This window comes from Dasypus novemcinctus, chromosome 7, assembly GCF_030445035.2.
Source record: "Dasypus novemcinctus isolate mDasNov1 chromosome 7, mDasNov1.1.hap2, whole genome shotgun sequence".
Lineage (NCBI taxonomy): Eukaryota > Metazoa > Chordata > Mammalia > Cingulata > Dasypodidae > Dasypus > Dasypus novemcinctus.
This window is the reverse complement of record NC_080679.1, coordinates 3,196,520-3,268,608: the sequence shown is the minus strand read 5'-3', so window position 1 is coordinate 3,268,608 and position 72,089 is coordinate 3,196,520. Positions and strand designations below refer to the sequence as shown.

The 72,089-nt window shown below is 43.5% G+C and overlaps 2 protein-coding genes and 1 pseudogene across 2 annotated transcripts; all 3 read left to right on the top strand.

Moving 5' to 3' along the window:
• Positions 1–39: 39 nt before the first annotated feature.
• On the top strand, positions 40–993 carry LOC101441917 (olfactory receptor 9S13-like). Its single transcript, XM_004479523.2, has one exon. The coding sequence runs from the start codon at positions 40–42 to the stop codon at positions 991–993; it is 954 nt and encodes a 317-aa protein (XP_004479580.2).
• A 21,370-nt stretch (positions 994–22,363) lies between these two features.
• Positions 22,364–23,286, top strand: LOC101441467 (olfactory receptor 9S13-like; annotated as a pseudogene).
• Positions 23,287–55,932: 32,646 nt separating this feature from the next.
• Positions 55,933–62,346, top strand: LOC101441039 (olfactory receptor 9S13-like). Its single transcript, XM_058301245.1, has 2 exons — positions 55,933–56,446; positions 58,598–62,346. The coding sequence occupies exon 2, from the start codon at positions 58,614–58,616 to the stop codon at positions 59,559–59,561; it is 948 nt and encodes a 315-aa protein (XP_058157228.1). The 5' UTR covers positions 55,933–56,446; positions 58,598–58,613; the 3' UTR covers positions 59,562–62,346.
• Positions 62,347–72,089: the final 9,743 nt, after the last annotated feature.

The window sequence follows — 72,089 nt, the reverse complement described above, 5'->3', positions numbered from 1 at the left end:
CCTGTCTCTCCTCTACCCCCACCCCTCATGTCCAGTTTCATGGCCATGCCACCCTACAGATACAGAAACCTCTCAGGAGTCTCCTGGCAGGAGTTTGTACTGGTGGGATTTGAGGGTGGCCCTGAGACACAGGCTGTGCTCTTTGCTGTGTTGCTTGCTGTCTATGTGGTCACCATTCTGGGGAACCTCACCATGATCGTGGTCATCACCCTGGACACCAGACTTCACTCCCCCATGTACTTCTTCCTCAAGAACCTCTCCTTCCTGGACCTGTGCTACTCATCTGCCATGGCCCCCAAGGCCCTTTCCAATTTTTTCTCCTCCAAGCTCATCACCTTTGTAGGCTGTGCCACACAGTTCTTCTTGTTCTCCTTTCTGGGTACCACTGAGACAGTCCTGCTGGCCATCATGGCCTATGACCGTTTCATGGCCATCTGCAGCCCCCTGCGCTACCCCATCACCATGAAACCCTCAGCCTGCTCTTGCCTGGTGCTGGGTTGCTATTGCGGAGGCTGCCTCAACTCCATCGTGCAGACCATTTTCACATTCCGCCTCCCGTTTTGCAGCTCCAATCGCATCAACCACTTCTTCTGTGACGTGCCCCCTCTGCTCCAACTTTCCTGTGCTGACACAGCCCTCAACAAGCTGGTCATGTTTGGATTCTGTGGGCTCATCATTGTGGGAACCATGCTTGTGGTCTTGGTGTCTTATGGCTACATCACTGTGACCATCCTCAGGATGCGCTCTATGGCCGGACGATGTAAGCTCTTCTCCACTTGTGGCTCCCACATGACTGTGGTCTCCCTTTTTTATGGGACTGCATTTGTCATGTACACCCAGCCAGGAGCTGTGGATTCCATGGAGCAGGGCAAGGTAGTTTCCATCTTCTACACCCTAGTCATCCCAATGCTCAACCCCCTCATCTACAGTCTAAGGAACAAGGATGTGAAGGAAGCCCTGAGGAGGCTGGGCCAGAAACACACAGCCACATGAAGGAGAGTGGACAGGGAGAGATGACACTAAGGGCTGGTGGAGAGCCTCAGATGGTCACTGGGTGAACTTTGAAGAATCCATCCATCCATTCATTTAATGTATCTTTTTTTTATATATTTGCATTTTTTTAAAAATTATTTATTTTAAAGAAACTTTAGATTACATAAATGTTACATAAAAAAAATAGGGGATTCCCATTTGCCCCACTCCTTCCCCCTCCCACATTTTCCTACATTAATCACATCCTTCATTATGTGGTACAGTTGCCACAATTGATGAACACATATTGAAGCATTGCCACTAACCATAGATTATAGTTAACTGTAGGTTATACTTGGCCTGCACAATTTTGTAAGTTATGACAATACATATAATGGCTTGTATCTATCATTTCAATGTCATTTAGGACAATTCCAAAGTCCCAAAAATGCCTCCATATTACAACTATTTTTTCCCCTCTCCCTTCCTTCAGAACCTCTGATAGCCACTGTCTCCACATCAATGATAAAAGTTCTTCCATTGCTAGAATAACAATAAGTCTATAATAGAATAATAATAGGCCTACTTTAGTCCATTTTTCATTCCCCAATCTTGAGGATTTGAGGATGGTGATGTTCACTGTGCCTCTAATTGAGAGGGTGCTTAAATCCCATGGGGCAGATGGATGGGATTATTTTGCTTGCAGTTTTAGACTCTCTCTGTTCTTGGGATGGTTGTTGTCCATAATCATCACCTTGTTAGTTGTCCAGGGTGAGTCCAATGAACTGGAGAGTTGGTGTTTGCAACTCTGCTAAGATTCAGGGCCCAACTGGCACATCAAAGAACTAAAGATTTAAATCTCTTGGACATACACCTATTAAGTATAGTACTAACTATAGGTTCAAATAGAAGAGGCAGAAGGGCCATATATAGGGAAACCACAAATGAGTCCAACTCTGTCACACTGGGGAGTATAAGTTCCAAGGTAAGGCCCACCGGCAGGGCACCAAACTCCTGAACTGTCTTCTCTGACAATAGTGTCTGGATATCTCTAGAGCCCTCAAGAGTCCCACTATTTGAGGCAATATTTACAGTGCCAGTCAATGAGATCCTGCTGAGACATGCATGAACAGAACCTCTGCAGTGAACTCCCAACACACTTTGAAATCTCTTAGCCATAAGAATTCATTTGTATTTACAATTTCCCCCTAATGGTCAAGGTCTTTTTCCAGGTGCATTGTTAGTTGGTGCTTGGTAATAATCCCTTGTGCCAGGGAAGCTTATGCCCAGGAGTCATTCCCACAATAGAGGGAAGGTAGTATGTTTTTATACTGAGTTTGGCTTAAAGAGAGGCCACATTTGAGTAAGGAGGCCCACAGGAGGTAACTTTTAGGCAACATATAATACTAGGCTAAGTTTCAATTTCAAAAGAAAAGGTTCATAAATACAATCATCAATATCAATGGCCTGGTGCTATAGTCCATCCCCCTTCATTAGGCACTGTCCCTGTACTCAGGGGAATCTTGCTGTCCCATTAGAAAATAGAGCAGAACTCCCTAGGATGGGAATTCGATATTCTTACCATTATTGTGTGGATCTCCACACACTGTGACAATGCACCATGAACACTTGAACACAGTCATATGCCTTAGAGGCATGACACAGATGAACTCCCTCCCCTGCATTTCCTATCACTGACACCATGTACCAATGTTCCTTCTCTGCCACAGTTGTGACCCTTCTGTGATCCAAAACCTCTCCAAAGATGAAGCCAAGAAAATAACCACATAAAAAGAAAATGAAAAATACTGATAATTTTAAAATAACATACAAAACACACAAAAAAAATTTTTTTTAACTTTTTTAGACAATATGTCTTTCATTGCTGTAAGATCTGTTGTCTTATAGGTACAGTGACAGTTTCTTCCATGTATTCCCCCAGTGTCTTATTCATTTTCCTTTTATGTTCAAAGAAACTTTAGGTTACAGAAAAGTCATGTAGAGAATAGGGGGAATTCCCATATACCCAATGCTCTCCCCTTTTCCACTCTCCCCTATTAATAATATTTTACACGTGGATAGTGCATTTGTTACAATTGATATACAAATATAGAAGCATTGCTATTGACCATGGTCAATGATTTACATTATGACTGACATTTTGGACCACACACTTTTATAAATTTTGACAAAATTTAAAATTACCTGTATCTGTTATTGCAAGATCATGCGGGAAAACTCTAATGCCCTAAAAATGCCCTATCGTAAGAGTATCACTGTGGAAGGGAAAAGGTTTTCTGGTGGATGTCTGGGAGTGCTGTATATTATATATATGCATTGCTGTGGTCTAGGACTCCTGTGAAGAAATGCTGAATAATTAGGGGAAAAAAAAAAAAAAAAAAGGATAGGATGTGGAATTTTTTCAAATCAACATTCTTTATCTAAGTTCTTTATCTAACTTTATCCAAGTTCTTTATCTATCCTTTAAACCCATCGCTATATGCCATTCCCTAGTAAGGGACCATGACATTATATTGGGCTTCAAATTACGGGGAGTTCTGGATCACAGAGTGTTTCAACAATGGCAATAGAGGGATACTGGTATGGGATACCAATGACAGGTGATATATGGCTGACAGGGAGCTGTACAGAACATATGTCCAGGGTGCATGGTAATGATTGGATATACTCATAGTGGCAAAAATTAAAAACCACAGCAGGGGGGGTACTGGGCTCCTGGCCAGTGGTGCTCTGTCGTGGTCCCTAGGGGAGCAGCGACAGTCTCCCAGGTACAGCGGCGGGGACCGGGAGGGAGTGAGGGTTCAACAGTGAGCCCCTGATGCTAATGACTATGCTTGTGAGCTGATAAACCTAAAATAAGAACAAGGCCTAGAGCAACATTGTGCCTGGGAATTTCCTCCTGTCAGCCTTCATGTTACTCAAATGTGGCCAGTCTCGAAGCCTAACTCAGCATCTAAATGCAATGCCTTCCCTCCAGCGTGGGACATGACACCCGGGGATGAGCCTCCCTGACAACGAGGGACCACTATCAACTACCAACTGATGATGCAACTGGAAAATGACCTTATACGGAAGGTTCAATGTGGATCAGCAGAATATCCATGTCTACATAAAATAACATGACTTTAAAATGCTGTTTGACCTAAAGTAAGGGGGAAATGGAAAGGAGAAATGAGTTTATATGGCTACGAGTTTCTAAAAAAGAGTCTGGAGGCTGGCAGAAGGATTGCCCTCATGCACAACTGAGCAGAGTCAGAGAGACAGATAAAGCAGATACAACCCCCAGATATTGGTTCCTTTGAAGGCTAAAGAGACCCATGAGAGTTATGGTCATGGCCGATGGGGTTAACTACCAGGGCAGATGGTCCCTCTTTGGAAATGGTGTTTATGTGTGATGAATCTGGACTCAGATGGGATCTCCCTTCATAAGACTTTCATGCTAATGTGCTGGAGGTGCAGTTAATGTTGGGGTTTAAGATATATTTAGGGGATTTGAATCTCTGGACTGACAATGTGATAGCCAGGTCCTGAGCCTCAACAGACTCCAGCACCTACAATCTGATTTATTGGACTTACCACACTCAGCTAAGATGGAGTTGAAGAAGGACAATCACCACACCATTGAGCCTAGAGTGATTACAACTGAAAATGGGAGGATTGCATCCAGCATCCATGTGGAATCTGAGCCTCCTCTTGACATAGAGGTGCAATGGACACAACCAATCCAATGTCCACATAGAAGAGGTGGCATTGGATTGGGAAAAGTGGACATGGTGGACGATGGGTATGGGGAAAGGCAGGAAGAGATGAGAGGTGGAGGTGTCTTTGGGACATGGAGCTGCCCTGGATGGTGCCTCAGAGGTAATCACCGGACATTGTAAATCCTCACAGGGCCCACTGGATGGAATGGAGGCGAGTATGGGCCATGATGTGGACCATTGTCTATGAGGTGCAGAGGTGCCCAAAGATGTACTTACCAAATCCAATGGATGTGTCATGATGATGGGAACGAGTGTTGTTGGGGGGGGAAAGGGGGGGTGGGGGGGTGGGGTTGAATGGGACCTCACATATATATATATTTTTAATGTAATATTATTACAAAGTCAATAAAAAAGTTTTAAAGGTGAAAAAAAAATAAAATAAAATAAAAAATAAAATAAAAATGCCCTATGTTCTATCTATTCTATTCTTCCCTACCTTTCACCTTGGGACCTATGATAACCATTAAGTTTCACTTTTTGAAGAATAAGATTCATAGATACTTGCAATAATATTTAGGGTTTGGCATTTGGTCTGTTTTCTGTTATTAGGCACTGCCTGTGTTCTCAGGAGACTTGTGTCCCTCTATGATGTGGACCATTGACCATGAGGTGCAGAGGTGCCCAGAGATGTACTTACCAAATGCAATGGATGTGTCATGATGATGGGAATGAGTGTTGCTGGGGGGGGAGTGGTGGGGTGGGGGTGGTGGGGTTGAATGGGTCCTCATATATTTTTTTAATGTAATATTTTTACAGAATCAATAATAAAATAAAAAATAAATAAAAAATAAAAATAAAAACATAGCACAATTCCCCTGGTTGGGAATTTAATATTTTCTTGTTTATCATGTGGGTCTGCACACACTGATATAACACACTAGGACAAGATGAGCACTTACATATTCCATAGATGCATGCCACAGGTGCACCCTGTCCTTATGAACACCCCAACAAACACTGTACACCAGTAATCAGCTCCTGCCATATTTGCCAAAAGAACATTCCCAATATTGTAGTTTCTATTTTTATTTTTTAATTTTTTTTGCATTTGGTGAATACATTTTGGAGCACTGCTACACCACATGAATAGTGGTTTATATTGAAATTTACACTCTCCCATAGTCCACCCAGTGGCCATGGCAGGACATAAAATGTTCAGCATCTGTCCCTGCAGTACCACCCAGGACAACTCCAAGTCCTGAAAATGCCCCCACATATATCTTCTTCCTTCTCCCTACCCTCAACCACTTTCTCCACATCAATGATACAGTTTCTTCCATTACTAGTCACAATAGTTCCATAGTAGAATATCAGTAAGTCCACTCTAATCCATTCTCTTCCTCCATCCTGTGGACCCTGGGATGATTATGTCTACTCCACCTCTAGATCAAGAGGGGCTTAGATTCCACATGGATGATGGATGCAATTCCTCTGCTTGCAGTTGTTGGCACTCTTGATTCCCTGGTGTGGTGTTTGGCCATCTTCACCTCCCTGTTAGCTGAACCATGTAAGTCCAATGAACCAGATAGTAGGAGTCACAACTCTGCTGAGGCTCAGGGCCCAGCTGGCACATGGGCAGTCCAGAGATTCAAGTCCCCTGAGTATGCACCATCCTTAGCTCCAACCACAGGTTCAGTAAAAGTGACAAGAGACATGCATAGGAAGGTCACATCAGAGTCCAGCTCCATCACACTTAGGAGCACAAGTTCCAAAGTAGGGCCCTCTGCCATGGCACAGAATTCTGAATCCATCTTCCATGACCATATACCCTGTGACTATCCATAGTCTTCAGGAGAACCAGCACCTAACGTTGTATCTACTTTGGCTCTCTCTGGGATCCTGCTGAGGCGTGCATAAGCGTGAACCCTCTGATGAACTCCCAAGTCTTTTTGGAAGATTAATAGCCATATAAACTCATTTATCTTTGCCATTTCCCCTTTTATTCAAGGTCAAAAAGCAGTTTTTAACACTTGATCCAATATGCAGGCTGAGATATTCTGCTCGTCTGAGTTGACACTTGTATTCAAGGTCTCTTTCTACTTGCATGACCTGTAAGTGATTGGTAGTAATCCCATGGCACTAAGGAAGCTCATTCCCAGGAGTCATGTCCCATGCTGGGGGGAAGGTAGTAATGCATTTACATGCTGACTTTGGTTTAGTGAGTGGATGACTCTTGGCACCCTGCAGCTCTAGGCCTAATTCATATTTCAGGCATACAGGCTCATAAGCATAGTCATCAGTATTAAGGGCTCATTGTTGGACATCCTTCCTTGTTGGTCTTTACCATTGCTCTTGAGGGATTATTGTTGTCCCATTGGGAAATGTGACAGAGCTCCCATGGGTAGGAACTCAGCACTCCCTCAGCTAATGTCTGTAACTGTAACTACTATAAAAATACCCAACATATATCAGAACATTTTTATGTCCCCTATATACATGCCCTGGAGAACTACCCCCCAGCCATGTGCCCCCATCAATAACACCCCACACCAGTGTTCCTCCCCTGCCATTGTTGAACCTCTCTGTAGTCCAAAACTTCTTCAAAAATGAAGCCAAATATATTACCAAGTTCCATTAATAGTAAAATGGAATATAGTGATGGGTTTAAAGGTTAGATACAGAATACATACTAATTTAGAAAAATTAGATAAAGAAAAAATAAATTGTGGTATCAAAAAATGAAACAATGAAAAAGCTTTATTTTTGACGTTTTGCCTTTCATCTCTGCATAGCTATTGCTCTGTATGGACAGAGGCAAGGCAATTTCTTTCATTTCTTCCTCATTGTCTACATCCTTTCTTTCTTTTTTTTCTAATTATTAAGTTTGTCTTCACCAAAGTTTTAGACCAGTAATGCACACATACAATATACAGTACTCCCACATATCCAACATCAAACATTTTGTCCCTTCCCCAGCAATGATCTTTTGACATGTTCATAATATATTTGCTGTAGCTGATGTACAGTTATTGAAAGATAGCTTTCAAACATGGTTCCTTTTGGGTTTGCATTATGGTTTATATTTTAGACTATACAATTTTCTAAATTGTTAGTTATCTTATGTTTTACATTATGGTTTACATTTAGTCTATTGACTTTTATACATTTCTGGTGTAATTTAACATGTCTTATGTACATCATTACATGATCTTGTGGAACACTTCCATTGCTCCACTGTTACATTGATTCCATCTATCCAATACCTCTCTCCCCCTTCCCTCAGTTACAATCAATCTTCATTACTTGAAGGACCACATTCACAGATACTTGCAACAATGTTGAGGGCTTGACATACTTGACTGCTCTAACCCATTTGGAACCACCAATTCTCTCGAGAGATGTAATTCTCTCTGTTTGATAACATCAGTCCTCCCCAGGATGTGGGTACGCCTTCACTCTCATTGTATGGGTCTCCATCCAATGATCTAACCCACTATGACAAAATGATCACTCACACACTCCCTAGAAGCCTTCCCTGTGTCAGATGCCCCCTCCCTTAAGCATCTTAAACAGGTAAACTTCCTTATTATATTTTCTGAAGAGTTTTCTCAACATTATAGTTTCAACCACATACCTGACAATCTCCTATGTTCAAAAGTTCCCCCCACTTTCCCCCCAATTTCTTAGGCCATCTGACCCATCCTCCCATCCCTAGCCCCTCTCAAGACCACAAAGTCCCACCTAAAGGTATCCCTATGCCCCCATTTTATCCCTTCCCTGTACAAATACTTACCTCCTGCTTATCATAGATTTCATCCATGTAGGTGTCAGCTCGAACCTTCCTCTTCCCCCAACTTCCTTTAAGCCTGTCATCGAGTCTCTAGCTCTCTGAGACTGCTTGATTTACTTATTTCATATCAGAGGGGTCATGTAGTATTTGTCCTTCAATGCCTGGGTTGCTTCATTCAACATAAGGTCCTCAAAATTCATCCATGTTATCACATGTGTTTGTACTGACCTGCAAATGCCCAGAATTCACCTGCTCCTTCCCCCAACACCCCCCCCAGGTCCATTGAGAATGCAACCCCAACCCCCCACACTAACCCCCCATAGGCCAGCACCACTAAACCCAATAGCATCACTGCACCACTATCATGTCTATCCACTGCACAACTACACCCTTTCACATTGTCATAGGTTTTGCCCACATGGGCATTGGATCACAACCCTTTACTCCCTTTCTGTCTCTTGTAAACTTATCTTCCAGACCCTAGTGCTGTGAGTGAGTTCAATTTGCTTAATTCATATCAGGGAGGTCATGTAGTATTTGTCCTTCTAGGCCTGGCTTAGTTAACACAGCATATGGTCTTCTAGATTCATCCATGTTATTCCTTGTGTTAAAACCGCATTCCTTCTTACAGCTGAGTAATATTCCATTGTATGTATATACCAGAGTTTGCTTATCCATTCATCTGTTGACAGACTTTTGAGTTGCGTCCAAGTTTCAGCAATAGTGAATAATGTCGCAATGAACGTATATATCTGTTCGTGTCCCTGATTTCAGTTCTTCTGGATATATACCCAGCAGTGGGATTTCTGGATCATATGGCAGTTCTATAGTTAACTTCCTGAGGAACCACCAAACTGTCCTCCACAATGGCTGTACCATTCTACATTCCCATCAGCAGTGGATAACTCTTCCCTTTCCTCCACATCCTCTGCAACACTTGTAGTCCTCTGTTTGTTTAATAGCCACCAGTCTAATGGGTGTAAGATGGTATCTGATTGTAGTTTTGATTTGCATTTCCCTAGTAGCTAGTGATGTTGAGAAACTTTTCATGTACTTTTGCATTTCTTCTTTGGAGAAGTGTCTATTCAAATCACTTGCCCATTTTTTTAATTGCTTTCTTTATATATGCTGGATGCTAGGCCCCTATCAGATAGATGGTTACAAATATTTTTTTCCCTTTGCCTAGGCTGCCTTTTCACTTTCAGGACAAAATTCTTTGAAGTGTAAAAGTTTTTAATTTTGAGGGGGTCCCATTTATCTATTTTTTCTATTTTTGCTTGTGCTTTAGGTATAAAGTTTATGAAACTGTTCCCTACTACAAAATATTATAGATGGTTCCCTACATTATCTTCCAGGAGGCTTATGGTCTTGGCTCTTATATTTAGACCTTTGATTCATCTTTTTAAAAAAAAAATTTATTGAATAGTCATTTTATTTAAAGATACATAGATCACAAAAAATGTTACATTAAATGAATATCTCATGATGATGGAGGAGGTTGTTGTTATGGGGGGACGAGTGGGGAGAGGGGGTGGGGAGTATATGGGGACCTCATATTTTTTTTAATGTAACATTAAAAAATCAAATAAAGACAAAAAAATAAAAAATAAATAAAGGACCCCTACATATATATATATATATATATATATATATATATATATATATATATTAAAGATTCCCACATACCTCACCCCTACCCCCCCATTCCTCCCACATCAACAACCTCTTTCATCATTGTGACACATTCATTGCATTTGTTGAATACATTTTGGAGCACTGCTGCACCACATGGATAATGGTTTACACTCTTCCCCAGTCCATTCAGTGGGTTAGGGCAGGATATATCATGTCCAACATCTGTCCATGCAATATCATTTAGGACAACTCCAAGTTCCCAAAATGTGCCATATCACACATCTTCTTTACTCTCCTGCCCTCAGCAACTACCGTGGCCACTGTCTTCAGATCAATGCTATGGTTTCTTCCATTGCTAGTCACAGTACTTTTATAGTAGAATACCAGTAAATTCACTCTAATCCATATTATATTCCTTCATCTTGTTGACCCTGGGACGGCAATGTCCACTCCACCTTTATATCAAGAGGGGGCTTAGATCCCACATGTTTGATGGATGTGATTCTCTTGCTTGGAGTTGTAGCACTCTCGGTTCCCTGGTGTGGTGGTTGACCATCTTCACCTCCCTGTTAGCTGACCTGTGCAAGTCCAACAAACTGGAGAATAGGTATTGCAACTCTGCTGAGGCTCAGGGCCCAGCTGTCATATGGCCAGTCCAGAGATTCAAGTCTCCTGGGTATACACCAACCCCAGTGCCAGCCACAGGTTCAGTAAAAGTGACAGAAGAGGCATGTGTAGAAAGGTCACATCTGAGTCCAACTCCATCACATTCAGGAGCACACATTCCACAGTAGGGCCCACTAACAAGGCACTGAACTCCAGAGCCATCTATCATGACCATAGAATCCGTGTGTCTCCATAGCTCTCAGGAGCACCAATACCTGGGGTTGTATCTATTTGACTGTCTTTAGAATCCTGGTGAGACACTCATAAGTACAACCCCTCTGATGACCTCCCAACTCATTTTAAAGTCTCTTAGCCATATAAACTCATTTGTCTTTACCATTTCCCCCTTTTATTCCAGGTCTTTTTCTAGTTGCATCACCAGCTGGTAATGGTGGTAATTCCTCAGCACCAGGGAGGCTCATCCCTGGGAGTCATGTCCCATGCTGGGGAGAAGGTAATGTATTAACATGCTGAGTAGTGCTTAAAGAGTGGCCACATTTGAGCAACACAGAGGCTCTCAGGAGGTAACTCTTAGGCACCCTGCAGCTCTAGTCCTAGTTGAAATTTCAATCACACAGGCTCAGAAGCATAGTCATCAGGATCAAGGGCTCATCATTGGGCCATCATTCTTCACTGGTCTTTGTCCTTGCACTTGGAGGATTGTTGCTGTTCCATTGGGGAATGCAACTGAGCTCCCCAGAATGGGAACTCTGCACTCCCTCAGTTGTCATGTGTAACTCTATCCACTATGGCAATACCCAATGAACATCTGAACATTTCTATATACCTATATGCATGCCCTGAAGAACTGCCTCCCACCCATGCATTCACTTATCAATGACACCCCACGCCAGTGCTCCTCCCCTGCCATAGTCGAACCCCTCTGTGATCCAAAACTTCTTCAAAAATGAAGCCTAATATGTTGCCAAATTCAATTAATAGGAAAATGAAATAGTATTGACAGGTTCAAAGATTAGAAATACAACATATAATAACTTAGAAAAACTAAAATAATGTAAAAAATAAATTGGAGTATTAACAAATGAAAAATATCATAAGACTTTGTTTTTAATGTTTTGCCTTTCATCACAGTAAAAAGAATTGCCCTGCATGTACAGTGAGAAGTCCATCTCCTCCATTCCTTCCTCAGTGTCTATGTCCTTTTTTTTTTTTATCTTTAATTTTGTCTTCTAAAAAGTTTTAGATCACAGTAAAGTCACAGATACAATATAGGGGACTCCTATATACTCAACATCAAACCCTTTTCCCACTTCCCCAAAAATTTTCTTTCCTAAGTGCTCGAGCAAGTACTTATAACACAATGTTAAATAAAAGCAGTGACAGTGGGCTTCCTTGTCCTGTTCCCTATCTTAAAGGGAAATCTAGCTTTTCACCAGTGAAAATGATGTTACCTGTAGGTTTTTCACATATACCCATTATCATGTTGAGGGATTTTCCTTCAATTCATATTTTTGAAGAGTTTTTATCAGGAAAAGATGGTGTATTTTATTGAAGGCTTGTTCTGCATCTATAGAGATGATCAGGTGATTCTGTTCTTTTGATCTGTTAGTGCGGTGTATTGCATTGATTGATTTTCCTGTGTTGAACCATCCTTCCATGCCAGGGATGAAGCCCACTCGATCATGGTATATAATTCATTTGATGTATTGATGAATACAATTAGCAAGTATGTTGCTGAGGATCTTAGATTCTAGTTTCGTTAGAGAAATTGGCCTATTGTTTTCCTTTCTGGTGACATTTTTATCTGACTTTGGTATTAGGGTGATGTTGACATTATAGGATGAAACAGGCAATATTTCCTCCACTTGCATTTTTTGGAAGAGTTTAAGCAGAATTGGTGTTAGTCCTTTCCAGAATGTTTGGTAGAATTCACCTGTGGACACCATATGGTCCTGGGCTTTTCTTAGCTGGGATGTTTTTGATAACTAATTCTATCTCATTACTTGTGATTGGTCTGTTGAGTTCATCAACGTCTTCTTTCATCAATGTAGGCCACTTGTGTGTTTCTAGGAATTTGTTTATTTTATCTAAGTAATCTGTGTTGTTGGCATACACTTTTTCACAGTATCCTCTTATGAAATTCTTTACTTCTGTGGGGTCAGTGGTGATATCCTCTTCCTCTTTTCTCATTCTATGTATTTGTATTTTCTCTTTTTTCTTTGTTAGTCTAGCTAAGGGTTTATCAGTTTTACTAATTTCTCAAAGAATCAGCTTTAGTTTTTGTTAATTTTTTCTAGTGCTTTCTTATTTTCAATTTCATTTAGCTCTGCTTTAATCTTTGTTATTTCCTTCTTTCTACTTCCTTTGGGGTTGGTTTGCTTTCTTTTTCTAATTCCTCCAGGTGGGCAGTTAGGTGTTTGTCTTTAGCTTTCTTCTTTTTTAATGCAGGCATTTATGGCATAAATTTTCCTCTCAACAGTATTTTTGTGGTATTCCATAGGTTTTGATTGTTGGGTGTCATTTTCATTTGTTTCAAGGTAGATATTCATTTCTTTTACAATTTCCTCCTTCATCCATTATTGTCTAAGAGTGTGTTGTTTAGCTTCCATATCTTCGTGCCTAATCTGGTTCTCTGTCCCTTACTGATTTCCAGCCTCATTTAATTGTGGTCATAGAAATCGGTTTGTATAATTTCAATCTCTTTGAATTCATTGAGAGTTGTTCTGTGACCTAGCATGTGATCTATCCTGGAGAATGAGCCTTGTGTGCTCAAGAAGAATGTATATCCTGCTGTATTGGGGTATAATGTTCTGTATATGTCTATTAACTCTAAACCCTCTAATGTATTATAAAAGTCTCTGTTTCTTTATTGATCCTCTATTGAGATATTCTGTTTAATGGTGATTATGGTGTATTTAAGTCCCCCACTATAATTGTAGAGGCATTTATTTCTCTGCTTGGTTTTTCCAAAGTTTGACTTATGTATTATGATGTGCCCTTGTTAGGTGCATGAATGTTTATGATTGTTCTTTCTTCCTTGTTAATATATAATGTCCTTCTTTGTAGCTTTGCATTTAAAGTCTATTTTGTCAGACATTACTTTAACTACTCTCACCATTTTTTGGTTATTGTATGCTTGTAAAAATTTTTTTCAACAATTCATTTTCAATCTCCTTGAGTCCCTGGTTCTAAGGTGAGTTTCTTGTAGACAGCATATAGATGGGTCTTATTTTCTTATCCATCCTGCCAATCTGTGTCTCTTCATTGAAGACTTAGATCCATTAACATTCAATGTTATTACTGTCAAGGAATTACTTACATTAGCCATATTTTCTTTAGGTTTATAATACCATATATTGTTTTTATTTCTTTTTGTCTTTTTAATTATTCCTATACTCTCCTTCAACTCTCTCTCTCTCTCCTGTTTTTTTTTTTTTCCTTTTGACCTTCCCTTTAGTATTTCTCAAAGGGCAGGTTTCTTATTGACATACTTTCTTATTTTCTGTTTATCTGTGAATATTTTGAACTCTCCTCATTTTTGAATGCCAGCTTTGCTGGATAGAGAACTCTTGGCTGGAAGTCATTTTCTTTTATCATCTTAACTCTGTCATCCCAGTGCCTTCTTGCTTCCATGGTTTCAGATGAAAAATTAGTGTTTAATCTTATTGAGCTTTCCTTTTACGTGATGGTTTTCTTCCCTCTTGCTGCTTTCAGTATTCTCTCTTTGTCTTGAGCATTGGACAACTTGACAAATATAAGTCTTGGAATTTTCTTGCTTGGATTTATATTATTTAGGGTACTCTGCACCTCCTGGACATGTACATCCATCTCCCTCAATGGGGAGGGAATTTTTCAGCCATTATTTTCTCCAACACACCTTCTGTCCTCTTTCCTTTCTCTTCTCCCTCTGGGATGCCTATAATGCTTATGTTTGTGCATTTCATGTTGTCTTTCAAATCTCTAAGTTCCAGCTGGATTTTTTCTACCTTTTTACCCATCTGTTCTACTGCCTATTTGATTTCAGCTGTACTGTCTTCCACATCACTAATTCTTTCTTCTGCCTTTTCAAATCTGCTGTTGTATGCTTTGAGTGTATTTTTGGTTTCTTGTATTGTGTCATTCATCACCTTCATATGTCATCTTTTTACAATTTCTTCAGTATGTTTTATCAGTGTCTTCTTAATATCCTTTATCTCTTCCTTCCCTTCATTAAGTTGATTCATGATATTTATTTGGACATCCCAGGTTAGTTGTTCTATCTACAACTGGTTTTTAGTTTGTATGTTGAACTAGGTCATGTCTTCCTGTTTCTTAGTAGGGCTTGTAATTTTTTGTTGGTGTCTAGGCATCTGTTTATCTTGGTAGGTTTATACAGTTGATGAGCTTCTCTGTCTACTTCTGGTATTATTTTGTTGTTTTTGAGTACGGTAAGGATTTGCTTTGACTCTTTTCATTCCTCTTGTTTTTTTTTTTTCCCTTGCTGTTGTCTCTGTTCCCTTGGCAAAAAAAAGTTAAGACCAGAGAAACAGGAAGAGATAGGAAGAGAAAATGAATAATAGTAGTAATAATATTAAAAGGCTGGAGAAGGACCATATAAGGTGTAGGAAATTTAATAATTAACCCGAGTAAGAAGTACAGAGGAATAAGATTAGAAAAGTGGAGTAGAAACAATGAAATAAGAATCAAAATATAGAAAAATATAGAGTGATTTAAAAGGCCAGAATGATGAGAAGAGGGGGAAAGAAAATGTAAGAGAGAAAGAAACTAAAAGTGAAAAAGGAAAGAAAACAGAGAAAGTAGGAGAGAAAAATGAGAACAAGAAAAAGTGAAGACCAAGCAAAGAGAGGTGGAATGAAAGAGTAACAACAGAAGACAGAAAATATAAAGATGAAGGAGAAAATATATAAAGTGTAGGTAGAGAAAATTGGTAAACAAAAGATAAAAAGAAAAAACTAACAGAGAAACAAAGGAAGGGGAAACACAACAACAAGAAACAAGACAGCAGAGCTTGCCATTTCAGCCTTTTCTCTTTGTCTCTGACTTTACTGGAAGTTGTGAAACAGTGTGCTGGTCTGCTCTACTATTTGGAATTGATTTTGAGCAGGCAGGACATTTTTTATAAGATGATTTAATTCCTCCTTTCTAAATGATACATCTCATGTATCTTTTTCTTGCCTTCCTGTATTCCTTATGCTCTGAACTACAATGTTGAAAAGAAGTGGTAAAGGTGGGCATATTTATATTTTCCCAACCAAAAGAGGAAAGTTTTAAATATGTGAGCATTAAATGTGAGGTCAGCTACAAATCATTCCTTTGTCTTTTTCTTTACTTAATCATATCATCCTTTGTTCATTTGTTCATTCCTTGAGGCCATTTATCATAAAAGAATGATCCTTTCTAATCTCTGTTTGGTGAGAGGCTTTATCATTAATAAAGTACAAATTTTATTATTTTTTCTGAAATTCTTCACAAAAAAGTTCGTTGTAGTACCTGAAAATAATAAAGAATTATCTAACTTTAGAAAAATAAATCAATCTTTCATTCCTACAGCTAACTTAGTTTTTAGGTAATCTGTTTTTTTTAATCTGCACAAATTGAAAATATATATTTAGATTTTTGGAGCCTCTCCATAAGAGAAATACTGGTCTATAAATTTACTTTTTGGAAATATCCTTGTCAGGTTTGCTATCAAAGTTATTTTAAATGAGTTGTATAGTGTGGCCTTTTTTTATATTCTCCAAAGGACTTTAAAATAATGCTTAGTCTATTTCATTGCAGCAAATATTTAATTATTGAATTGATCATCTCAATACAGATTTGTCTCATCTTATGCTAGATCATGGCACTTTTGTTATTCAAAGAATGTGTCAATTGGACTTAACATCTCATGTTATCAGCATAAAGTTGTTCACATAATAAATTTTAATGGATACAAATACATAAATGTTTGTTTTGAATGCTGATTTCTTTCCATGAGCCTTACAAAATATCTATCCATTTTGTGTATTTCCCCAAATGCATTTATTGGTGTTGTAGATTTTTTTTCCCCTATGATCTCTTTATTCTTTTTAAATGTTACATTTGAAAAATATAAGAGGTTCCCATATATCCCCCACCCTTGGAAATCACTATCCCAGGGTCTTTTTTTCTTAATTAGGACAGTAATTTGTTTAGATAGGGAGGAACGAGAAATGGGAGAAAATAACAGATCAGGGGTCCCAGGTAGAGAGTAAGGGGGTGAAAATGATAAAGAGGGCTGATTTATAAGCTACAATTCCCCATTATAGCTTATAAATGCCCAGATTACCTTGCCTGGCCATGTGGCAGAAGAAAACTGGCAAGAACTGTGCACAGAGAGCAGGAACAGATTCAAAGACAAGAAAGTAGAGTGCAAGAGTGCGCTTAGGCTCTGTGCCTGCCTTTTTGAACTGTTCATTATTTCACCCCTTTGTTAATGGCAAGGGAGGAGTTCCAGCTGTGTGCTATCTTGATTGATTACCCCACCCATCAATCCTCCACGAAGGCCCAATGATAAAGTCCTTGGGGAATATCTGGGTATTTTCCTGGCTTCCAGAAGAAGTCTTTGTTCTGAATGGCAGAATTTTGGGGAGGGTTTTCCAGCAGCTCTCTTAGGGGTTAGTGATGTCCACATGGATTCTCTGCCAGGTTCCAGATCCATCTACTGATTCCCTATCTTACTAGCCTGCTTCACTAACACTCAAACAATCAATACATACTTGGGTAATAACAAACATTAACTACGCAGACTTGGTCAGGGGGTGAAAAGGGGCTTCCCAAAGAGTAAGGCTTGCTGCTTGTCAAGCAAAAGCATTTTATTCAGGGGAGACCCCCACGTAGTGTGAAGAGCAGGAGACAACCAAATGAAAGCATCCACAAAGGGCGAAAATGTAGCCAGTGTTCAGGAGAGGGGCATGGACTGCTGTCTTGGTCTACTGGGACTGCAATGGTAAATACCATGCAGTGGGTGAGTTTGAACAACAGAAATTTATTGTCTCATGGTTCTGGAGGCTGGAAGTCCAACATCACAGTATTAGCAGGGCTTACTCTCTCCCAGAGGCTGTAGCATTCCTGCAAAACTTTATCACACAGTGGACTCCTGTGCTGGACCTTTGATTTCTGCTGAGTTTTGGCTTTTCCTTTGGTGTTAATTGCCTCCACTTCAAAGGACTCCAGCCACATGGATTAAGGCCCATCCTGGTTCAATCTGGTCTCATCAAAGTAAGACCTTTAAGGATCCTAATTGCAGTGAATCCATGTCTTAATTAATAATATCACCTCAAAGATTCTATTTAGAAATGGGTTCAATCCCACAGAAATGCAAATGAAGTTTTGAGCTTGTCTTGATGGAAGAAACAATTCAATTCCCAACTACTGAGGAAATTTGGGATGAGAATGCCACTGGAAACTGAAGCTGCAGGGCAGAATGCTGCTCATGGGAAGGTCAGGAAGGGACCAGAGTTTCTTCCCCCTCTAAAGGGGAAGCAGGAGGAGGAAAATGCCCAGGGGGAGCTTGCCATGGAAGAATAGGCAGAGTGTGAGGTGAGAGTGGGCTGAGAAACACCTGCTGGCTTTGGCAAAAGGGGTTCCTGACTATCTCTTTTATAAATGCTTTTCATTTATTGATTTCAATGTTTTCTTCTATGGCCTTTGTGTTTAATTTGCTGTTCTCCTCCTACACACTTGTCATAGAAGTTGTGATTACTGATGTTCAACCATCTTCCATTACAATATTTGTGATTAAAAATATAAATTTCATTCTTCCTCCAACTCAACTGCATTTCAAGATTGGGATTTTACATCACTTTTATTATCACTAGTCCAAATATTTCTTATTTCTTGTGATAATTTTTTGACCCATGGAGTACTTCACTGTGTATTGCTTAAGTTCCAACTTTCATTTAGTGGGGTAACTTATTGTAGGTTATTGATATCTGTTATGGTGTCAGTAAACATACCCCGATGATCAAATACCTACTGAAATGTCTCATGCTGACCTTCAGGGACATTCTATGTGTTTCCTGGAAATGTCTGTGCTGCAGGTCCCGGATGCTGTACTCTGTGTACATCAGTTAGAGCCACTTGGTTATTGTGTGCATTCAAATCCAATGGATGAAGACTATTTTGATGTGTTTCCTTAATCACTAGTGGAAATAGACATGGTGATATTTCAACCATGATTTGGATGTACACATTTTCTTTCATTCTATATGTTTTTTAAAACTATATTTTAAATCTATGTAATTAGTTGTATACAAATTTGTTACACAGCATTTTGTAGAATTACCATTTTTCACTATGAAATTTCCTTGACATTGGAATGATGGAGAAAGAGTAATGTGCAAAGGCATGTGTGGAGACATGATAACAAGTGTTCTTACATAGAAAGACAAGCACTCAGTATTGTTCATTGAAAATCCAGGTGCAGAACTAATGAATGTCATGGTCAGGTTTATACAAAAATGCCCAAAACCCAGCCCAAGAGCCTCAGAAACACCTCTGGGAACTTATTCATCTGATTAATAAGGGGAAAGATTTTATGTTTTTAAAGGTGAGAGCATTTCCTGCATTTTATCTCTTCCTTCTTCCTTGAAATTCCTCAAGCATGTGTTTGTTCTGAATTTTCTCAATAAAGAACTTTAAACAGAATTGTAAACACAACAAAAGAAGAAGAAAAGAAGGAGAATATACACATGGTCATACAACTCCCTAATTTCATTAAGGGAAGGTAATTTCCCAGATCAATGTGTCCACAAAGCGTCAGAATCACTCACTTGGAGTAGAAAGACTGTCCTGCTGCCCAGGATGCTTGCCCCAATGCATCCACTTCCTCAAACATCATCAGATGTGGAGTGGGAGGGGAGGAGGAGGAGGAGAAGGAAGAGGGAGCTAGGATTCTGAACTGGAGGTCCTGCAGCCATTCCTAGCTGACACCCCATTTTCCTATGGCACCTTAGAGGCTCCCTGAAGGCTTCAGGCTTCCCACACCCCATCCTGGAGGTCAGGAGAATCACAGGAGGATTAGCGACAGGGCTGCAGCATCTTGGACCCAAGGGCAGGACACTACAAGGCCCCAGGTCTCCCCTAAATGGCCATGTGAGGCCCTGAGTCTCAGCAGTGGAGGGGGAGAATAAGGTGCCATCAGACTGACCCTAGTGCATACACCTCAACAAGGCACCAGACTGCAGGATGAGAAGAGTTGAGTTAAGTCAAGTTTCTCCTATTTCCATGGAAAACCTGGGACGTCCTGCAAGCAGCAAGTCTAGCCTCCAACCCCAAATCTCACTGGCAACTAGGGATCTACCTCTGCACACCTCCCCAGCCTCACTTTCTGCTGAGGAAGTCAGGTGGGGTGGGTGGTCTTCAGCTTCATCACACAGACCTGGGATCAGAAACACAGGAAACCCTGGTTCTCAGGACCTGTGTGGCTGAGTGTGAATCCTGACCATAATCTTGAAAAGATAAGGTCAAGGCACCCAACATAAGGGATAAAGGATTTGAAAGAGATGCTGTATGCAAGAGGTAGCACGGCTGTGTAAACAGGAGGCAAGTGTTGCTCCCCATCGATGACCTGAAGCCTGACCTGGGGCATCAGGCTCATTGGGGAGCAGTACCCCCACACTCACCTGGGCTTAGACCCTCTGTGGGTAGTTTCAGTGCAGGTCCTGAGTCAGTGGATCTGGTTGAGTGGGAGATTCTGCCTTCCTAACAAGCTCCACCTGAGGGCGAAGCTGCTGAGCCTGGACCTCACTCTACAGGAGAGGCAGAGGTGCTGAGACCATGACAGAACATTACAGGGTCCCAGCACCACATTCAATCAGAGCTCACACTTGAACTCAGGCTGCTATCCCAAGTGCACCTGGGGACCCCACTCAGTGTCCTAGGGGATCCCATCTTGTGTTCACAAATGAAACCAAAGAGTCTGGGTGTGTTAAAGGAAATGCCGATATATTTTCCCCTCAGCACACAGGCAGCCTGTGTAGCCACCTCTCCAAATGCCAGGGTTGTCAAGAGAAATTGTATAGAAAATTGATCACAAAATTAAGAATATGAAGACCTTGGTGATCACAAAAGAGAACTTGGGGATTTTGAGGAACAGATGAGACACCATAGACCCCTGGGTCTCCATCTTCTGGAAGGGAGCAGGGGGTGCTCAGCTGGGCTACTCTGTCCCAAAGGCATCCCAGGGTTACCTCCAGGAGAACTACAGGGCAGACACCGTCTTACTCCTCCCTTCACCCCCACCCTCCCAGCCTAGCACCCTCACATGTCCAAGCAGGGTCCAGTGTCCTGGGTGACCTGGCCTAGGCATCATGTCTCAGAAGTGCTGCTCCCTGTTCCCATGCTGGAGGGGAACAGTCCTGAGAGAGAAAGGAGAGCAACCTATCCCTTCCACTCACCTGTGTGTGTTGGAACTCCTGGGTTCATGATAAGCTGTTCAAGACAGCATCTTAGAGAACACAGGTGAGGAGAGTCCTGGATGGCATCTTGCATCCCCTCCCCCCCCCACTCACAGGGAGCTCACTCCTCTCCAGGCAGCCTCTCCACGACAAGGCTCAGCCATGGTGAGTCTTTGTAATGCCCTGAGGTCTCCCCCCCTTTCACCTGATTCCTTCACCCGTCCCTTTAAGGGTGGGTTCCCTCTTCTTCCTACTGGATTCCATGAATATTTTGCAGTAAACAAGGACCTCACAGCCTCCTCTGTGCTCTATGCTGTGGCAAGACAGACAGGAATTATGTTTCAGGGGAATCCAGATGGTACCATACAAAAGAAGACACTGCTGACCAAGTAGAAGGGAGAGGGGTCTCCTAAAGCTCTCAGGACAAGAGGAGATTGCTGAGGAGCTGGGGGATGGGCTGAAGGTGACAAGGAGAGGGCATTCTATCCTCTACAAGTGGCATATCTCCCCAGGCTGCTGCTGCAAAAACCAGAGGTAACCAGTCCCTTCCCTATGATGTGTCTGACAGTTGGAAATCGTGAAAAAAAACCACAAGGTCTCAAGAACTAGCTGTTTGAGTGCCACAGTGCTCAGGCACGAAGTCAGAGACTAGATGAGACTCAGTGTCTTGCAGAGGAGACAGACAGACAGATAGAAAGAGAGCATCATGTGTCCAGACTGGCCTGAGATTCAGTGGTTACCCAAGACAGTGATAGTGGAAAGGAGGTGCTCAATAGATTTTATTAATATTAACAATGAATAAAATAAGATATGGAAATGTCAAAAATAGGATCCATAAATAACCACAAGACGGGGCTTCACCTCTGGGACTGGGCAGTGTTTAGAAGAAGGATGAGGAGGCATAAACGTCATCCTTACACCAGGAATGTCTCAGCTCTGGAAGGAATCTCTTCATCCTGACAGGAACATCTCAGACTCCCCTGGAGGGAAGGCTCAGTGCAAATATATGATTTAATTACACAGAATAAATGAGCCACTAGAGCTTATCTAGAGTACAAGAGTCACTATTGCCCATCTGCTCAATGAAAATTGTGGTACCAATGGTTGCAGTGCTCCAGGGGGACGTGGGACAGTCCAGCTGTGACCTCCTTCCTGCAGTCTCCTCCCTCCCTTCTGCTTCCAGGTTCATCATCAGCATCATGCCACCCCACAGCAATGGAAACGTCTTGGGGGTCTCCTAGCAGAAGTTCGTGCTGGTGGGATTTTAGGGTGTCCCTGAGACTCAGGCACTGCTCTTTGTGGTGTTTCTGAACATCTATGTGGTCACCATCCTGGGGAACCTCACCGTGATCGTGGTCCTCACCCTGGATATCCGCCTCCACTCCCCATGTACTTCTTCCTCAAGAATCTCTCCTTCTGGGACATGAGCTACTCATCTGTAATCACCCCCAAGGCCCTCACCACCTTCTCCTCCAAGATCCTCACCTTCATGGGCTGTGCCACCCTATTTTTCTCATTCTTATTTCTGGGTACCACTGAAGGCTTCCTACTGACTGCCTCATGGCCATCTACAGCCCCTTGTGCTTCCCCATCACCATGCACCCCACAGCCTGTGCCCGCCTGGTACTGGGCTCATACTGTAGGGACTGCTTCAACACCATCATGCAGATCAGCTTCATGTTCCACCTTCCATTCTGCAGCCACAATTGAATCAACCACTTCTTCTGCAATGTGGAGTGCTCTGGCTAGCCTGCACTGACATGGCCCTCAATGAGCTGCTCATGTTTGGATTCTGTGGGCTCTCAATTGTGAGCACGACACTCATGGTCCTGATGTCTTATGGTTACATCACCATGACCATCCTCAGGATGCACTCTACAGCCCAGTGACATAAGGTCTTCTCCACCTGTGGCTCCCAATGACCACAGTCTCCTTATTTTATGGAACTGTGATTGTCATCTATGCTCAGCCAGCAGCTGTGGAGTACATGGAGAAGGGCAAGTAGGTGTCCATTTTCTACACCATGGTCATCCTGATGCTCAACCCCCTCATCTACAGTCTGTGGAACAAGGACATGAAGGAGGTGTTGCAGAGACTGGGCCAGAAACACGTGGCCACCTGAATGGGGGTGGACAGGGAAAGACAGCATCCTGAGGGCTGGAGGAAACCTCAGGAGCCACCAGGCAGGGATGATCTCCACATGCCCCACATCTATATTTTTCAGATGTGTGGAGGAACGCATCCATCAAACAACCATTCAACCCATCTTGAAAAGATAGGAAGGATCAGTCCCATAGTAAGCTGAGATTCAAGAGGGAGACAGCATGTTCTGCAGCCAGAACACTAGAGGCCCATTCAAAGAACAGGATCCAAAACACCCCAAGACTGAGTGGACAGAAACGAATGAGTTCTTAGTGGGATGGGTCTTCTGCTTCTTATCTATCAAGTAACTGTGGTCATTCCAGGTGTTTTATCAGGAGGAAGTTTGGATATCTGTGTGTCTTGATCAAACTTGGCAGAAAAATCATTTACACTATTTACCTTCCCCTCTCATAATCCTCCCAGTTGTAGGGCCTCATCACTTCCTGTTGTGCCTCCAAAAGCCTCTCCTACCACCATGTTGGCCTCTTTCTAGTCCATCATTAACATCAAAGAGATAAGTTTAAAAGAATAATTTAAATAAACAGCCAAGGCATTCCCTCATAGTGGTTCTGTTCAGTCAGAATACGTTTCTTGTGAGGTCCCCAATCTGACAACAGGGCCTCTCTCAGAGTGTTTGCAGGTGGGAAGGCTGAGGTGACATGGTGATTCTGCTCTATATCCCTCTGCCTCTTGGTCCATCATACTCTGGCCTTGGCCTTCCTGGTACTGAAAAAGGTGGGTACTCCACCCACCACAACTTCCTTACACACTGCAGAATAGAAGATTGGAAGAAATAGAAATGTATATATGTTTATATTAGAACTTTTATTAATCTATAGAAATAGACCCACATCACAAGTCCACAGATCAGGGAGTTCACCACCACCCAGGTCAAGAAAAATGAACAAACAAAATCCCACTTTCCTCTTGGTGCATCCTCCACTCATTGCCTTCCAAGGTCAACCACTATCCTGACTCTCACCCACAGATTGTCTTTTTCTGATTTTGAAATTTCTGTGGATAGAGCCATCACAATTGCCTCCTTTCTATCTGATTTCTTTTGCTCAGCAATATCCTTGGTAGTTTAATCCATGTGAGTGAGGTCATGTAATAACACTTCACTTATTTTCATGACTGTGTAGTAATCAAGTAAATGAAGACAGCATCATTTATTTATCCTGGTGTTAAATGACATTTGGATCATTTCCAATTTGGGGCTCTTAAATTAATGCCGATTTGAAATTCTTTTATGTCTTTTGTTGCTATGTTGAAGGAATCTCTGCTGGACAGTCTACGAATGGACTTACTCAACTTTTTTAGATACTATCAAGTAGTTTTCCAGAAAGATTATAGTCATTTCAATTATGAAGAACTTTATGTGCATGAGCATTCCTGTTGCTGCACATCATCATGCACAATTCATATTGTTCTTTTATAAATATTAGCTATTTTGGTGAGTGTGTAATTATAGCCCATTGCGATTTTCATTTTCATTTTCCTAATGGTTAATGAGCCTAAGCATCTTTTTGCGGCGGCTTGCTCGGTCGGTAGAGGTGGGGTCTGGCTGCGGACGAGGGGTCGGTCCAGCTCTGGACGAGGGGTCGGTCCCGCTTGGGATGAGGGGTCGGTCCCGCTTGGGACGAGGGGTCGGTCCAGCAGCAGACGAGGGATCGGTCTCACAAGGGATTGCGCGGTTCGGCTGATGGGGTCGCCCGGCGAAGCCGGCGACGAAGGGGTCGCCCGGAGAAGCAGGCGACGAAGGGGTCGCCCGGCGAAGCCGGCGACGAAGGGGTCGCCTGGAGAAGCAGGCGACGAACTGGGGACAAGGGAGGCCAGGCCCTTGTCGGGGGCTCTCAGGACTGGAGGGCGCACGGCAGAAGAACTACCGCGGAGACAAGGTAAACACGCAAGTCCACTTTACTGAGGGAGAGGCAACAGTTTTATAGGGGCTGGGGAAGGCTGATTGGTCGAAGCCATGCCCTGTTCTGATTGGTTGCCGGCGAAAGGTCAGTGGGCGGTACTGGACGGGGGAGGGGTGGTGGTTAGGGATTGGCTGTCGCTGTTGCTGGGGGAAGGGGCAGGGTTTAGGGATTGGTGGCTGCTGTTGCTGGGGTGGAGGGCAGACTTGAGTTTCCCGCCCATGCCTGGCTGTTGCTGCAGTCGGGGGAGGGGAAAAGGGCGGGCTGGAATTTTCCGCCCTGCGCCTGCGCAGGGAGAAAGAAGAAGAAGGGTGCCGCCCTACAGGCATCGTGTGGCGCCATCCGGGAGGAGGGGCGGCCATGGAAGCATGGCTGCCGAGAAGGGGAGACCCGAGGGCACTCTGCGCCCATGCCGAGCTCCCTTCAGGGGTGGCGGTGAGTCCGACCAGCCACCCTATTATGGGGGCAGCGGCTTGGCCTGCCGCGGCCGCTCCCCCGCCAGGCCAGCAAACCACACTTCAGCCCGAGGGGTGACCACATTTCCCCCTTCTTTTCAAATAAGGACCAGGATGGCAGCAGCAACAAGTAGCTGAGGCCCAAGAGGCAGTAAGCAATGAGGGAAGCGGAGCTGAAGAGGGAGGTGAGTATGACGGGGATACAAATGTACAATTTGGGGGGCAGTATCTTGCCATTGCAAGCAAGGGTAGCCAATGTCCAATTCTTGTTGATCTCGGTGGCTATAAGGTCCATCTGCTTGTTAAAAGTCCAGGATGACAGCGCGTTACAGGTAGTTGATCTCTTCTTGGCGGCGAAGAGCGGTAGAGGCAGACTGTGTGATGGTCTGGAGGATCGCAGCGGTGAGGACAAGTCGCGTCAGGGCACCAGCGACGGTGGTGGCGGCAGCGTCGGGAGTGGTGGAGACGTAGGCGAGGACAATAAGAAGGCCAAAGTCTTCACGGGTGCGAGAGAGGCCGATGTTAATGGGGCGGGCCGACATGGGGCGGCCCAATCTGCAACGCAGTAGGGGTTCAAGCAAAAAAAGGAGGGGGGCGGGGGACGAGAAAGGACGCTTTGGATGGCTGAGAAGAGGAGTGAGGTCGAGACAGGAGGAAGCTCCGCAGAAGTATGGGGAGCTGTTAAAAGCAGAAACGTTATTAGATGCTAGAAAGCAGGCCGCAGGCCGGGGAAAGCAGGTTGCGGGCCGTTTCGCGGGGCTGGAGCTGCTTGAGAGCGATGGCGGCATGGGGGGCCGTGGTTACAATCTTCTGGGGTGGTAGCGGATAGACAGATGGCGGAAAATATTATCAAGAAAGCAAAGGTTATGAGGAAGAAATAGAGTATTAAAGTCTGTGGGGGAAGTGAGATCATTTAGAGGATAGGGTTGAGAATGGTATGTTTAAGACAGAAGCTTTGTGGTTTGTAGGAGACTGCTTTATAAACGAAGGAGAATGAGGGCAGTAAATATAGTAACGATAGATAGGAAGATGACAGTGAGGAGGAGTCTTTGTTTAAGGTTCCAATCGTCCGGCGCAACAGTGGCTAGGCCGATAGCGAGGGGTGTTGCTAAATAGACAATGGCTGCAAAGACAAAATCATCCTCTGTTTCCTTAAGAATAACTTTTCTTTAAATACTTAGTAGCATGCAATATTAGAAACCGTTTCCTAAAAGCAAGTTGGCAGGGGAGCTTGGTTGCTGTTAATCTTTCCTGTTATAAAATTACCTTTTATTATTATTATCATCAATTCAGTTTTATATATATATATTTAAGAATGACCTTTTGGAATTAGCCATTTAATACCTTAATGTAAACTATTGAAGATAAATTTTATTTTTACAGAATATATTCCCTTATGTAAAGTTATCACAATACCTTTTACACTTGCTGCATGCAAATTAAGTTTCAAGAGTTTATGAAAAATTAGCCATCTTACTTTAGGACAAAATACGTCTTTTTGCAAAACTTATTACATTTCCATTAGCATTTTTACAAACTTTTAACCTTTTTAATATTCATATAAGTTTTACATTCTTTATATTATCCTGTGAAGAAAAATAAGTTATTCATTTTAATCTAGGCAAGAACAACTTTTTATGAAGACGTACAGTTAATTTTGTTAATTAAGACTTACAATTTTTTTTAATTGTAGATATCTTATTAACATTTAAACTTATGTATTAATATAATAAGCTTAAGTATTAATATAAGCGCTTATTTAATTTTTGGCCATTTGAATAGAGCTCTTTTAAAGATTTCCAGTAATTTATATTTACCATCCGGAGGTATCACAATATATGTTGACATTGAGCGAACAGACAGACAAACACAGAACAATTACAACACATTAACAGAAATATATAATTTATTTACAGTTGACTCATAATTCTTACTTTACTTGAAGCTGTTTGAAAGATATCTTACACCGGTGAGTGTCTAGGAGACCGGCGAGAGCCCGAACTTGTGGGGCTTGCTTAGCAGATAGGATGTTACCCATTGCTAATGGCCTTTTGGAGCCGATAAGAAAAGGGGCCCTTACCTTGAGAGCACGGCGATGGGAGCCGAGGTGCGCGGTGAGACGAGGGGTCGGAGCCGGTGGGGCTCCGACGGTGGTCGTGGGCCAAGAGAAGGCCCCGACGAGGGGAGGGCGGGACGACGAGCAGTGGAGCAAGGCAAAGGGGAGCAAGCGCAGAGGGGAGGAGGCAGAGGTGAAGGCAGGGTTGGAGGTGCTCAGGCACGCGCTCCTGAGAGTTTTATTGGCGCCTCTTAATCATAGCGGGTCGGTATAAGCCCCCGACATGGAAGGAGAAAGCCATCCAGCGATTCTCCCAGACCGCCGTGGATCATATGAGGTCACCAAGGTTCAGGAGCAGCAATGCAGAGTGAAAAGATAGGGGTGAGAAAAGAGGAGGGCGTAGGGCTGTGGTAGGGTTACTTCAGAAGTGCAAGCGCGTGCTCCCGAGAAATCCAAGGCTCCTCTTAATCATAGCGGGTCGGTATAAGCCCCCGACATGGAAGGAGAAAGCCATCCAGCGATTCTCCCAGACCGCCGTGGATCGTATGAGGTAGCCAAGGCTCAGGTAGCAGCAATGTTGCACGAGAGAAGTCCCAAGGTGAGAAGAGAGGAGGGGGTAGGGCTGTGGTAGGATTACTTCAGACGTGCAAGCGCACGCTCCCGAGAAATCCAAGGCTCCTCTTAATCATAGCGGGTCGGTATAAGCCCCCGACATGGAAGGAGAAAGCCATCCAGCGATTCTCCCAGACCGCCGTGGATCGTATGAGGTAGCCAAGGCTCAGGTAGCAGCAATGTTGCACGAGAGAAGTCCCAAGGTGAGAAGAGAGGAGGGGGTAGGGCTGTGGTAGGATTACTTCAGACGTGCAAGCGCACGCTCCCGAGAAATCCAAGGCTCCTCTTAATCATAGCGGGTCGGTATAAGCCCCCGACATGGAAGGAGAAAGCCATCCAGTGATTCTCCCAGACCGCCGTGGATCATATGAGGTAGCCAAGGCTCAGGTAGCAGCAATGTTGCACGAGAGAAGTCCCACGGTGAGAAGAGAGGAGTGGGGGGCGCCAGGTTATGGAGTGAGGCTGTGGTGGAGTTGCCTTGCCCCACGTTGTGCTGTGGTGGGGTTGCTTTGCCCCACGCTGGGCGCCAACTGCGGCGGCTTGCTCGGTCGGTAGAGGTGGGGTCTGGCTGCGGACGAGGGGTCGGTCCAGCTCTGGACGAGGGGTCGGTCCCGCTTGGGACGAGGGGTCGGTCCCGCTTGGGATGAGGGGTCGGTCCGGCAGCAGACGAGGGATCGGTCTCACAAGGGATTGCGCGGTTCGGCTGACGGGGTCGCCCGGCAAAGCCGGCGACGAAGGGGTCGCCCGGAGAAGCAGGCGACGAAGGGGTCGCCCGGCGAAGCAGGCGACGAAGGGGTCACCTGGAGAAGCAGGCGACGAACTGGGGACAAGGGAGGCCAGGCCCTTGTCGGGGGCTCTCAGGACTGGAGGGCGCACGGCAGAAGAACTACCGCGGAGACAAGGTAAACACGCAAGTCCACTTTACTGAGGGAGAGGCAACAGTTTTATAGGGGCTGGGGAAGGCTGATTGGTCGAAGCCATGCCCTGTTCTGATTGGTTGCCGGCGAAAGGTCAGTGGGCGGTACTGGACGGGGGAGGGGTGGTGGTTAGGGATTGGCTGTCGCTGTTGCTGGGGGAAGGGGCAGGGTTTAGGGATTGGTGGCTGCTGTTGCTGGGGTGGAGGGCAGACTTGAGTTTCCCGCCCACGCCTGGCTGTTGCTGCTGTCGGGGGAGGGGAAAAGGGCGGGCTGGATTTTTCCGCCCACGCCTGGCTATTGCTGCTGTCGGGGGAGGGGAAAAGGGCGGGCTGGAATTTTCCGCCCTGCGCCTGCGCAGGGAGAAAGAAGAAGAAGGGTGCCGCCCTACAGGCATCGTGTGGCGCCATCCGGGAGGAGGGGCGGCCATGGAAGCATGGCTGCCGAGAAGGGGAGACCCGAGGGCACTCTGCGCCCATGCCGAGCTCCCTTCAGGGGTGGCGGTGAGTCCGACCAGCCACCCTATTATGGGGGCAGCGGCTTGGCCTGCCGCGGCCGCTCCCCCGCCAGGCCAGCAAACCACACTTCAGCCCGAGGGGTGACCGCATCTTTTCATATGTTTGCTCACCACTTTGATTTTCATTTTTGGAAAATATATGTTTTTTTCATTTTTTCTACTTACTTGTATTGATTTGTAGAGATTCCTCTTATATTTTCTGGATAGGACTCCTCAGTTAGACCCATGACATGCAAATACCTTCTCCTACTTTATGGCTTTCATAGTCATACTGTCATTGATTATTTTTTGGCTTTTGAATATCAGAAGTTCTCAAACTATTCTCAACAATCTAAGTTTATCAATCCTTTCCTTTATGGATATTTCATTTTGTGTTATGCTTAAAGAATCTATGCAATGTCCAAAAAGTTATTCTTCTATGTTATTTTTAAGAAGTGTTTTGTTTAATCTTTCATATTATTATCTATAATCCATATGAAATTTATGTTTCTGGGTATTTTGAGATAGGAGTTTAATTTCATTTTTCCATATGGTCATCTTCCTGACCTTTGATTATTTTCATATCCTCTTTCCCACCACTATGCAGTGGCATCTTTGTTTAATAAGCCAAGTGTTCCATATATACGTGCATATGTTTCTAGAGTCTTTACTCTAGCTCATTGCTGTTTGTCATTCTTCAGCTATTTCATGATATATTATTGAATTTTAACATAATTCAATAATTCTGCTTAATACATGAGGAAGTTTTAATATGGATGCTTGAAAGCCCTTGGAAATGGATAGAGGTGATGGTAACACATTATTATGAGTGTAATTAACAGCATTGAATCATGTGTGATTGTGGCTGAAAGGGCACATTTAGGTCATATACATCTCTAGAAGGAAAGCTAGAAGGTGAGACAGGACTGTATAACATAGTGAATCTTGCTGTTGACAATGAAAGTGGTTATTAATGCAAATATATGAATGGTCTTTCATGAACTACAACAAATGTAAGTCACTATTATAAGGTGTTAATAATAGCAGTTATATGGGAAAAAGACTCCTAATGCACACTATAGACCATAGTCAACAGTAATATTTTAATATTCTTCCCTTACTTCTAACAAAGTTACCAAAACTAATAATATGTCAATAATAGGGAAAAATAAGGGGTATGGGGTTTTCCTTTTGGAACAATGAAGTTGTCCTAAAACTGATTGTGGTGTGAAAACACAACTCTGTGATTATACTTTGAACCATTGATTGTATACTTTGAGTGGATTTTATGGACATGAATAAAACTCCTTTAAAAATAATAAAATATGGTAATATCTACTCTGAAATATCAAAGAATAAAAATAACAAATGACATAAAATATTTTCAGAAATAAAAATTTAACTGTTTTTGAAAGGCATAAAAGGAGAATTGAATAAATAAAGAGGTATACCATGTTCATGGATAGGAGGATGCAACATTATAAAATTTTGATTATACAACACAACCGATATATTCAAAGTTATCTTAACCTAACAGGATTTTTTTATAGAACTAAACAAACTGATTCTAAAATTTCCACAAAGGAACCAAGTATTAAAATAATCAAAGAAACTCTGAAAATTTAGAAAAAATAGGAGGAATATGCCATTTTTAGCCAGAACACTCCCACACTCAAGAATGCTTGAGTTTTGAGGATGAATGGACCCTATACAGGGGCCTTGCCATTTCCAGCCATGGAATACAGTTGGGATCTTCACACTCCCATGGCTCCCCACAGCCTCTCTGTTGCAATGTCTCTCACCAGGGAGTTTATGAGATCCCTTGGAAGGGCTTACAAGTATGCCACTGCCTCAGGCTCCCGGCAGGCTGACATTAGGTTGAGGTTCATCAGGCCAAGCACAGCCTCTGTCCAGGAGGGTGTTCTCCTAGGACTGCCATGGACCTTCCCTTGTCAAATAAAGCCAGTGCTCCTCTTGCAACAACTCTACAATGGTGTCCAGAGTAAACATTCCTGGATAGTCCCATGGCCACATGTCTACCATGTGCCTCTGTGCTATCCACCCTGGGTCCACTCCAGAACAGTCTTCACTATCCTCCTCTTGCATGTCTTTACTCAACTAAGGACCATTCTACCAATGCAGTTCTCATATGACAATGACAGCAGGTATGTGTGTGTGTGGGGGGGTGGGAGTCAGAACAAATGCCCTAAGGTCAGAGACAATTTCTTGATAATTTCTATAGCCCTTGACCATGGTTTCTAGTGGCTTCTGAGAACATTTCAAATGAACTGAATCACCCAAACTGCTTCACATCAGGAAATCAGCCCATCACAAATCTCACAAAAACCAGAGGACATCAGGTAGGAGCAGCATTCCTTGCCTGTCTCCTTGTACTCCCACTTTACCCACCTCCTCCCAGCTTCACAGTTTGATTCATCCCCTTCCAACAGTACATCCAAGTTGGGGACCCTACCATCTTCCCTCCCCCAGGCTCTTCCTGGACTCTTTGCCAATAGCCATTCTCTCTCATTTAATCTTGGCTTTTCTCCTTCCTGACTCCTTCTCTGAAGGTTACAAACATATCCAAATCATATCTTTCCTTCTATATCAGACATCCCTTTAGCCTGCCTCCCTCTTGTTCATTTCTAGTGAAAGTTTTAAAAATAATACACTATACTTCCCATTTCTGCTTGTGCCATTCTTCATCCCATTTCATTCTGGTCTCTGCTCCATACCTGTACTAATTGCTCACTAACACTACCAGATTATAAATCTGAATATTTTATTAGAATTTTTGGATTGTCTAGGTAAAATAAACAGATCATCTTTGACTAATGAATTTTAATTATTGATTTCCAATCTTTATAACTTTATATGTTTTTCTGACCCCATTTTATCAGCTAATAGATCCAGTAATATGTAGACTAGAAGGGTGGATCGATTATGGTTATATTTGTCATATTCCCAATGACAAAAGGAAAGCCTTTGAAATTTCAGCATTAAAAGCGATGATATTCATGCTTTGTACAGAAAACCTTTTTGATTAAGGATTTTGTGACAGCTTTTATGGTAAGAGAGTTTTTCATTGTAACCCTTTTTTCTGTTACTATTGAGCTAATCATTTTATTCTGTATGGTTTTAATGTGATGAATGTCATTATTTGATGTTCTAAACTTAAACAAAACACCCTGCCCTAGAATAAGCCCTGATTGGTCCTGATATATCCTGCGGCGGCTTGCTCAGTCGGTAGAGGTGGGGTCTGGCTGCGGACGAGGGGTCGGTCCAGCTCTGGACGAGGGGTCGGTCCCGCTTGGGACGAGGGGTCAGTCCCACTTGGGACGAGGGGTCGGTCCGGCAGCAGACGAGGGATCGGTCTCACAAGGGGTTGCGCGGTTCGGCTGACGGGGTCGCCCGGCGAAGCCGGCGACGAAGGGGTCGCCCGGAGAAGCCGGCGACGAACTGGGGACAAGGGAGGCCAGGCCCTTGTCGGGGGCTCTCAGGACTGGAGGGCGCACGGCAGAAGAACTACCGCGGAGACAAGGTAAACACGCAAGTCCACTTTACTGAGGGAGAGGCAACAGTTTTATAGGGGCTGGGGAAGGCTGATTGGTCGAAGCCACGCCCTGTTCTGATTGGTTGCCGGCGAAAGGTCAGTGGGCGGTACTGGACGGGGGAGGGGTGGTGGTTAGAGATTGGCTGTCGCTGTTGCTGGGGGAAGGGGCAGGGTTTAGGGATTGGTGGCTGCTGTTGCTGGGGTGGAGGGCAGACTTGAGTTTCCCGCCCACGCCTGGCTGTTGCTGCTGTCGGGGGAAGGGAAAAGGGCGGGCTGGATTTTTCCGCCCACGCCTGGCTGTTGCTGCTGTCGGGGGAAGGGAAAAGGGCGGGCTGGATTTTTCCGCCCACACCTGGCTGTTGCTGCTGTCGGGGGAGGGGAAAAGGGCAGACTGGAATTTTCTGCCCTGCGCCTGCGCAGGGAGAAAGAAGGCATCGTGTGGCGCCATCCGGGAGGAGGGGTGGCCGCGGAAGCATGGCTGCCGAGAAGGGGAGACCCGAGGGCACTCTGCGCCCATGCCGAGCTCCCTTCAGGGGTGGCGGTGAGTCCGACCAGCCACCCTATTATGGGGGCAGCGGCTTGGCCTACCGCGGCCGCTCCCCCGCCAGGCCAGCAAACCACGCTTCAGCCCGAGGGGTGACCGCATTTCCCCCTTCTTTTCAAATAAGGACCAGGATGGCAGCAGCAACAAGTAGCTGAGGCCCAAGAGGCAGTAAGCAATGAGGGAAGCGGGGCTGAAGAGGGAGGTGAGTATGCCGGGGATAAATGTACAATTTGGGGGGCAGTATCTTGCCGTTGCAAGCAAGGGTGGCCAATGTCCAATTCTTGTTGATCTCGGTGGCTATAAGGTCCATCTGCTTGTTAAAAGTCCAGGATGACAGCGCGTTACAGGTAGTTGATCTCTTCTTGGCGGCGAAGAGCAGTAGAGGCAGACTGTGTGATGGTCTGGAGGATCGCAGCGGTGAGGACAAGTCGCGTCAGGGCACCAGCGACGGTGGTGGCGGCAGCGTCGGGAGTGGTGGAGACGTAGGCGAGGACAATAAGAAGGCCAAAGTCTTCACGGGTGCGAGAGAGGCCGATGTTAATGGGGCGGGCCGACATGGGGCGGCCCAATCTGCAACGCAGTAGGGGTTCAAGCGAAAAAAGGAGGGGGGCAGGGGACGAGAAAGGACGCTTTGGATGGCTGAGAAGAGGAGTGAGGTCGAGACAGGAGGAAGCTCCGCAGAAGTATGGGGAGGCAAGAGCAGAAGCATTATTGGATGCTAGAAAGCAGGCCGCGGGCCGGGGAAAGCGGGTTGCGGGCCGTTTAGCAGGGCTGGAGCTGCTTGAGAGCGATGGCGGCATGGGGGCCGTGGTTACAATCTTCTGGGGTGGTAGCGGCTAGACAGATGGCGGAAAATATTATCAAGAAAGCAAAGGTTATGAGAAAGAAATAGAGTATTAAAGGCTGTGGGGGAAGTGAGAAGATCATTTAGAGGATAGGGTTGAGAATGGTATGTTTAAGACAGAAGCTTTGTGGTTTGTAGGAGACTGCTTTATAAACGAAGGAGAATGAGGGCAGTAAATATAGTAACGATAGATAGGAAGATGACAGTGAGGAGGAGTCTTTGTTTAAGGTTTCAATCGTCCGGCGCAACAGTGGCTAGGCCGATAGCGAGGGGTGTTGCTAAATAGACAATGGCTGCAAAGACAAAATCATCTTCTGTTTCCTTAAGAATAACTTTTCTTTAAATACTTAGTAGCATGCAATATTAGAAACCATTTCCTAAAAGCAAGTTGGTAGGGGAGCTTGGTTGCTGTTAATCTTTCCTGTTATAAAATTACCTTTTATTATTATTATCATCAATTCAGTTTTATATATATATATTTAAGAATGACCTTTTGGAATTAGCCATTTAATACCTTAATGTAAGCTATTGAAGATAAATTTTATCTTTACAGAACACATTCCCTTACATAAAGTTATCACAATACCTTTTACACTTGCCGCATGCAAATTAAGTTTCAAAAGTTTATGAAAAATTAGCCATCTTACTTTAGGACAAAATACGTCTTTTTGCAAAACTTATTACATTTCCGTTAGCATTTTTACAAACTTTTAACCTTTTTAATATTCATATAAGTTTTACATTCTTTATATTATCCTGTGAAGAAAAATAAGTTATTCATTTTAATCTAGGCAAGAACAACTTTTTATGAAGACGTACAGTTAATTTTGTTAATTAAGACTTACAATTTTTTTTTTAAATTGTAGATATCTTATTAACATTTAAACTTATGTATTAATATAATAAACTTAAGTATTAATATAAGCGCTTATTTAATTTTTGGCCATTTGAATAGAGCTCTTTTAAAGATTTCTAGTAATTTATATTTACCATCCGGAGGTATCACAATATACGTTGACATTGAACGAACAGACAGACAAACACAGAACAATTACAACACATTAACAGAAATATATAATTTATTTACAGTTGACTCATAATTCTTACTTTCTTGGTATAGCTGCTTTTAAATCTTTTTTTATATAGCATATCATAGATTATACCCTTCAAGATTTTTTCTGGACTTTATGTTGCCTGTAATAAGCCAGGAGGGAATCTTTTACCTTCCTCCTCCACAGCAAAAGTGACCCTATCTATAAGGCGAGTATAGGTGTCTGGGTCCCAAAGCTGACACGTGGTAAGCCACGGATTAAAGGGGAGAAGAAGGTCCCAATATACTTGAAGCTGTTTGAAAGAGATCTTACACCGGTGAGTGTCTAGGAGACCGGCGAGGGCCCGAACTTGTGGGGCTTGCTTAGCAGATAGGATGTTACCCATTGCTAATGGCCTTTTGGAGCCGATAAGAAAAGGGGCCCTTACCTTGAGAGCGCGGCGATGGGAGCCGAGGTGCGCGGTGAGACGAGGGGTCGGAGCCGGTGGGGCTCCGACGGTGGTCGCGGGCCAAGAGAAGGCCCCGACGAGGGGAGGGCGGGACGACGAGCAGTGGAGCAAGGCAAAGGGGAGCAAGCGTGAAGGGGAGGAGGCAGAGGTGAAGGCAGGGGTGGAGGTGCTCAGGCACGTGCTCCTGAGAGTTTTATTGGCGCCTCTTAATCATAGCGGGTCGGTATAAGCCCCCGACATGGAAGGAGAAAGCCATCCAGCGATTCTCCCAGACCGCCGTGGATCATATGAGGTCACCAAGGTTCAGGAGCAGCAATGCAGAGCGAAAAGATAGGGGTGAGAAGAGAGGAGAGCGTAGGGCTATGGTAGGATTACTTCAGACGTGCAAGCGCGCGCTCCCGAGAAATCCAAGGCTCCTCTTAATCATAGCGGGTCGGTATAAGCCCCCGACATGGAAGGAGAAAGCCATCCAGCGATTCTCCCAGACCGCCGTGGATCGTATGAGGTAGCCAAGGCTCAGGTAGCAGCAATGTTGCACGAGAGAAGTCCCAAGGTGAGAAGAGAGGAGGGGGGGGCTGCCAGGTTATGAAGTGAGGCTGTGGTGGGGTTGCCTTGCCCCACGTTGTGCTGTGGTGGGGTTGCTTTGCCCCACGTTGGGCGCCAACTGCGGCGGCTTGCTCAGTCGGTAGAGGTGGGGTCTGGCTGCGGACGAGGGGTCGGTCCAGCTCTGGACGAGGGGTCGGTCCCGCTTGGGACGAGGGGTCAGTCCCACTTGGGACGAGGGGTCGGTCCGGCAGCAGACGAGGGATCGGTCTCACAAGGGGTTGCGCGGTTCGGCTGACGGGGTCGCCCGGCGAAGCCGGCGACGAAGGGGTCGCCCGGAGAAGCCGGCGACGAACTGGGGACAAGGGAGGCCAGGCCCTTGTCGGGGGCTCTCAGGACTGGAGGGCGCACGGCAGAAGAACTACCGCGGAGACAAGGTAAACACGCAAGTCCACTTTACTGAGGGAGAGGCAACAGTTTTATAGGGGCTGGGGAAGGCTGATTGGTCGAAGCCACGCCCTGTTCTGATTGGTTGCCGGCGAAAGGTCAGTGGGCGGTACTGGACGGGGGAGGGGTGGTGGTTAGAGATTGGCTGTCGCTGTTGCTGGGGGAAGGGGCAGGGTTTAGGGATTGGTGGCTGCTGTTGCTGGGGTGGAGGGCAGACTTGAGTTTCCCGCCCACGCCTGGCTGTTGCTGCTGTCGGGGGAAGGGAAAAGGGCGGGCTGGATTTTTCCGCCCACGCCTGGCTGTTGCTGCTGTCGGGGGAAGGGAAAAGGGCGGGCTGGATTTTTCCGCCCACACCTGGCTGTTGCTGCTGTCGGGGGAGGGGAAAAGGGCAGACTGGAATTTTCTGCCCTGCGCCTGCGCAGGGAGAAAGAAGGCATCGTGTGGCGCCATCCGGGAGGAGGGGTGGCCGCGGAAGCATGGCTGCCGAGAAGGGGAGACCCGAGGGCACTCTGCGCCCATGCCGAGCTCCCTTCAGGGGTGGCGGTGAGTCCGACCAGCCACCCTATTATGGGGGCAGCGGCTTGGCCTACCGCGGCCGCTCCCCCGCCAGGCCAGCAAACCACGCTTCAGCCCGAGGGGTGACCGCAATATCCTTTTTAAGTTCCACTGGCTTCACCTTGATAATTTTCTATGTAAGATATTTTGTGTCCTGGTTTAAGAGACATAAACCTCTAAACCAAAAGCCATGGGCTCTATTTTCCTTTATTGTGATCTAGTTCAGGCTTTATATGAAGGCTATGCTTGTCTGATAAAATGAGTTGTACCCTCCTCCAATTTTTATATTTTCTGGAAGTGTTTAAGCTTGCTATTATGTCTTCCATACATTTTTGGAAGAATTCACTATAGAAACCATCTGTCTTGGAATTTTCTGTGTGGGAAGGTTTATGTTTATGAATTCAATTATAATAAATACAGGAGTACTCATATTTTCTATTTCATCTTTCATCAGTTCTGTAAGTTTTACAGTCAAGGAATTTTTTTCCATTACATCTAATTTGTTAGGCTTTTCTTATGTAATACAATTATTCTTAATACCTTGTGATTATCTTTCTAATGACTGCAGAACCTATGGTAATGTACCTTTTATTCCAACTACAGGAATTGATGATTTCTCATCTTCCACTTAAATCAGTATTCCTATTCATTTATCATGTTATTATCATTTTTAAGAACAATTTTTAGCTTTTAAATTTTCTCTCTTCAACATTTGCTTTCTACCTCAATGATTTAAGCACTTGTTATTTCCTTCCTTCTATTTTCTTTGAGTTTAATTTGTTTTATTTTTAATTTCTTAACTTGCAGTCTTATGTCACTTAATACACCCTTTCTCCTATTATATAATATGTATTGAAAGCTATAAATTTCCCTCTTAACCCTGCTTTAGCTACTTTCTGCAAATTTTAACATAACATATTTTCATAATTATTAATCCCCAATTTTTCTGGCATCCATTGTGATTTCTTCTTTGATATATGGGTTATGTGTGTGGCTTAATTTGTAAAATTTTAGATTTTATAATTAAAACTACAAGAAAACTTAGGTTATTGAATTTAAACTTTTCTACTATTGTAATATATGGAGTATTGATAGTTATCTTTACGTCATTGATTTTTTTGTCTTTATTTGTATTTTTTAATGTTACGTTAAAAAAATGGGGTCCCCATATACCCCCCAACTCCCTCACCCCACTCCTCCCTCCATAACAACAACCTCCTCCATCATTATGAGACATTCATTGCATTTGGTGAATACATCTCAGAGCTCCGCTGCACCTCATTGTCAATTGTCCTCATCATAGCCCATATTCTCCCATGTTCCATCCAGGGGGCCATGGGAGGACATACAATGTCTGGTAACTGTCCCTGCAGTATCACCCAGGACAACTCCAAGTCCCGAAAATACCTCCACATCTCATTTCTTCCTCCCACTCCCTACCTCCAGCAGCCACCATGGCCACTTTCTCCACACCAATACCACATTTTCTTCGATTACTAATCACAATAGTTCATGAATAGATTATCAGTAAGTCCACTTTAATCCATATTCTATTCCTCCATCCTGTGGACCTTGGAATGGTTGTGTCCACTCCACATCTATATCAAGAGGGAGCTTAGATTCCACATGGATGCTGGATGCAATCCTCCTGCTTTCAGTTGTAGGCACTCTTGGCTCCATAGTGTGGTGGTTGACCTTCTTCAACTCCATGTTAGCTGAGTGGGGTAAGTCCAATAAACCAGAGTGTAGGAGCTGAAGTCTGTTGACGCTCAGGGCCTGGCTATAATCTAGGGCAAGGATAATCTAGCAAACTTATGGCCAACTGATTTTTGATCATGTGGCTAAGTCCACTCAATGAGGAAAGAATAGTTTCTCAAAGAAATGGTGCTGGGAGAACTGGATATCCACATGCAACAGAATAAAAGTGGATCCCTACCTCATACCACTTACAAAAATTAACTCAAAATCCATCAAAAACATACATATAGAGACAACCAACAAGATGGTAGCAGAGTAAGGCACTCTTAGAGCCAGCTACTGCTACAGGGCAGTTAGTAAACACCCAGAGCTATCTGAATCTCTCTGAAGCACCTTTTTAGGGGCTCCAGAAGACCAGAAGAGCATCCTGTAACATCTTGAAGGAGTGGATGGAGGTGACTACCCATCTACAGAGAAGATTCATAAGTAGAGCACTCCATGCCATGGAGGTCAGTGCCCATCCACCACTGGAGGAACAAACTGCCTTGGGAACTGTTCTGCAGCTGGAATTGAAAGCTCCATTTCCTAAAAATGGGGGAGGAAGAGATGGGTGGGCACCAACTGCAGCTACTGATGAATAAATTCAGCAGGCTAAAGTATAATCCTAAGAAAAGCTGAAGTTTTTGACTGTCCTGGTCAAAAAGAGGCCAGTAACCATGATCTTACCTCCACGCATGGCATGAGGAGAAGCAGGGTGGACTGAATATCACAGTGTTGGTGGGGATGGCTTCTTTCCATCCATATCAGATTGCAGCTCTAGCCTAGGCCCCAGCCCTACCTCTGGCAGGGAGGAAGCTGGGGGAACCCATTCCATCCTCTCTGGGAAATTACCAGCCAGCCATGGAGGCCAGTGATTATCCTACTCTGGTGGTACAAGCCACCCCAGGAGCTATTCTGTGGCTGGAAATGGAAGCTCCATTTCGCACAAACAGGGGAGGAGGAGATGGTTGGCTGCTGATTTCAGCTACTGATTGGAGGACTTGGCTGGCTGAACCAAGGATGTGAATCTGTCCAAGTTGGAAAGAGGCTGGTGGCAGTCATTTTGACTCTGCCCCCACATTGAAGGGACGCCTGGCTGACCACAAATCACAGTAACAATAGGAACTGGTTTCTTTCACCCAGTTTGGCCTGCAGCCCTAGCCTAGGCTTCAGCCCCACCTCTGGCAGGGAGGAGGGTGGTGGATCCTTTGCCAGCCTATCCAGGTAACAGCAGGTACCTTTGACTGGCACAGATTGAGTAATTGGAAGTCTACCAGGGCAACTGTAGTCACCTTGGACCCACACTGCAACATTGCTGCCCACACCTACAGCTCAATCCCTGCCCCAGACAGGGGAGAAGGGGTCCTGAAGCTTCACCAGTCTCTCTGGGCAACTACAGTCTAGACCTGCATGACTTGGATTACTCCACACAGCTGAGACTCTGTCCCTACACCTGGCAAAGGAGAAGTTGGGAGAAACTTCATCAGTCCCTGGGGCAATGAAGGCCACTTGAGCCTCCACAGCTTATAGCACCAACTACATCCTTCACTCCTACTGCACAGCCAGCAAGGGAGAAACAATAGGAAGCCCTAAACTAAAGAAAAAAAAACTGCAAGCAGAAAAATACACCTAGTAAGCCAGATGCCAAAACACCAAAAAATTACAATCCACACCAAGAAACAGGAAGCTATGGCCCAGTTACAGGAACAAGATAAGCCTCCAGATGACATAAAGGAGTTGAGACAACTAATCATAGATGTCCAAACAAATCTCCTTAATAAATTCATTGAGATGGCTAAGGAGATTAAGGAAATTAAGAAGGCATTGTATAAGCACAAAGAAGAATTTGAAAGCATACATGAAAAAATAGCAGATCTTATGGGAGTGAAAGGTGCAATAAATGAAATTTTAAAAATATTGGAATCTTATAATAGCAGATTGAAGAGGCAGAAGAAAATATTGGTGAGCTTGAAGAAATGGTCTCTGAAAGTGAACATACAAAAGAACAGACGAAGAAAAAAATGGAAAATATTGAACAAGGTCTCAGGGAACTGAATGACAGCAAAAGGCATGCAAACATATGTGTCATGGATGTCCCAGAAGGAGAAGAGAAATGAGAAGGGACAGAAAGAATATTTATAGTAATAATGGCAGAAAATTTCCCAACCCCATTGAAGGACATAGATATCCATGTCCAAGAAACATAAAATACTCCCATCCAAAAAAATCCAAACAGATCAACTCCAAGACACATACTAATCAGAATGTCAAATGCCAAAGACAAAGAGAGAATTCTGAGAACAGCAAGAGAAAAGCAATGCATAACATATAAGGGATATCCAATAAAATTAAGTGCTGATTTCTCACCAGAAACCATGGAGGCAAGAAGACAGTGGTCTGATACATTTAAGATACTACAAGAGGAAAACTTCCAGGAAGAATCTTATATCCAGCAAGACTGTCTTTCAAAAATGAGGCTAAGGTTTAGAATATTCACAGATAAACAGAAACTGAGAGAATTTCTAAGCAAGAGACCAGATTTTCAGGAAATACGAAAGGGTGTCCTAGAACCTGAAAAGAAAGACAGGAGAGAGAAGCCTGGGAGAGAGTCTAGAAATGAAGATTTTATCAATAAAAGGAACTAAACATGTCAGAAGAATGGTGAAAATAAAATATGACAGATAATGCTCAAATAGTCAGGAATATACTTAACCAAAAATGAAAAGCACTTGTGTTCAGGAAACTACAACTCAGTGTTAAAAGAAATGAAAAATGGCCTAAATAATTGGAAGGACATTTATGGAATGGAAGACTAAATATCATTAAGATGTCAATTCTACTCAAATTGATATACAGAGTCAATGCAATCCTGACAAAAAATTCCACCAGCATTTTTTTAAAAATTGAAAACATGATTATCAAATTTATTTGAAAGAGTAAGGGGTCCTGAATAGCCAGAATTATCATAAAAAGGAAAAGCAAACTCTCATCTCCAGACTTTAAATCATGTTACAGCTATAGTGGTAAAAATAGCATGGTACTGGCAGAAAGACAGACACATAGACCAATGGAACCAAATTGATGGTTCAGAAACAGACCCTCACATGTACGGTCAAGTGCTTTTTAACTAACCTGTCAAACCCACACAGCTCAGGCAGAATAGTCCATTCAACAATGAACTGGATATCCACACCCAAAAGAAGAACTGGATAAAAGAACTGGATATCCACACCCAAAAGAAGGAAAGAGGACCCTTATCTTTTACACCTTATCCAAAAATTAACTCAAAATGGATCAAAAACCTAAAAGTAAAAGCGAAAATCATAAACCTTCTTATAAGAAATGGTAGGAAAATATCTTCAAGACTTGGTGGTAGGTGGTGGATTGCGGTCACCAGTCGGGCTGAAGTGTGGTTTGCTGGCCTGGCGGGGGAGCAGCCGCGGTAGGCCAAGCCGCTGCCCCCATAATAGGGTGGCTGGTCGGACTCACCGCCACCCCTGAAGGGAGCTCGGCATGGGCGCAGAGTGCCCTCGGGTCTCCCCTTCTCGGCAGCCATGCTTCCGCGGCCGCCCCTCCTCCCGGATGGCGCCACCCGATGCCTGTGGGGCAGCACCCTTCTTCTTCTTTCTCTCTGCGCAGGCGCAGGGCGGAAAATTCCAGTCTGCCCTTTTCCCCTCCCCCGACAGCAGCAACAGCCAGGTGTGGGCGGAAAAATCCAGCCCGCCCTTTTCCCCTCCCCCGACAGCAGCAACAGCCAGGCATGGGCGGAAAAATCCAGCCCGCCCTTTTCCCCTCCCCCGACAGCAGCAACAGCCAGGCATGGGCGGGAAACTCAAGTCTGCCCTCCACCCCAGCAACAGCAGCCACCAATCCCTAAACCCTGCCCCTTCCCCCAGCAACAGCGACAGCCAATCCCTAACCACCACCCCTCCCCCGTCCAGTACCGCCCACTGACCTTTCGCCGGCAACCAATCAGAACAGGGCGTGGCTTCGACCAATCAGCCTTCCCCAGCCCCTATAAAACTGTTGCCTCTCCCTCAGTAAAGTGGACTTGCGTGTTTACCTTGTCTCCGCGGTAGTTCTTCTGCCGTGCACTCTCCAGTCCTGAGAGCCCCCGACAAGGGCCTGGCCTCCCTTGTCCCCAGTTCGTCGCCTGCTTCTCCGGGCGACCCCTTCATCGCCGGCTTCGCCGGGCGACCCCGTCAGCCAAACCGTGCAACCCCTTGTGAGACCGATCCCTCGTCTGCTGCCGGACCGACCCCTCGTCCCAAGTGGGACCGACCCCTCGTCCCAAGCGGGACTGACCCCTCGTCCAGAGCTGGACCGACCCCTCGTCCGCAGCCAGACCCCACCTCTACCGACCGAGCAAGCCGCCGCAGCTGGCGCCCAACGTGGGGCAAAGCAACCCCACCACAGCACAATGTGGGGCAAGGCAACTCCACCATAGCCTCGCTCCATAACCTGGCGCCCCCCCCTCCTCTCTTCTCACCGTGGGACTTCTCTCGTGCAACATTGCTGCTACCTGAGCCTTGGCTACCTCATATGATCCACGGCGGTCTGGGAGAATCGCTGGATGGCTTTCTCCTTCCATGTCGGGGGCTTATACCGACCCGCTATGATTAAGAGGAGCCTTGGATTTCTCGGGAGCGTGCGCTTGCACGTCTGAAGTAATCCTACCACAGCCCTACCCCCTCCTCTCTTCTCACCTTGGGACTTCTCTCATGCAACATTGCTGCTACCTGAGCCTTGGCTACCTCATACGATCCACGGCGGTCTGGGAGAATCGCTGGATGGCTTTCTCCTTCCATGTCGGGGGCTTATACCGACCCGCTATGATTAAGAGGAGCCTTGGATTTCTCGGGAGCGCGTGCTTGCACGTCTGAAGTAAACCTACAACAGCCCTACGCCCTCCTCTCTTCTCACCTTGGGACTTCTCTCGTGCAACATTGCTGCTACCTGAGCCTTGGCTACCTCATACGATCCACGGTGGTCTGGGAGAATCCTGGATGGCTTTCTCCTTCCATGTCGGGGGCTTATACCGACCTGCTATGATTAAGAGGAGCCTTGGATTTCTCGGGAGCACGCGCTTGCACGTCTGAAGTAACCCTACCATAGCCCTACGCTCTCCTCTCTTCTCACCCCTATCTTTTCGCTCTGCATTGCTGCTCCTGAACCTTGGTGACCTCATATGATCCACGGCGGTCTGGGAGAATCGCTGGATGGCTTTCTCCTTCCATGTCGGGGGCTTATACCGACCCGCTATGATTAAGAGGCGCCAATAAAACTCTCAGGAGCGCGTGCCTGAGCACCTCCACCCCTGCCTTCACCTCTGCCTCCTCCCCTCCGCGCTTGCTCCCCTTTGCCTTGCTCCACTGCTCGTCGTCCCGCCCTCCCCTCGTCAGGGCCTTCCCTCGGCCCGCGACCACCGTCGGAGCCCCACCGGCTCCGACCCCTCGTCTCACCGCGCACCTCGGCTCCCATCGCCACGCTCTCAAGGTAAGGGCCCCTTTTCTTATCGGCTCCAAAAGGCCATTAGCAATGGGTAACATCCTATCTCCTAAGCAAGCCCCGCAAGTTCGGGCTCTCGCCGGTCTCCTAGACACTCACCGGTGTAAGATCTCTTTCAAACAGTTTCAAGTATATTGGGACCTTCTTCTCCCCTTTAATCCGTGGCTTACCACGTGTCAGCTTTGGGACCCGGACACCTATACTCGCCTTATAGATAGGGTCACTTTTGCTGTGGAGCAGGAAGGTAAAAGATTCCCTCCTGGCTTATTACAGGCAACATGAAGTCCAGAAGAAATCTTAAAGGGTATAATCTATGATATGCTATATAAAAAAGGATTTAAAAGCAGCTATACCAAGAAAGTAAGAATTATGAGTCAACTGTAAATAAATTATATATTTCTGTTAATGTGTTGTAATTGTTCTGTGTTTGTCTGTCTGTTCGTTCAATGTCAACATATATTGTGATACCTCCGGATGGTAAATATAAATTACTAGAAATCTTTAAAAGGGCTCTATTCAAATGGCCAAAAATTAAATAAGCGCTTATATTAATACTTAAGTTTATTATATTAATACATAAGTTTAAATGTTAATAAGATATCTACAATTAAAAAAAATTGTAAGTCTTAATTAACAAAATTAACTGTACGTCTTCATAAAAAGTTGTTCTTGCCTAGATTAAAATGAATAACTTATTTTTCTTCACAGGATAATATAAAGATTGTAAAACTTATATGAATATTAAAAAGGTTAAAAGTTTGTAAAAATGCTAACGGAAATGTAATAAGTTTTGCAAAAAGACGTATTTTGTCCTAAAGTAAGATGGCTAATTTTTCATAAACTCTTGAAATTTAATTTGCATGCGGCAAGTGTAAAAGGTATTGTGATAACTTTATGTAAGGGAATGTGTTCTGTAAAGATAAAATTTATCTTCAATAGTTTACATTAAGGTATTAAATGGCTAATTCCAAAAGGTCATTCTTAAATATATATATATAAAACTGAATTGATGATAATAATAATAAAAGGTAATTTTATAACAGGAAAGATTAACAGCAACCAAGCTCCCCTACCAACTTGCTTTTAGGAAACGGTTTCTAATATTGCATGCTACTAAGTATTTAAAGAAAAGTTATTTTTGAGGAAACAGAAGATGATTTTGTCTTTGCAGCCATTGTCTATTTAGCAACACCCCTCGCTATCGGCCTAGCCACTGTTGCGCCGGACGATTGGAACCTTAAACAAAGACTCCTCCTCACTGTCATCTTCCTATCTATCGTTACTATATTTACTGCCCTCATTCTCCTTCGTTTATAAAGCAGTCTCCTACAAACCACAAAGCTTCTGTCTTAAACATACCATTCTCAACCCTATCCTCTAAATGATCTCACTTCCCCCACAGACTTTAATACTCTATTTCTTCCTCATAACCTTTGCTTTCTTGATAATATTTTCCGCCATCTGTCTATCCGCTACCACCCCAGAAGATTGTAACCACGGCCCCCCATGCCGCCATCGCTCTCAAGCAGCTCCAGCCCCGCGAAACGGCCCGCAACCTGCTTTCCCCGGCCTGCGGCCTGCTTTCTAGCATCTAATAACGTTTCTGCTTTTAACAGCTCCCCATACTTCTGCGGAGCTTCCTCCTGTCTCGACCTCACTCCTCTTCTCAGCCATCCAAAGCGTCCTTTCTCGTCCCCCGCCCCCCTCCTTTTTTTGCTTGAACCCCTACTGCGTTGCAGTTTGGGCCGCCCCATGTCGGCCCGCCCCATTAACATCGGCCTCTCTCGCACCCGTGAAGACTTTGGCCTTCTTATTGTCCTCGCCTACGTCTCCACCACTCCCGACGCTGCCGCCACCACCGTCGCTGGTGCCCTGACGCGACTTGTCCTCACCGCTGCGATCCTCCAGACCATCACACAGTCTGCCTCTGCCGCTCTTTGCCACCAAGAAGAGATCAACTACCTGTAACGCGCTGTCATTCGGGACTTTTAACAACAGATGGACCTTATAGCCACCGAGATCAACGAGAATTGGACATTGGCCACCCTTGCTTGCAACGGCAAGATACCACCCCCTAAATTGTACATTTATATCCCCGTCATACTCACCTCCCTCTTCAGCCCCGCTTCCCTCATTGCTTACTGCCTCTTGGGCCTCGGCTACTTGTTGCTGCTGCCATCCTGGCCCTTATTTGAAAAGAAGGGGGAAATGCGGTCACCAGTCGGGCTGAAGTGTGGTTTGCTGGCCTGGCGGGGGAGCAGCCGCGGTAGGCCAAGCCGCTGCCCCCATAATAGGGTGGCTGGTCGGACTCACCGCCACCCCTGAAGGGAGCTCGGCATGGGCGCAGAGTGCCCTCGGGTCTCCCCTTCTCGGCAGCCATGCTTCCGCGGCCGCCCCTCCTCCCGGATGGCGCCACCCGATGCCTGTGGGGCAGCACCCTTCTTCTTCTTTCTCTCTGCGCAGGCGCAGGGCGGAAAATTCCAGTCTGCCCTTTTCCCCTCCCCCGACAGCAGCAACAGCCAGGTGTGGGCGGAAAAATCCAGCCCGCCCTTTTCCCCTCCCCCGACAGCAGCAACAGCCAGGCATGGGCGGGAAACTCAAGTCTGCCCTCCACCCCAGCAACAGCAGCCACCAATCCCTAAACCCTGCCCCTTCCCCCAGCAACAGCGACAGCCAATCCCTAACCACCACCCCTCCCCCGTCCAGTACCGCCCACTGACCTTTCGCCGGCAACCAATCAGAACAGGGCGTGGCTTCGACCAATCAGCCTTCCCCAGCCCCTATAAAACTGTTGCCTCTCCCTCAGTAAAGTGGACTTGCGTGTTTACCTTGTCTCCGCGGTAGTTTTCTGCCGTGCGCCCTCCAGTCCTGAGAGCCCCCGACAAGGGCCTGGCCTCCCTTGTCCCCAGTTGGTCGCCTGCTTCTCCAGGTGACCCCTTCGTCGCCTGCTTCTCCGGGCGACCCCTTCGTCGCCAGCTTCGCCGGGCGACCCCGTCAGCCGAACCGTGCAACCCCTTGTGAGACCGATCCCTCGTCTGCTGCCGGACCGACCCCTCGTCCCAAGTGGGACCGACCCCTCGTCCCAAGCGGGACTGACCCCTCGTCCAGAGCTGGACCGACCCCTCGTCTGCAGCCAGACCCCACCTCTACCGACTGAGCAAGCCGCCGCAGTGGATTCTTAAAGGAGATAAGAGGAGGAGTGAGATGGACTAATGATGTTTAATGTATGTGGAAGTTTTAATTAGTTTTACTGCAAAAGTGTGGAAATGTATAGAGTGGATGGTAACAAATAGTGATTAACAGCTATTTTGTAAATGGGGATGTGACTGAAAATGGTTGTCTAGGTATGTAAATGCCAATTAATAGAATGCTGGAGATAATCTAGGAACTGAATAACACAGTAAACCAAGAGGAGGATGAGAATTTTGGTTGATGGGACAGATGGAAGTGTCCTTTGTGAGCTAGAGCAAACGTACATCACTGCTGCAGGGTGGTGGGAATATGGAGAAGCATGGGAAAAATACAACTGGAGTGATCTATGTACTGTGGTTAGCAGTAATAATATAATATTCTTGCATCTATGCCAAAGATGTACTGTGTCGATAATGGAGCAGTACGGAAAATGTGGACCAAATGTATACTACGGACATGGTAACAATCAGATGATATTATCTTATCTGTAACAAAGGTTCCACTACAGTATGATGTGTTGATATAGGAGTGGTGTTTGGGAATTCTGCACGTACATGATTGTTTTATAAATTTACAACTTTTGTCATAAAAATATATTTAAATAATAGGCTGGGTTGGGGTAAAAATACACCAAATGTAACATAAAGACTATAATTAGTAATAAGATTTTGACAATATTCTTTTGTAATTTGTAACAAATGTTTCACGACAATGCAAAGTGATGGTGGAGGGTTGATGTATGGGTCCCCTGTATGATGTTATGCATGTTTGCTTTATAAGTTCACAAATTTTACTATACACTTATTGTTTATGTATGTTTACATATAAATGATATAAAGATGATAATAATAATGGGGTGGGTTGGGGGAAAATACATTGGTCAGTAGTAATATTTTGACAATGCTTTTTAATCATTAGTTAAAAAGGTTTGACAACAATGCAATGTGTTGGTGGTAGGGTGAGTTATCAGAGTTCTGTATGATGTTATATATGTTGGTTTGTAAGTTCACAGTTATTACTATACACTATTGCTTATGTATGTTTATGTATGAGCGATATATTTCAATAAATCAAAAAGATATATATTTATATAAATATATATATATATAAAACCCTACGTATAAGAACGGAAGTTATAGAACTTCTAGACTAAAAAGGGGGATCCTCTTCAGGAACTCATATTAGGCAACAGATTCTTAGATTTTACAGTAAAGAATGAGCATCAAACAAACAATTTGAACTTCATCAAAAGTAAAAGCATTGTGCATTAAAGAACATTATCAAAAGAGTAAATAAACAATGTACAGAATGGGAGAAAATAATTGGATACCATATATTTGATAAGAGTTAAATACCTTGAATATAAAAAGAATTCTTATAATTAAAAAACCAAATGTAAAACATTGCAATAAAAAGTTTTCAAAGGACTTTAATAGAAATTTCTCCAAAGAAATACACAAATGGCCAATTAGTACATGAAAAGGTGCTTAACATCATTAGCTATTAGGGAAATGATAATCAAAACCACAAGAATCCACTTCACACCCACAGAATGGCTCTTACTACAAAGCAAAGAAGTACAAGTGTTGGCAAAGATGTGGAAAAATAGGAATCCTTGTTGTGGAGTGAGTTGCCACAACGGTGCATCGTGGAATCATAGATTCAGGGCACAACAGAAACTTTCAACAAATGATCTCATTATTGTGGGAATAAAGAGTCCAGAAAGGGCACATTTCCTTGCCACTTAGTACAAAGAGAACAAAAGAGCAGGGGAAGATCTCCTGACGTGACTGGTCTCCTGAGGTGGGCAAACTCTGCTGAGCCTCAGGGTGTGGGTGGCAGCTCCACATGCCCCGGGTCACAGTGGCCAAGAGTGGCCAATCCACAGTTTGAGTGTGGGTTCACCCACCTTGGGAAGAGGGGGCGCTGGCTGAGAATAAGCATGTGGGGCTGCCTGTTCCCTGCTTCTGGGTTTAAGGGCTGGCCACTCTTTGTCCTTAGCCCTAACATCTCCCCCAGGTGGTGGAAAGGAGACGGGATAGAGGAAGGTTGGAGGATGTGATCCCCAGAAAGTAGGTGGGCAGTGGTGTCTGGGCGTTGGCTGCCTCGCAGATGTCTGAGACGTCCCTAAAATTGTGTGCTGCTGGTGGGAATGTAAATGGCACGGCACTGTAGAAAAAGCTCAGTTTTTCCCCAAAGTCAAATATAGAATTATCATATGGCCTGGCAATCCCATTGCTAGGTATAAACCCAGAAGAACTGAAAACAGGGGCTTAGATGAGTACATGATTTTCATAACAGTAGAGTTCACTGTAGCCAAAGCATGCACGCAATCAGAGTGCCCATCAGCAGTGGAATGGGTAAACAAAATGAAGTGTACACATGCAGAGGACAATTACTCAGCCATTAAAAAGGAATTCAAAGCCAACTGCCATGACCGTAGATCTTGTGTGTCTCCATAGCCCTCAGAGGTACCAGTACCTGGGGTTATATCTACTTAGGCTGTGTCTGGAGTTCAGTGCCTCTTCAGTGGACCCTATTTTGGAATTTGTGCACCTGAGTGTGATGGAGTTGGACTCAGATATGACCTTTCTACGTATGCCTCTTCTGTCACTTTTATTGAACCTGTGGTTAGTGCTGGGGTTGATGTATACCCAGGAGACTTCAATCTCTGGACTGGCTGCATGCCAGCTGGGCCCTGAGCCTCAGCAGAGTTGCAGCTCCTACTCTCTGGTTTGTTGGACTTACCTAGGTCAGCTAACAGGGAGGTGAAGATGGTCAGCCACCACATTAGGGAACCGAGAGTGCCTACAACTGCAGGCAGGAGAATCACATCCATCAACCATGTGGGATCTAAGCCCCCTCTCAATAAAGAGGTGGAGAGGACATCACCAACCCAGGGTCCACAGGATGGAGGAATACAATATGGATTAGAGTGAACTTACTGATATTCTACTATAGAACTATTGTGACTCTAGCAATTGAAGAAATTATATCATTGATGTGGAGACAGTGGCCACGGTAGTTACTGAGGGCAGGGAGAGGGAAGAAGAGATGTGATGTGGGGTCATTTTTGGGACTTGGAGTTGTCCTAAATGATATTGCAGGGATAGATGTTGGACATTATATATCCTGCCTTAACCCACTGAATGGACTGGGGGAGAGTGTAAACTACAATATAAACTCTAATCCATGTGGTGCCGCAGTGCTCCAAAATGTATTCATCAAATGCAATGAACGTGCCACGATGAGGGAGGTTGTTGATGTGGGAGGAGTGGGGGGGTGGGGGTGGGGTATATGGGGACCTCATATATTTTTTAACATAACTTTATTTGTGATCTATGTATCTTTAAAAAAAGACAAATTTAATTAACTAATTAATTAAATTAAAAAAGGAATTCAGTTCTGATACCTGCTATAAAATGATGAAACTTCAAGACATCCTGTTGAGTGAAATAAACCAAGTATGAAAGGACAAATACTATGTGATGTCACTTAGAGCAACTAATTAGAATATGCAAGTTCATAGTCAGAAATTAGACTACAGCTTACAGGGGCAGGAGTAGGTGTGGGGAACAGGGAGTTAAGACTGAATTGGTACACAGTTTTGTTGAAGAGAAAGTTTTGGCAATCTATGGTATTGATTATAGCACAACATGGTGAATGCAAATAGCACCACTAACCTAAATTTTATGTGAAATATGTGTTACCACTAAAAACTTTTTTTTTAAAAGCCATAGGAATCTTCCATAAACCTACAACCTCAATTAAAAAAAAATTGAACAAAGCCATTGAATTAAACAACTCAAAGAATGAATACAAATGTAAACTATGGCCCTTACTTACTAATATAGCTATCATAATCCTGGCTCATCAATTGTATCAAAAGCATTAAATTAATAGAAAATGCAATTAATGGGGAAAATTGAGGAGGGGGCACACATAGGAACTCTTTGCTTACTGCAGTATTTTCCTGGAAATGTACAACAACTCTAAAAAATACATTTAAAAAATAAAATTATCCATGCCTAGAATTTTATTGGAATTGTAATAATTTCTAATTTGAAAAGATTTTACATCACAACAATATTGGTTCCAATTCATAAACAAGATATATGACTCATTTGTATTATTTTATTTACTCTCCGATTAGTTTTGCACTTTTCAAACATAGATCTTAAATGTATCTTGTTAAACTGAATCCTGATATTTGACATTCCAAATGCTATCATAAGCAGCAATTTCAATTAATGTTATCACTGTTCTTTTACTAGTATATAGAAATGGAATTAATTTTTGTGTACTGAATCTTCTAATGATTTTTTAACTCCAGTACTTGATTGTAGATTTTTTGAAATTGATTTTGACCAGCCAGGACATTTTTGATGAGATTATTTTTTCTTCTTCTTTATTTTCTTTTAAATGCAACATTCAATAAATACGAGGCCCCCATATACTCCCCACCCCCCCCCACACACACACACCCCACTCCTCCCACATCAACAATCTCTTTCATCATCATGGCACATTCACTGCACCTGGTGAATACATTTTAGAGCATTGCTTTACCACATGGGCAGTCATCTGCTTTGTAGTCTACACTCTCCCCATTCTACCCAGTGGGCCATGGCAGGACACAAAATGTCCAGCATCTGTCCCTGCAGCACCAGCCAGGACAACTCCAAATCCTGAAAATGTGCCCACATCATATCTCTTCTTCCCTCTCCCTACCATCAGCAGCCACCATGGCCACCCTCTCCACATCACTACAATTTCTTTCCTTACTAATCACAATAGTTCCCCAGCAGAACACCAGTAATTACACTCTAATCTATACTGTATTCCTCCATCCTGTGGACTCTGGGATGGTTAAGTCCAGTCCCCCTCTACATCAAGAGGGGGTTTAGATTCCACATGGATGATGGATGCAATTCCACTGCTTGCAGTTGTAGGCACTCTTGGCTCCCTGGTGTTGTGGTTAATCTTCTTCACCTCCCTGTTAGCTGGCTGGGGTAAGTCCAATAAGCCAGAGAGTAGGATTTGCAAGTCTGCTGAGACTCAGGGCCTGGCTGTCACATGGACAGCCCAGAGATTCAAGTCTCCTGAGTATATACCAACCCAAACACCAACCACAGGCCCAGTAAAAGTAACAGAAGAGGCATGTATAGAAAGGTCATATCTGAGTCCAACTCCATCACACTCAGGAACACAAATTCCAAAGTAGGGTCAACTGACATGGCCCTGAACTCCAGAGCCATCTGCCATGACCATAGAACCTTTGGGTCTCCTAAGCCTCCAGGAGAACCAGTACCTGGGTTTCTATCTACTTTGGCTGTGATGAGATGATTTAATTCCTCCTTTCTAAATAATATTATCTCATATATCTTTTCCTTGGTTTGCTGTATTCCTTATGTTCTGAACTACAATGTTGAAAAAAAGTGGTGAAAATGGACATATTTATCTTTTCCAAATCGGAGAATGAAAGATTTAAATATGTGAGCATTAAATGTGAAGTCAGCTGCATAGCATTCCTTTGTTTATTTATTTAATCATACCTTCCTTTGGTCACTCATTCATTCCCTGAGACCATTTGTCATAGTAAAAATAGTCCTTCCTAATCACCATTTGGTGAGAGGTTTTATCATTAGTGAAGTACAAATTCTATTATTTTTTCTGAAATTCTTCACAAAACTATTTGATGCTTTAATGCCTGAAAATAATCAAGAATTGTCTAATTTTGGAAAAATAAATGACTCTTTTATTCCTAAATCTAAGCTATTGTTTAGGTAAAACATTTTTTTAAATTTCATCACAAATTGCTAAGATTATATTTAGATTTTGGGGGTCTCTCTATAAGAGAAATATTTATCTATAAATTCACGTTTTTGAAATATCCTTGTCAGTTTTGCTATCAAAGTTATAGCAGCCCTGTTAAATGAGTTGAGGAGTGTGTCATTTTTTTTCATATTCTCCAGAGGAGTTTAATATCATCTTAGTCTATTTGATTGCAGCAAATTTTTAGTTATCATATTGAGCTTCTCAGATTTCATTTTATCTTATGTTGGATCATGGCAATTTAGTTATTCAAGTAATGTGTTAAGTGGATTTAGCATCTCATGTTATCAGTATAAAGTTGCTCACAAACTTTTAATATGTACAAAATATAAATATTTGTTTTAAATGCTAATGTCCTTCCATGAATCTTACAAAATATCTATCCATTTTGTGAATTTCCCCAAACATGTTTATTGCTTTGTTGACTATCTCTTTTATAAATGCTTTTCATTTATTGATTTCAATGTTTCCTTCTATGTGCTTTGTGTTTAATTTGCTGTTCTCTTCCTACATGCTTGTCATAGAAGTTGTGATTACTGATGTTCAACCATCTTCCATTGCAATATTTGCAATTAAAAATATAAATTTCTTTCTAACTCCACTTAACTTCATTTTTATTGTCACTAGTTCAAATATTTCTGATTTCTTGTGATAATTCTGTGATCCATGGAGTCCAGCATTGTGCATTGCTTAATTTCCCACTTTTGCTGTGTAGGGCTGGTTATTGTAGATTATTGATGTCTACTATAGTGTCAGAAAACATATCCCAATGATCAAATACCTTCTGAAATGTCTTATGCTGATTTTCAGGGACGTTCTTTGTGCTTCCTGGGAACGTGTGTGCTGCAGTTCCTGAATGCCCTGCTCTGGGTATGTCAGAGACACGTACTTACTGTGTGTATTCAAAGCCAACAGATGAGGATTATTTTGAAGTCTGTTTGCTTTCTCAGTTAGGGAAATGGGCATGGAAATATTTCAGCCATATTTTGGATACACACATTTTCTCTCATTCTATCTGATTTTACTTAAAATACTTTATTTTATTTTTTGAGCATTTATTTTTTATTGTATTTTTTGAAGATACATAGATCATGAAAAATGTTACATTAAAAAATATGAAAGGTTCCACATACACTCCCACCCCCCACCCCCATTCCTCTCACATCAACAACCTCTTTCATCATTGTGGCACATTCATTGCATGTTATTAGTTGTACTCAAATTTGTTACACAACATTTGGTAGAACTGATCATTTTTCACTATGAAATGTCCCTGTCATTGGAAGGATGGAGAAAGGACATTGTGCAAAGGTACATGTAGAGACATGAAAATGAGGAAATGAGTACTCTGATGTAGAAAGACAAGCACTCAGTGTTGTCAATTGAAACTCCAGACGCAGAGCTAATGAATGTCATGGTCAGGTTTGTACAAAAATGCCCAAAACCCAAAGAGCCTGCACACACCTCTGGGATCTTATTGCTTTGATTGCTAAACTGAAAGATTTTATGGGGTTAAAGGTGAGAGCATTTCCTGCATTTTATGTCTTCCTAATTCCTTTAATTTCCTCAAGCATGTTTGTTCTGAATTTTCTAAACAAAGAACTTTAAGCAGAATTGGAAACACAACTAAATAAGAAGAAATGAGGGAGAATTTAGACATGATCTTACAACTCCCTAATTTCTTAAGGGAAGGTAATTTCCCAGATCAGTGGGTCCACAAAGAGTCAGAATCACTCATCTGGAGTAGAAAGGCTGTCATCCTGCCCAGGATGCTTGCCCCCATGAGTCCATTTCCTTGGTCTACAGAAGTGGGGGGGGGGGGGTTGGAGGAGGAGGAGAAGGGAGCAAGGGCTCTGCTCCAGGGCTCCCAGGGGATCTCAGGCTTCCCATATGCCATCTTGGAGGTCAAGAAAATCACAAGAGGATTAGCAACAGGGCTATAGCTTCTGAAACCCAGGGATTTGGCAGCCCCATGCATTGCAGGGTCCCAGGTCTCCACTGAATGGCCACGTGAGGCCCCGAGCCCCAGCTGTGGAGGGGGAGAAAAAGTTGCCATCAGACTGACCCTGTGTACAGACGACTCAACAAGGCACCGGACTGCAGGATGAGGAGAGCTGAGCTGAAACGAGTTTCTCCTATTTCCATGGAAAAGCTGGGAGGTCCTGCAGGCAGCAGTTCTAGCCTCTGGCCCCAGTTCTCACTGGCCACTAAGGGCCCACCTCTACTCCTCTCCCCAGTTTCACGTTTCTGCTGAGGGACCCACCATGGCCCCTCTCCCAGTCTCACTTCACTGCTGAGGGAGCCAGGTGAGGTGGGTGGTCCTCAGGGTGGGCTGTTATCATCAACAGACCAGGGGTCAGGAGCACAGGAGACCCTAGTGCACAGAACCTGGTGTGGCTGAGCAAGAATCCTGACTATCATCTGGAAAAGGTAAGGTCAAGACACCCACTGTCAGGGATGCAGGAGTTGAAAGAGACCCTAGTGCAGGGGGTGGCAGGACTGAGTAGACAGTAGGCATTCAAGGTTGCTCTCCATAGGTGACCAGATGCCTGACCTGGAGCATCAGGGTCATGGGGAGCACTGCCCCCTCCACTGCTCAACTGGGCTCAGACCTTCTGTGGACTGTTTCAGTACAGGTCCTGAGTAAGGGTCTGGGTGGGTGGGAGATTCTGCCTTTCTAACAATCTCCACCTGAGGGTGAAGCTGCTGAGCCTGGACCTCATTTTACTGGGGGGACAGGGAAGGGACAAGTTATGGTCCTGCAGGGAACATCACAGGGTCCCTTCACTGCATTTACGTAGGGCTCACACTTGAACTGCAGGCTGATGCCCCTAGTAGAACTGGAGACTCCATTCAGGGAACACCCGGGATCCCAGGTCGTGTTCACAAATGAAACCAAAGGGCCAGGATATGTGAATGGAAATTTCAATTTATTTTCTCCTTATCACTCAACCTATGTAGCTTCTACTCCAAATGCCAGGGCTGTCAAGAGAAAATGTTCATGAAATCAAGTATATGAAAACCTTGTTGATTACAATAGAGAACTTATGAATTTTGGGGGACTGTTGAGACTGCATAGCCACCTGGGCCTCCACTTTCTGCAAGGGGCAGTGGGGTACTCAGCTGGACTACTTTGCACCAAAGGCATCCCAAGGTTACCTCCAGGAGAACTACAGGGCAGACACCTTCTTACTCTCCCTCCACACTATCCTCCCAGCCTAGCACCCTCACATGTTCAGGCAGGGTCCAGTGTCCTGGGTGACCTAGCCTGGGTATCATGGCTCAAAAGTGCTGCTCCCTGTTCCCATGCTGGAGGGGAACTGTCCTGAGAGAGAAAGGAGGGCAACCTATCCCTTCTGTTCACCCATGTGTGTTGGAACTCCTGGGTTCATGATAAGCTGTTCAAGACAGCATCTTAGAGAACACAGGTGAGGAGAGTCCTGGATGGCATCTTGCATCCCCCCACTCACAGGGAGCTCACTCCTCTCCAGGCAGCCTCTCCACCATGACAAGACTCAGCCACAGTGAGTCATTGTAATGCCCTGAGGTCTGCCCCCTTTCACCTGGATCCTTCACCCATATCTCCTCTGAAGGTGGGTTCCCTCTTCTTCCTACTGGATTCCATGAATATTTTGCAGTAAACAAGCACCTCACAGCCTCCTCTGTGCTCTATGCTGTGGCAAGACAGACAAGAGTTAAGTTTCAGGGGAATCCAGGTGGCACCATACAAAAGAGGGCACTGCTGACCAAGTAGAAGGGAGAGGGGCCTCCTAAAACTCTCAGGACAAGAGGAGATTGCTGAAGAGCCTGGGAATGGGCTGATGGAGACAAAGAGAGGGCATTCTATCCTCTGCAAGTGGCATATATCCCCACACTGCCACTGCACAAACCAGAGGCAGCCAGTCCCTTCCCCATGATGTGTCTGACAGTTGGAAATTGTGAAAAAATATCTAAGGTCTCAGGAATGCATAGAACTAGCTGTTTGAGTGCTGCAGTGCTCAGGCATGGAGTCAGAGACTAGATGAGGCTCATTGTCTTGCAGAGGAGACAGACAGAAAGTATCATGTTGGCCTTGTGAGCACTAGTCATCCCTGTGTCCAGACTCACCTGAGCTACAGTGGTGACACAGCACAATTCTGGTGGAAAGGAGGTGCTCAATAGATTTTTCTCAAATTAACAATGAGAAAAATAAGATATGTAATGGTCAAAATCAGATCCATGAAGAAGCGCAGGAGGGGGCTTCGCCTCTGGGACAGGACAGTGTTTAGAAGGAGGATAAGGAAATATAAACTCCGTCCTTACACCATGAATGCCTCAGCTCTGAAAGGAATCTCTTCATCCCTACAGGAACATCTCAGATTCCCCTGGAGTGAGGGCTCAGCATAAATATATGGTTTAATTAATGAGAATAAATGTCCCCTTTCAGGCATCTCAAACTCATCTAAAGTACAACAGTCACTATTGTCTATCTGCTCAGTGAAAAGTGTGGCACTGATGGTTGTAATGCTCCAGGGGGATGTGAGACAATCCAAATGTGACCTTCTCCCTCCTGCTTTCTCCTGCCTCTCTTCTGCCTCCCAGGTTCAGCATCAGCACCATGCCACCCCACAGCAATGGAAACCTCTCAGGGGTCTCCTGGCAGGAGTTTGTGCTGGTGGGATTTGAGGGTGGCCCTGAGACCCAGTCCCTTCTCTTTGTGGTGTTCCTGGCCATCTACATGGTCACTCTCCTGGGGAACCTCACCATGATCGTGGTCATCACCCTGGATGCCCGTCTCCACTCCCCCATGTACTTCTTCCTCAAGAACCTCTCCTTCCTGGACCTGTGCTACTCATCTGTCATTGCCCCCAAGGCCCTCACCACCTTCTTCTCCTCCAAGATCATCACCTTCACAGGCTGTGCCACACAGTTTTTCTCATTCTTATTGATGGGTACCACTGAGTCTTTCCTGCTGGCCGTCATGGCCTATGACCGCTTCGTGGCCATCTGTAGCCCCCTTCGCTACCCCATCACCATGCGCCCCTCAGCCTGTGCCTACCTGGTGTTGGGTACCTACTGTGGAGGCTGCTTCAACTCCATTGTGCAGACCAGCTTCACGTTCAGCCTCCCGTTCTGCAGCTCCAATCGCATTGACCACTTCTTCTGTGATGTGCCCCCTCTGCTCCGGATTGCCTGCACTGACACGGCCCTCAACAAGCTGGTCATGTTCGGCATCTGCGGAATCATCATTGTGAGCACCACACTTGTTGTCCTGATGTCTTACGGCTACATCACTGTGACCATCCTCAGAATGCGCTCCGCAGCCGGGCGACGTAAGGTCTTCTCCACCTGTGGCTCCCATTTGACCACAGTCTCCATATTTTATGGGACTGTGTTTGTCATCTATGCTCAGCCAGCAGCTGTGGAGTACATGGAGAAGGGCAAGGTGGTGTCCATTTTCTACACCCAGGTCATCCCGATGCTCAACCCTCTCATCTACAGTCTGCGGAACAAGGACGTGAAAGAGGCACTGCGGAGGCTCGGCCAGAGACACGTGGCCACATGAAGGAGGGCAGAAGAGAGAGATGGTGTCCTGGGGGCTGGGGGAAACTTCAGGAGACACCAGGCAGGTAGGAACCCCACATGCCTCACGTCAATATGTTATTGGATGTGTGGAGGAACGAATCCAATCAGTTAACCCTTCTTGAATGGAGGGGAAGGACCAGGCCCATAGTAAGCTGAGATTCAAAATGGAGACAGCTTGTTCTGCAGCCAGAACCCTAGAGGCCCATTAAAGGAGCAAATGAAGGTGCAAAACACCTTAAGACTGAGTGGACTGACAAGAACGGTTTCTCCGTGGGATGGGTCTTCTGTCTCTTATCTATCAGGTAACTATGGCCATTCCAGGTGTTTTATCAGGAAGAATTTTGGATTTCTGTGTGTCTTGATCAAACCTGGCAGAAAAAATATTTACACCATTTACCTTCTCCTCTCATAATCTTCCCAGTTGTAGGGCCTTGTAATTTCCTGTCGTGCCTCCATGAGCATCTCCTACCACCAACCATGGTCTCTTTTCAGTCCACCTTTCATGCCAAAGAGATCAGCTTAAAAGAATAACTTAAATAAATAGCCAAGGAATTCTGCCATAGTGGTCAATAGGAATAAGTTGGCTGTGGGGGTCCCATTCTGACTAGAGCACCTCTCTCAGAGTGTTTTCAGGTGGGCAAGCTGAGGTAGACATGGTGGTTCTGCTGTATGTCAGGCCTTCCTACATCTCCTGCCCCATCATATTCCAGCCTTGGCCTTCCCAAGACTAAGGAAGGATGACCACAGAGCTCCACTCTCGACATCTCCCTTACATGCCACAGAATAGAAGACCTGAAGAAGTAGAAACATATATATGTTGATATTAGAACTTCCATAAATCTACAGAAATAGACCCAAATCACAAGCCCACAAGTCAAGGAGTTCACAACCACCCAGGTTAGGAAAAATGAATGGACCAATCCAACAATCCCTTCAGTGCTCCCTTCACTCATTACTTCCAAGGGCAACCCCACTATCCTGACTCTCACCCACAGATTAGAGTTCCCTGATTTTGAGTTTTCTATGATTAGAACCATCACAATTGTCTCCTTTCTGACTGACTTCTTTTGCTCAGCAATATCTTTGGGTGTTTAATCCATGTGTGGTTGTTTAACAACAATTCACTGATTTTCATTGCTGTGTAATAATCGAGTAAATGAAGATGCCATCATTCATTTGTTCATCCTGGTATTGAGGGATATTTGGGTCACTTCCAATTCAGGACTCTTAAAATAATGCTGAATTGAACAGTCTTTTGTGTCTTGCTGCAGTGTTGAAGGTATTTCTGTTGGACATTCTAGTAATGGATTTACTCAACTTTTTAAGATACTACTAACTAGTTTTCCAGAAAGGTTTAGTAATGTCTATTATGAAGAACCTTTTGTGCATGAGCATTCCTCTTACTGCACACCATTATACACAATTCATATTGTCTCTTTTATAAATTTTAACCATTTTGGTGGGTGTGTAATTACAACACATTGTGATTTTCATTTTAATTTCCCTAATGGTTAATGAGCCTAAGCATCTTTTCATATATTTACTAACCACTTGGACATTCTTTTTGTAATGTGTATGTTTCGCTCATTTTTTTTACTTACTGTGTTGTCTTTCTTATGTTGATTTATAAAGATTTTTTTTTTTATACCAGATAGGAACCCTTGGTTGCACATATGAACTGCAAATACCTTCTGTCACTTTGTGGCTTGCATATTCTTACTCTCATTGATTATTTTTTGGCTTTGGCTATCAAAAGTTCTCAAACTATTCAAAACAAGACATGTTTATCAATCATTTCCTTATGGATACTTCATTTTGTGTTATGCTTAAAGAATCTATGCTATATCCAAAAAGTTATTCTTCTGTGATATTTTGAAGAAGTGTTTTGTTTAATCTTGCAATTAAGATCTACAATCCACATGAAATTAACATTTCTGGGTTTTTTGAGGTAGGGCTTAAATTCAACTTTCAATATGGTCATCTTCCTGACCATTTATTATTTTAAATACCCTTTTTCTCACCACTATACAGTGTCATCTTTGTTTTATAAACCAAGTGTTCCATATATATGTGGTACTGTTTCTAGAGTCTTTGGTCTAACTGATTGCTGTTTGTCATTCTTGAGCAAGTTCATGATATATTATTGAATTTTAAAATAATTCAGTACTTCTGCTTAATCCATACAGAATTTTTAATGTGGATGCTTGAAAGTCTTTGGAAATGGATAGAAGTCATGGTGGCACATTTTTTGTGGGCATAATTAACAGTACTGAATCAGATGTGATTGTGGTTTAAAGGAAAATTTAGAGTCATGTATGCCTCTAGAAGGAAAACTAGAGGATGGAACATGGGACTGTATAACATAGTGAACTGTGTGTAGACCATGAAAGTGGTTAATAATACATTTATGTGAATGGTCTTCCATGAACTAGAATGAATATATATCACTATGACAAGGTGTTAATAATAGGGGTATATGGGGAAAATATACCTAAGGCACACTTTGGACCAGTCAACAGTAATATTTTAATATTCTTCCATTACTTGTAACAAAGATACCACACCAATGATTAGTCAATAATAGGGGAATTAAGAGATATGGGATTTTCCTTTTGGAACAGTGAAATTGTCCTATAATTGATTGTGGTGATGAAAACACAACTCTTTGATTGTACTTTGAACCATGAACTGTATACTTTGAATGGATTTTATGGATGTAATTATAACTGCTTTTAAAAAGCAATAATAAAATGTGGTAATATCAACTCTGTAATATCTAAGAGTAAAAATAACAAATGACGTGAAATATCTTCAAAAATAAAAATTTAACTGTTATCAATAGACATAAAAGGGGAATGGGATAAATAGAGAAATATGCCATGCTCATGGATAGGAGGATGCAACATTATAAAATCTTCATTATACAACACAACTAATATATTCAAAATTATCTTAACCTAACAGGGTTTATTTTATACAACTGAACAAATTGATTCAAAAATTTCAGTGAAGAAACCGAGTATGAAAATAACCAAAGAAACCCTGAAAATCTAGAACAAGGAGTAGGAATGTGCCCTTTTTAGCCTGAGTACTCCCACACTCAAGAATGCATGAGTTTGGAGGATGACTGAACCCTAGGCATTTCCAATCATGAATATAGTTGTGTCTTCACACTCCCATGGCCCCCCACAGCCTCTCTATAGCACATCTCTCACCAGGGAGTTTATTAGAGCCCTGGGAAGTGCTTACAAGTGCATCTCTGCCTCAGGCCCCCAGCAGGCTGACCTTAGGTCAAGACTCACCAGGCCAAGCCCAGGCCTATGGCCACGAGGGTGCTCTCCCAGGTCCACTGTTGACTCTCCCCTGCCTCATAAAGCTAGTGGTCCTCTTACAACAACTCTACAATAGTACCCAGAGTAAACATTCCTGGATAGCCCATGGCCTTGCTTCTATCATGTGCCCTGTGCTTTCCCCCAGCACAATCCCTGGGTCCACTCCAGGACAGTCCTCATTGTCCCCCTCTTGCATTTCTATTCTCCACTTAGGACCATTCTACCAATGCAGTTTGCATATGACAGTGATACTAGATGTGAATGTTGGGGTGGGTGTGGGGTTAGACCACATGCCTTAAGGTCAGAGACCACTTTTCAGTCATTTCTGTAGCCCCAGCCAATTATTTTAAAAATAATACTCTATACTCCCTGTCTCTGCCTGTGCCATCCTTCAACCCACTGCATTCTGGTCTGTAGATATACTAATTGCTTACACTAACATCACCAAGTCTAGTGGACACTTTCTAGCCCCTCTTGATGATGACTTCTGAGCAACTTTGGGCCATGCCATCCCTTTCTTCTATGACAGTTTCTCCTCCCTCAAGGTCTGTGACATTTGGAAATCCCCATTCTTTCCACACCCTTCTTGTCATCCCTACACAGACACCTAGGCTGGATATTCCTCCTCATGCCACTTAAATGTTACCTAGGACCCTGTTCTTCTCCCTCATATCTCTGTAGACATTTTGTCCATGGTAGTCTCCTCCATATCCATCCATAATATACAAACACTGAGTGTATAGCTAGAGAATGCTTCACATATGAGAACTCACATGAAATATCACCAGTTCAAGATAGAAAACATTTTCAGAACCAAAGAAGGCTCTCTTTGCCCCATCCCAGTGACTACCCTACTCATAGGGTAACATCTTTTCCAATCCCCAACACTATGAATGAACTGTGCCTGCATACATACTAATGATACAAACTGAGCATCATACAAATTGAATCATATAATATGTACCGTCTTATCTGGCATATTTGGCTCACAGGGGTCTGTGAATTTCACCCATGCTGTTGCATTTCAGAGCAGTTTATTCTTTCCAGTGCTGTGTAGTATTCCATTGCAGAAATATTCCACACTTTAGACATCCCTTGTGATCCAATGCATAAATATCTCACACTTTAGTTACCCCTAATATAGATGGTACTTGAGGCCTTCCAATTTGGGAGCTACCATGCTTCAAATTGCAAAGAACAAAATTTGAACGTCTTTTCATGTTGATAAGCATGGATTTCTATTGCAAAAATGCCAAGAAAGCTGTAGAGTTGCTGGGTCACTGGGCATATGATTAGCTTTGGTAAATAGTACCATTACTACAGTATGCAAATTCACACTATCATCAGTAATGCATGAAAGTTCCAGTTGCTCCAGATACATAACACTTAATCTTGCCAGTCCTTTTAATTTTAACTTATCATAGAGGTATAGAATTATCTGCAAGTGGTTTTGATTTGCACTCTTTTCTGTTTTTCTTAATTATCTTTCTTTTTAAAGATATATTTTAAAGATCACAAAAAAATGTTACATTAAAAATATAAGAGGTTCCCATATACCCCATTCTCCACACACCCCCTCCTCCCACATCGACAACTTCTTTCATTACTGTGGTACATTCATTGCATTTGATGGGTACAATTTGGAGCATTGCTACACAGCATGGACTGTAGTTTATGTTGTACTTTGCACTCTCTCCCAGTCTGTTCCTTGGGTTATGGCAGCATACATAATGTCCTGCATCTGTCCCTGCAGTATAATTCAGGACAACTCCAACTCCCAAAAATGCCCCAATACCACACCTTTTTCCCTCTCCCTGCTTTCAGCAACTGCCTTGACCAGTGTCCTACATCAACGATATGGACCATTGCTAGAGTCACAATAAATCTATAGTAGAATACCCGTAATTCCACTCTAATCCATATTTTATTCCTCCATCCTGAGGACCCTGGGATGGCGATGTCCAATCCACCTCTAAATTGAGAGGGGGCTTAAATTCCACATGGCTGATGGATGGAAAACTCCTCCTTGCTGTTGTAGAGTCTCTCGGTTCCCTGGTGTGGTGGTTGACGATCTTCACCTCCCTGGTAGCTGACCTGGGTAAGTCCAATGAAATGGAGAGTAAGTTTTGCAACTCTGCTGCCTCTCAGGGCCCAGCTAGCACATGACCAGTCCAGAGATTCAAGTCCCCTGAGCATACATTAACTCCACCACCAACCACAGGTTCAGTAAAAGTGACAGAAGAGGCACACATAGTGAGGTCACATCTAAGTCCAACTCCATCACACTCAAGAGCACAAATTCCAAAGGAGGGCCCACTGACAAGGCACTGAGCTCCAGAGCCATCTGCCATGACCATAAGACCTGGTTGTCTCCACTGTCCTCAGGAGCACCCTTACCTGGGATTTTATCTACTTTGGCTGTCTCTAACATCCTGCTAAGATGTATGTAAGCATGACCCATCTGATGACCTCCCGACTCATTTTGAAGTCTTTTCGCCATATAAACTCATTTTTCTTTACCATTACCCCCTTTTATTCAAGGTCTTTTTCTAGTTGTAGCACCATCTGGTGCTTGGTAGTAATCCCTTGGTGCCAGAGAGGCTCATCCTCAGGAATCATGTCCTGCTGTGGGGACGATAATGCATTTACATGCTGAGATTGGCTTAGAGAGTGCCCATATTTGAGCAACATGGAGGTTCTTAGGAGGTAACTCTTAGGCACCATGCAGCTCTAGGCCTAGTTGAAATTTCAAGCAAACAGGATCATAAGCATAGTCATCAGTATCTAGGGCCCATCATTGGACCATCTTTCTTCACTGGTCTTTGCCTTTGTACTTGGGGGATTGTTGCTGTTCCATTGGGGAGTACAAAAGAATTTCCCAGAATGGGAACTCAGCATACCTTCCATTGTTGTGTGAAACTCTTCCCCATGTCAAAACCCAACGAACTTATGAACGTATCTATATACCCTATATGCATGCCCTGGAGAACTCCCTTCCACCCATTTGTCCCCCTTCAATGATACCCTACATTAGTGCTCCTCCCCTGCCATAGCTGAACCCCTCCATGATCCAAAACTTCTTTAAAAATGAAGTCTAATATTGTTAAATTCAATTAATTAGGAAAATGAAATAGTAATGAAAGATTTAAGGATTAGAAATAGAATACATAATAATTTAGAAAAACTAAAATAAACTAGAAAAAATAAATCGGGTTATTAGAAAAATGAAAAATATCATAAAAATTTTTTGATATTTTGACTTTCATCACTGTAATAGGTGTTGCCCAAATGTACAGTGACAAGGAAATCTCTTCCATTTCTTCCTCAGTGTCTACATCCTTCTTTATATCTATCTATCTCTCTCTCTATCTATCTATCTATCTATCTATCTATCTATCTATCTATATATGTCTTCAAAAATTTTTAGGTCACAGGGAAGTCACATTTAGAATATAGGGCACTCCCATATATCCAACATCAAACCCTTTTCCCCCTTCCACAGCAATGATCTTTTTACATGTGGATGTTACTTTTGCTGCAACTGATATGCAGATATTGAAATATACCTACTAATCATGGTTCCATTATGTTTTACATTATGGTTTACATTTTAGACTGTACACCTTTATAAATTTTTGGAGATATTTAACATGCCCTGTATCCATCATTGCAGAATCATGCAGAACACTTCTCTTGCACCCAGTTACTGTCTCTTCCAACTATTCTTTTCTTCTCTCCATCTCCCCTTGGGGCAGACAGTGAAACCAAGCTTCACTGCTTGAAGGACAAGATTCATAGATACTTGCAACAATGTTGAGGGCTTGATGCACTAGACTCCCCCCCCCCCCCATTGGGAGCCTCCCATGCTCTCAGGAGAAACCCTTGCCTCTGTTTGAGAACATCAGGTCTCCCCAGGATGGGGTACAAAAACTTCCCACTCATTATATGGGTCTGCACCAACTGATATCACACTATGACATGATGATCACTCACATACTCCCTAAAAGCCTGCCCAAGGCATACCCTGTGCCAGATGGGTTACATGGTCCAAGGAATTGGGGGAGGTTTGTGGGGGAGCAAGTGAACACAGGAGGATGTCAGGTATGTGGTTCAAACTATAATGTTGAGAAAACTCTTTAGAAAATTTAATAGGGGGCAAGATGGTGGTTGAGTGAGTGCACCTGATAATCTCTCCTGCAAAGAAGTGGCTGGGCAGCATTGGAAATTCTTTGGGACCAGGCTGTTTCAGGATTTTGCAGGGCAGGAGGTGTCTGGACATTGATTTGGTGGGAAGGTAACAGAGAAAATTCGTGTATAAGATAAAATTGAGGCTCTATTACACGGAGGTGGGGGCTGCGCGCGGGGTGCTCCCTCTTGGGGTGGGTGGAGCCACGGCACCGGCACTGCAGTGGCGATTCCTGGAGGCTCTGCAGTACTGGGGAATTCATAAGCCCTGAGCAGGCTATTGGGGGGCTAACAGGGCAGGAGGCTTTCGCAGACTGATTTGGGGAGACAGACGGGAGTTTTGTTGCAAGGCGGGGAATTTTTGATTGCGGACACAAATAATAGCGCTTCCGGCTAGAGCCCCATCCCCAATGCCGGCTGCTGATCTGCAGTGGCCTTAAATTGCTTACAATAAAGAGATGTCACCAGGAGGCTGTTGCAGGGGCTGGCAGGGTGGGAGACGTCTGGAAGCCGATTAGGGGAATATTTTGCGAAGGGTGGGAATTTCGGTTTCGGACACTGATATCGGTGCTGCCAGGTGGAGCCCCGTCCCCTGGGCCTGGCAACTGATCTGCAGCATCATTAATTTGGCTGCAGTGTAGAGGCGCCCCCAGGTGGCTGTTTTGGGGGCTTACAGGGCGGGAGGTGTCCTGAAGTCGAATTGGTGATACAGCCACAGAAGAGACCTGAGTGAGAGGGTGAATTGAGGGGTTCTGACACATAGGTCAGAGTTTGTGGATGTGAGCTCCCCCATAGGGCTGGAACCCAGCTGCAGGGATCCCTGAAGGCTGTGCTGCACTGCGGTACTCCCAGGCTCCCTGTTAACCAGATTTGAGGTTGCCAGGTCTGTGTCCCCTAAACCCTGGAGGTCCACACCCCAGAGACTCACACCTCTTGAGTCTACAATATCATAGACTTTCCATCCCTGAATCCACCACGCCCTGAAGTCCACCTGAGGTCCTTGAATGTCCTAGCCCTCAATGTTTGCATTTTTCCTTTTTTGTTGTTTCTTCTTTTGTTTTGTTTTATTTTTATTTTATTTTTTATTGTCCTGATTGCTAACATTGCATTATCTCCTAGTCTTTTCTCCCATTGTATCCCCCAAGGTCTTTTTTATTTTTCAGTTATTAAGGGGATTTTTTGTTGTTGCTGTTGTGGTTGATCTTTATCTTTTTTTCTTTTCCTTACTTGTTCCCCTCCCTTTACCCACACCCTTTTTTCTTTCTATCTTTCTTCTCTTTTTTTTTTCCTCTCTTGTCCCTCATTTTCTTCTTGTTTTATTTTATCTTAATTATACAATAGGTGCTGCAGGGAGCACCTCACATTTGCTGGGTTTCCTCATCCTCCATTGCCTCATTTCTGTGTTAATTGAATTTGGCTACCTACACTATCCCCTTTCCCCTACATCTTGATATCCTCCATCATCTACTGTCTCTCTTATATTTCACCTCCCTTTCTTTGATCCCCAAAGTGTCTAACTCTTAATTTCTAATACCTTTGTTTTGTTTTCTGTCTTTTATCCACTCTTGAAATTATTGCCTTTGTTTTCTCTTTCCCTCTCTCACAAAAACACTAGCTTTTTAATTCATACCATATTCCTCCCATATTCAGTCGACTACATCATTAGAGGTACTTTACCTACTGCTATAACTCTACACAACTTACATGAATCTAATATCCATCCTCCCAGATCTCATATTGTTGCTCTGTTAACATTTATTACCAATACAACTTTACACATTTTCCTTTCTTACACAATTACCTTTCCCTGGCCCTAACACTTTCCTTCAAAGTGAACTCAGCCAGCAATAAGAAATTAGAATAAGAAGAACAAAGTGACAAAGAGAAGATATAACACTTACACAAAAACAACAGCTAATTAATCCCCAAGACTAGACAAAGAAGCTAAGGAACTGATTAAAGCCATCAAGATAAAATGATAACCAGACAGCAACGAAAATCTACAAACCAAACCAGTAATCAGGAAAACATGGCTGAATACAATGAACAAACTAAAAACCAGTAAGGGGAGCAGAACTTTGCACAAGTAATTAAAGACCTCAGAACATATATCACCGACAAATTTAATGAAGTAGAGGAAGAGGTTAACAATATGAAGACAACACTTGGAGGGGAAATCGCAGACATACAAAAAAGATAACAGATATGATGGGAATGAACATCACAGTTCAAGAAATCAAAAATACACTCACAGCAAATAACAGCAGATTAGAAGAGGCAGAGCAGAGAATTAGTGGTGTGGAAGACAGTACATTGGAAATCAAACAGATAGTGGAATTGATCAATAAAAAGATAGAAAATATCCAGCTAGGACTCAAGGACCTGAATGACAATGCAAAATGCACAAACATACATATTATAGGCATACCAGAAGGAGAAAAGAAGGGAAAGGGGTCAGAAGGAGCGTTGCAGGAAATAATGGCTGAAAACTTCCCAAATCTACTGAAAGAGACAGATGTAAATATACAAGAAGCACAATGCACCCCAATCATCATAAACTCCAACAGGCCCACCCCAAGACATGTACTTGTCAAATTATCCAACGCTCAAGACAAAGAGAAAATTCTAAAAGCAGCAAGAGAAAAGAAAACCATCACATACAAGGGAAGCTCCATAAGATTAAGTGCTGATTTCTCCTCAGAAACCATGGAGGCAAGAATACAGTGGTATGATATAGTCAAGGTACTAAAAGAAAAAAGTTTCAAATTAAGAATACTCTATCCAGCTAAACTAGCATTAAAAAATGCTTGAGAGTTCAAAATATTCACAGATAAACAGAAATTGAAAGAGTATGTCAACAAGAAACCTCCCCTTCAAGAAATTCTAAAGGGAGTTCTGCAGGAAGAAAGGAAAAAACAGGACAGGCAGAGTTGGAGGAAAGTGTAAGAGCAACAAAAAAGAAAAAAAGAGAAGAAAACAAACAAAAACACAAACAAAATACGACAAACACAAGTCCAATCAAAACATGGCTAACATAAATAATTCCTTGAAAGTAATAACACTGAATGTCCACGGATTAAACTCACCTATCAAAAGATTCAGACTGGGACACAGGATAAGGAAATATGACCCATTTATATGCTGTCTACAAGAGACACATCTTAGACCCAGAGAAGCATGGAGGCTGAAAGTGAATGGTTGGAAAACAATCTTACAAGCAAACAATAAGCAAAAAGTGGCAGGAGTAGCTATATTAATATCAGACATAATAGATGTTAAATGTGAAACAGTTGTGAGAGACAAAGAAGGATAATACATATAAGTGAAAGGGACAATCTGTCAAGAAGAACGAACAATCATAAATATTTTGCTTCTAACAAGGGCGCCTCTAAATACATGAGGCAAATGCTGGAAAAACTAAGTTGAAAGAATAGATGCATATACAATTAAAGTGGGGGATTTTAATACATCAATATCAACTCTGGACAGAACATCTCAAAAGAGAATCACTAAAGAAATAAAATATTTGAACAGTATATTAGAGGAGATGGATCTAATAGACATATACAGATCATTACACCAAAACATAGCAGGATATACATTTTTCTCAAGTGCACGTGGATCATTCCTCAAGATAGACTTTATCCTAGGCCACAAAGGAGGGCTTAATGGAGTCAGAAAAATCGAAATCATACAAAATAATACTTCTGACCACAGTGGAGTGAAGCTGGAAATCTGCAAGGGCCAGAGGCCCAGATTTCACACCAAGATATGGAAATTAAACAGCACACTCTTAGAAAATCAGTGGGTCAAAGAGGAAAATGCAAAAGAAATCAATGACTACCTTGAAACAAATGCTAATGATAACACAACATACCAAAATTTATGGGATGCTACAAAGGCAGTACTGAGAGGAAAATTTATAGCCATAATTTCATACATCAAAAAAGAAGAAAGAGCAAAAATTGAAGAACTAAATGCACATTTGGAGGAATTAGAAAAAAAAAACAACAACAAAGTAATCCCACAGGAAGAAGAAGGAAGGAAATAACAAAGATAAGAGCAGAACTAAATGAAATAGAAAATAAGAAAGCACTTGAAAAGATAAACAAGACCAAGAGCTGGTTTTTTGAGAAGATCAACAAAATTGACAAACCTTTAGTGAGACTAACAAAGAAAAAAAGAGAGAAGATGCAAATACACAAAATAAGAAATGAGAAAGGAGATATCACCACTGACTCCACAGAAATAAAGACTATCATAAGAGGATACTTTGAAAAACTATATTCCAATAAAAATGACAATTCAGAGGAAATGAACCAATTCCTAGAAATGCACAAGCAGCCTATATTGATGAAACAAGAAATTGATGATCTCAAAAAACCAATCACAAGTAAAGAGAGAGAATCAGTCATTAAAAACCTCCCAAGTGAGAAGAGCCCAGGGCCAGATGGCTTCACAGGTGAATTCTACAAAACATTCCGAAAAGAACTAACACCAATCCTGCTGAAACTCTTCCAAAAAATTGAAACGGAAGGAACATTGCCTAACTCCTTCTATGATGCCAACATTACCCTAGTAGGAAAGCCAAACAAAGACACCACAAGAAAGGAAAATTACAGACCAATTTCTCTAGTGAACCTAGATGCAAAAATACTTAACAAAATATTGCTAATCATATTCAACAACACATTAAATGAATTATACACCACGACCAAGTGGGATTCATTCCAGGTATGCAAGGATGGTTCAACATAACAAAATCAATCAATGTAATACACCATATAAACAAATTGAAGGAAAAAAATCACATGATTATATCTATAGATGCAGAAAAAGCATTTGACAAAATACAGCACACGTTCTTGATAAAAACACTCCAAAAGATCGGAATACAAGGAAATTTTTTGAACATGATAAAGAGTATATATGAAAAACTTACAGCCAACATCGTTTACAATGGGGAAATCCTAAAATCCTTCCTTCTAAAG

Coding starts and splice junctions, on each gene's coding strand:
- LOC101441917 (XM_004479523.2), top strand. CDS start 40: ATGGCCATGCCACCCTACAGATACAGAAACCTCTCAGGAGTCTCCTGG.
- LOC101441039 (XM_058301245.1), top strand. CDS start 58,614: ATGCCACCCCACAGCAATGGAAACCTCTCAGGGGTCTCCTGGCAGGAG.